Genomic DNA, 72,089 nt, shown 5'->3' on the forward strand with positions numbered 1-72,089 from the left:
TATTTTGCTTTCCTGTAGAAAACAGCTATCATTTTGTAATGTCTTTCCTTGTTTTCCAAGTACACTTGAAGCCTTCTGTCCTATCCACTTACATTAAGGTGAATGACATTCTTTGCCTCCAAGTTCAGGTAAATTTATATAAGCAAACATTTCCTTCTTATAGCACTTAATACTGCTGCAACAATATTAAAGTCTCCAAAAAGATAAGAGAAGAGTCAAGCAGGCAATGACAACAGCAGTGCCAAGCAAACTGAGAACCTGTGATGGCCTTACACAAAACTGAAGCTGATCAGTGTAATCCAAAATCTTTCTCTAGTCTTTATTTTACTTTTTAAAGACAAATACATTAACAAAACTTACTGTAATTTCAATAAATTCTGGTTTTCAATTTTTTCTCATTCACCATTGGGGAACAGGGACAAGGGGAATAGTGTGTGCCTGTACTAGCAATCGGTAGAATTACCTGCTTCATGATTCCTATTCCTATCCTTGATTCCTATTCCCCACATTTTGCACATTCTACTTTTCTTCCTACTTTTCTCTCCTCAAGTGAAGTCCTCCTGAAGTGGGAGAAGTGCATTCATTCCAGATGTAAGTATTGCGCAGTTCAGAGGATAACTTCTTTCTCTGAACAGATTCCTTAAGTAATCTATGGCAGCATGGTAGAAAAATGAGTTTTTCTCTCTCCTGCCTGCACACATGTGAAAGAACCTTTCACAATCTTCACAGGGAGATTCAGAGAAGTCCCAAGATATTTCATATCTTACAGGAACCACTGAGTTCAAACTGTGGAGAACTCAGACTTGTGTGCTATGATGCAACCATGTCAATTTTTGGCATTTGCCTCTCTTTGCCGTTTGTTATTTCCCATTTCTACATCTTGCTATTCCTTCTTTCTTTTGGTTGTTAGGGGTTTCCAGCATTTCTTTTTGCTCCTCACCCTGAAGAAAAGGAAGAGATCCCATTCTCTCTCCCARTCTCAGTTGCAGGGATCCTGAGGGGCCACTTGGCAACTGGAAGAGACTGCTGTTTTCAGCAAGCTTATGGTAGGGATGGAGGCAAGGATTTTCTTCCAAGAGAATGACCAATATGAGTAGGAAGAGAGGACTAAATTGCCCACTGCTGCTGGCCATGACAGGAGCTGGGAACTATGTCCAAGAATGGAAGCTGAAAAAGTTGTCTATTTGAAGATTAAGGACAATTGGTTGGGGGCTGCCTGTCAAATATATCTGCAGTTTTGGAATAAACCTGAATACAGTCTTCACCTAGGAGGTGTCTGCAAGGCCCCTCATGCTCCATGGCTCTCTAGTCTTCTTCAGAAATCTGGCATAGAGGTGGAGCTGGTGGCCTGTTGTGTGCCCTGGCAATCTGGAGAGAGGAGAACTGGTAGGGTGGAGGTCACCTTGCACATCGTCTTGTTTGCCATGCTCATGCCAGCCCAAGAGGGAAAGATATGACAGGGGGAACCAAGTGGTAATCAGAGGTGCCTTTCCCAAGGAGAAGAAAGGTATGGCAAGTGACTTCCAAAACCATCCAGCCTACTTCTTCTGCACACAGTGGGAATTGCAGACCTTTTAACCTGCAGCTCATTGTGCCCAGTGTATCCAGCATGTGCCATACGTATATGGTCTCATATACCATAAGAAGCCATTGAAATGAAGATGAGGCCAAAAGACACCAGGATAAGAAGAACAATTTTGCCGACAAATCAACAAATGAGCATTTGTGCCATCTGCAATGCACAAATGGCTTACTTTGCATTTGCTAGCTAAACAAATAAGCAGCATAAAATTATTTTGGAAGAAGGTTTTATTATCAGTCACACACAGCTGTAGTAGCTTGAAAGAGAAAACCCGCTGAAACAGTCATAACTGGCAGCACCAGAGCTGTAGAGGAGGTACTCATCTGCAGAAGGTACACATCCTGTTGTGGGTCTCTACTTTGACCTCTTGAAAAATCCTTTCATTGCAAGGGAAGCAGAGAGCTGACAACTGCTTTACTGAGTTGAATTAGAAAGGACTGGCTATATAACAATAGCTGCTATGCAAATTACTTACCTTAATGAACGTCGCCTTGGAGTTTGAATGAAGTGTTTGCTTCTTCAAGACGAAGGAGTAGAGCATTTATTSTGTTATTTTTAAGCTGGAGAAAGAGATGTAGTCCTTTCCTTTCCCAAAATAATATAGTTAGCTAAATTAGCAAATGCAAAATTCAGTAAGAGGCTTTAATTTTTCACACTTTTATAATTCATTCATTAGATTAACTCTTAGACCAGCACCACTTTGTGCTTGGTGCTGTACAAACCTACAATGAGAGTCAGACCCTGGCTGACAGTGGTTATAGTCTAAAGAGACAGCATAGCCCAAAAATACAACAAAGAATTCAATATCCTCATTATTGCTGGGGACCAAAGTGCAGAACAAATCATTTGCTTGGGGTCTTGAATGATACAAATAAAATTTTCTTGGTACAATTCAGCTCAGACCAGTGCCTTACCCACTAGCTTTATATATAAGTTACAGTAAATGTTCTGTTGAGATTACTAACCTTTATAGTTAAAATGAATGAGTGTGATTAAATTACAAGGATTTGGATCAGAAGTATCTATTACTGGATCAATATTTTCTGTTTGGGATAGCATAATGTGATATAAGTACTGGGTGATCATACATTTTCAAACATTAATGTAAATATCATTACTGTGATTAGCRTCCTTCTCCCCTTAAAGCAAGAAATAGTCAGTATTTCACCCGCAGCTATACTTTTATGTGTACAGAAAATTACAATGAAATTATCTCTGAGAAAAATCAGTATCAGGATTGGTCAGGAATTTGTAATATGTGCAAATAAGTAGTGTTACCTAGAAAAAACTATTATATTGCTTGATTTCAAAAGCAGCTTATCAAGGAAAAAGAAAATTAAATAGTTAAAAATATTTAAGGGTTCAAAATTTGCAGTTAGGGTCTTATTTGATTCATATGGGAGAGCACAGTAAGATCAGAAAGAAAGTGTTATTTGTTTGAGAAACTATTTTTTCTATTTGCTGTTTTTTCTCATAATTTTTCCTTCTCTCCAATGTCTTTTTCAAAGCTTCCTGTGATTCTGAGTTGAATGTTGATGATCCAATACTTGAAACAAATATATGAGAGCATGTTGAGGGACTTAAAATTTGTCACCACAGGAGATCTCTGTTTTTTCCATCTGGAAAGCTGCAAAAATTATCAAGACCTGTCATTTATTGATAAATTATAAAAATGAAGCGCCAGTGCAGGAGTTATTTTCCTCATTTGGTGAGGTTTCACTGGATGAAAACGTTTTTATTGAGCTTTGAATAAGAAAAGGAAATAATAGATGTGAGCATGTGATAAATATGAACAAAGGCAGCGGAGGCTTCATAAATTCAGCACTGTTGGCAATCAAACCAAATAGTGAGGGTAGAGGCTTTGCCTTCATGTGCTCTGTTTAAGAAGGAGTACGTGAGTAACCGGTATCTCCTGCTCCAAGCCCGGTGCCATGCAGTGCTGGGTCAGCCCGCGGCAGGAGGGTTTCCGGACAGACGGGGCAGGTCGGGGCTGGCGGCCACGGCTCCACCAAGGGATCCATCCCCTGACCTGGGAACTGAGCTGAGGTGAGGAGAGCCCGCGGCMCTGGGCACCCTCCGTGGGACCTACCGTCTGCACCACGGCCTCGGCGTGTCCCGCCTGGCTTTCCCTGAACATGTCTGCAGAACTCATTTTCACCCCATTTCCACCTGCAGTTTTCCTCTCTCTAAACCATTTTCCAATTCCTATTGATTTTGTAATGCTCATAGCGGTCAGTGGTGCAGAAGGTACCACTTGTACCAAGTCATAGCAAATTTGGCACAGTCCATTTGCAGAGTATCACCTGTGTTAAAAAAAAAAAAAAAAGTGAAAGGATTTTTAGCCTTAACACAAGAAAAAATAAATCAGTCTGAAAAACCTCAAATCTTTTTATTTATCTGAACAGACTCTAAACATCGATCCCAAAGATATCCTTCAGATGCTTGCAAAGGCAAGAGCGATATTGCTTTGTTACCTATTTTGGGGMGTTACAGTGGGTCTTCTCTCTGCCGTGTCCGGTCCTGAACAGGATGAGGGGAAAAACCATTGCTGGCCACTGGAGTGTGATCCATTAAAGTCTGACTGGACGACATACACAAAATTCAGACCCTTCTTAAAGGACCTGGAATAACAGCTTTTAAGCAGAATGAGTGAATTCAAATTACATGAACCTTTGTCACTAAACTGCATGAAACTTGCTGTGGTTTGTTACAGACCTGTCAACTCAGCCCAGGGTCTCTGAGGTGAGAGCAAACTTTGCTAGAGAGTTGGAAACCACCTAGCAATATTTTCTCACTAAAAGATACACATATTCTCTCACTCAAGCAAACCTGCTGAGCTAGAACTGCTAGGATAAGTCACCACGTTTATTATGAAAATCTGAATCTGCCTTAAGGCATCTGGGTTGAAGTTAAACAAGTAAAACATATCATTGCGAAAAAAAGGAAGCAAGAGCCAATTTTTTTTTTCCTGGAATGTTTCATATTTTCTGAAGCAAGGAGTCCAGAGTACTGAATTAGGGTTCTTGAGATATTGATAATTCATCTTCTGAATCACTCTCTTCTATTATTTATTCATACTGTATTTGACACAAACCCTGGAAACCCTGTCAAATTCAAGCCCACTGGAGCTAAATGCTCCACAACACAGAAGTAAAAGATAGCTCCTTTCCAAAAGTTTTTACAGTTGAACTGCAAAGTAAACTTGCAACTTTATTTAAGGAAAACAACAGAGAATTTTTTTTTAGCTTATTTTTAGCCCAAGAGGCCAAATTTATTCTAGCAGAAGAAGAAAGTGATTCTGGAGTCTAACTTTTCTTTGATGTAGCATTGCCTGTGCACAAAGAATGAAAACGAAGTCGCTTTTGCTTAAGCACAAAGAATCAGATTAAAGTAATCAGTTTCTCTTTTTTCTTTTTTTCCTTTCTCTTTCTCTTTCTTCCTCTTCCTCTTCTTTATCATCTTCCACTTCCTCTTCTGCTGCTTCTTCTCTTTCTCAGCCTCTGCCTCTGCCTCTTTTCAGTCACCGCTTGCCAAAAAAGAGCAAAGTTTGCCCTTCCTTCAGGGGCAGATAGCTAGTATGGCTGAACCCAAAGACTCAGAGGCCCTTTGCTTTGCTCCCAGCCATGCCCTACAGCCCCCTCTCTTGTCCTGGATCTGGCATGCTTCAACTGCCTGGTGAACACGTTCTACCCCCCTCACCTGCCAGAAAGCTAACTCAGCCAAAAAAAAAAAAGAAAAAAGGAGAAGGAGAGAAGAGAAAAAATAATATCCTGTCAGGCAAGCTGGACAGCTTATTCTGAGACCAGACAAGCGTCAGAGCCGTGCACAGGACCGGTCAGAGCAGTGCGTAGGGAGTGGGCTGGGGATGGGAAGCAGCATCGGGGAGAAAGATTGCCCTTTTCACAGCAGCGAGCCAGAAAACCGGTAGCATTATGTCTTCTGACTGAACAGGAAAGCGCAGCTCTGTTTGCCATCAGTATCTCCTGAGTAGCTGCAATATAAAAAAAGTTGTGCTTCTTTTACTCATGCAAAGTCTTCTCTAGCAGTACTTCAAAAATAACAAAAGAGGCCAAAGCAAAGGCATTTTAATTTGGAAGATCAATGTTAACCATATTTTTACCTTAGTAATAGCATCAAGGAAAGCATCAGATGGTAATAAAGTCCATTACTAAACTCATGCACCCCAGGAAAGTACTCTACAGGCTGCACTGTGATTAATTCTGGAAGAGCCTGAGGCGTATCAGTAAAAATAATTATTATCACTACTGCTTATGTCAAGATAGAGTCAATCAAGTTAAATTAAATGCTAAGCAYTGGGAACAGTTTAACAGAGACATCAGTTTCAGACAACGTAACTGCCATTGACTTCATTAAGAGAAAAAAAAAATTGGATAGGATACAGACATCTCACGGCTTATCAACAGTACAACAGAAGATCTCAATTTGCCAAATGTCACAGGTTTTCTAGAAATGACAAATCAACAAGATGAAAGGTCACAAAACTGGCCTGTTATGCAAACAAGGCAAGGTTACACCTGTGGGTCAGAGGGAAACAGATTTGAAGAGAACCCAGCCAAATGAAAGCATTACTATAAAAAGCAATGAAATACAGAAAGTAAATCAGTGCTTACACTTTACAGTATGATGAAAGCTAGGAAGGAAACAATGCAATGAACTGGCAAAGTATCAACATTCGTCAGATCAATCAAGATCTGCTCATTGCAGTTTTACAATTTTGTGGCCAGGTCTGAGAATCTGCTTTCAGATGTAATGCCTACCTTAACACCTGGAAATCCACCAGAGATATGGATATATGTTAACCATATGCTAACAGTTATTAGAGARAACAGTGATTTACTTCTTTGGTTATTCAAGAAAGGACATGGAAATATCAGGGATGTCTTAGACTTGAGTATGGGTTTTAATGCATATTATAATGCATGATACTATGCAGCTGGCAGAACAGGTAGTAACGGTTAACCAGAAGTACTCAAGAGAGAAGTACTCTTGAATATCACTTACAAGGTAAATTTATCTTTCTTGATTCTTAATCCTGAATCCTGATTTTGAAAATTGCAAGGTGAGGTATGGATCACATTTTCATCTCAGATACCTGCAGGTGACCCCTCGTCTAGAAAAGACTGGTTTTCCATTCATACATGGCTATATAGATACATCCATTTGTAGGTGTATATATGTATGTGTGAATTCCATATTTCAATATTTCTTTGTATCTGCCAGAGCAGAGCTGTGCTGGACCTTATTTGTACTATGCAATCCAAAACGAGTGCATTTTCCACTGACTTTCAGTGAGACCTTTTGAATTTGTTTGTGAGGGAATATAAAAGAGAGGCATGGAAGTAGGTATAAAATGGCAAAACATAAAGTAGTTGCTATGTTACAGACAGGGAGCTGCTATGAAGCCATCTGAAGTAACTCTTTTTGTGTGCTCATATCTACAATTTGATGTAGCAAAATATAAACTGAAAATCTCCTAATAGAACTACACACCTATCACAACGTACAAACTATTTGTTATTCCATTTCAAATCTGTTTATACTGCAGTTACTATCACTGAGATTAGAAGCATAAAATTATAACTGACTGCACTGCAAAGCCAAGCTAGAGAAAGGGAAAAATAACCATTGTTACTGCATTGTTGTCTGCTTTTATTCCCAGAGCGTATTGTGCTAAAGACATTTAATTGTGTATACAAAGAGCCACTGAGATAATAGTAAATGTTTTCAGTTGTCTTAAAGAATATTAAGTTGAGAAAAGAAAAACCATGTAAGCAGAATTTGAGAAGAAGTAGAGATTATTAAGATGTAACTACTATGCAGTTAATAATGTTGGGGTTCTTTGGGGCATTAATTTCTGAGTAAATGCATGTTTAACCAATCCAAATATTGACAACCTCTCACAGTATTGATAACTACTAGCTCAAAACAGAAGAGAGCAAAATTTTCTTCTACGAAAGTGAGTCATTCAAATGGTATCTGATTGGACTCCCTCTCAATAGGTAGAGAGAAGGGAGAGTTTTTAAACAATCCTGTTTAATGTGTATTGCCTAGGATTCTTGGAGAGAAGAATAACTGTATAAGAAAAAGGAAACTGTATGCTCTCTTCCTCAAAGACATCTCATAAACACAGAGCAGTACTCCCAAGTACATTGCCTTTGACAAACTGAAAAGTTCACTGAGCCTTCTAAGTATGTTGCTGTTCTCTTAGAACTGTGCTGCAGTGACCATTGGCCAAGGAAGAGAACAGCTCTGGAGTGAAGGAGGTAAAAATTTAATTGTGTGTCATCAGACCATTGCTTTACATATTTCACAAAGAAGACCAAGCTTACCAACCATTGTGCCCTATGGGTTTTCCTTGCATTTATTACATACAATAAAGAAAAAAAGAAAAGTTCATTTATCTGCTGAACAAGAGTTCCCTGAGGAAACCCAGTTTTCAAGGAATGCTCTCATGTCTTACAATTTCACTATGGAAAATGCATACCTAAGAGTAAAGATTCCCTGTGCTATAACTTTCCACATCCTAATAAAGCTACGCTCCTGTGTCACAGCCAAGATGCATTTGCTGTGTGACACAGAGTGAATGACTAATAGGATGAAATGTAAGCAACCCTATTTACAAAGGTTTATTTTGTGCATTTCACTGTGCTTTGTGTAATCAGTTCAGAAGAGATGAGGACTGGGAATTAGTCAAATATCTTCTGCTGATTTTCTGACACTTGTGTATTCAAGGGCGGCAGGGAGGAATTGAAGTACAGAAGAAGTATGTCTGCAAAACCACAAAGCTGACAGTGGAGCCAGAAGCAGGTGCAATAAATTAAATGAGTTCTAACTTACTTACTCTTTAATTTCATAGTAGACTTCTGCTTTCACTAGACTTTCAAAATGTGAAGTACAGGAGATTTTAGCTAATTAGAAGCCATCTAGTGCTCTTGTGCAAGTGTATCCCTGTAGGTGTAAAAACATTTTTGTATTTTTGAAAAGAGCTGGAACAAGCCCAAGCAACTGCAGATTAGCAGATCTTCTGGCATCTGAGCAGTAAGGCATGAAAGAGTCAAAAATTTCAGGTCTATCCTTACATTTCTCCCCAAACACCTTACATTTATCCTGAAACAATCAAATAAATGATGCAGCTGTGGGTRCAAACATGTATTTCTTGTTCTTATGTATGGGTCATCAAATAGCTGAGCATTGTAGTTCTGTCATATTAAAGTAAAAAAATGAAGTGTTCTTGCTGCCACTTCTCAGGTTTGCACATTATCAAATTAGTGGGTAGGAGCTTGGGTAGTGTGTGTAGGAACTAAGCTTGTTGACAGCCAGTTTACCAGTCCCATTCTATCGTGATGGATTCATGTCACTGCCTTTATAGACTCTATTATTGTTTTTTTTTCTATACATATATACTGGAGTTAACATCCCTTATATTATAATGACTAAGAAACAGAAACCCCACTCTCATAAATGGATCTGGGAAAGCATAAGAGAGTCAATGCTGGTGCACACTTTGTCAAGGTCTGTCATCAGAGATCTGAAGTCAGAAGAGAGCCAGAAACCTAAATAACAGTTTCTGCAAAGAGGTTAACATATTGCCCAGACCCTTTGGTTGCCAACCCCATCCCACACTCCCTCGCTTGCTTGTTGGTCATTCTCTCCCTCTCCCTTTTGTTGATGAACGTGAAGGGATGCACGTGCGAAAGCCATACTAACTTTACACACATAGTGAAAGGCTCTGAACTGGCTACTCATTCGTTCACATGAGGGAGATTTTGGAATGGTAATTGATAGCTTTATGTTTGGTTCAGTGCTCAACAGTGGTTAAAACAAGACAAACATTAGAAACTGTTATGAAAGGATCAGAGAAAACAACAAAGATCGTAATGCAAGTATATACATTGATGGTGTACTCACACTTTGAAGACTATGCGCAGTCCCTAGTCCTCTGATCTCAAAAAAAGAGAAAGCAGAACCAGAAAAAGCTTAGGGAAGAGCTGTAAGAAGGACCTAAGGTACAAGGAACAATTAGATAGACTAATATATGTCAAAGAGAAAAAAGACAGTTGAAGTGGGATATGCTAGAAGTCTATCAGATTATGAATACAAGGCCAGGAAAAAAGGATAATTGTTCATGTCTTTACTAAAAAGAGAACTGAAGAGGATCAAATGATCAGGTGAAAGATTCAAAATTWAAAAAAAAAACACAAGAGGAGATATTTCTTCTTGTTATTGTCTAATCCAATATGACTAAACTTATGTTTTGTTTTATAGCCTAGCATATTAGCATATTTTCAGATGTAATGTGTATAACCCTATAGCATATTAGACATCCAACCCCCTATTGCAAATTTTAAAGTGTATTTAGAGAAAATACTTTGCAATAAGATAAAACTGCTGTAAAGCAGAGTAGCTTCACTGCATAAAAAAAGGGGGAGAGGGGAATTTGTAAGGCAAGGAGAGAAGAAAGGCAAGAAAGAGACAGTTAAAAATGTCTACATAAGTTATTGTTTTTTTAATTCTTTGGGAGAGGAATGTCTGTAGGAAGAGAGGAGGAACGAAACAAATGACTTTTAAAAAAATCTGTTCTCATTTTTTCCTGAAATATATTTATCTATACAGTTATTTCCATGAAAATACAAAGTTATGAGGGTAACAATGTCTTTACAGCCATGGAGCCTTTCTTTTTCTTCTGCTCTCATAAACAATAAGCATGAGTAACTTCCACTGTTACAGGAAAAGTTGCAAAAGGAACTGTTCTTTCAATTTCTTTGAAACCTCTTGTATTTAAAAGTTTAACACAACTCAATTTAGAATGAAATTTTTTGGTTCCATTTACTAAAAAAGACCACCAAAAAAATGCAGCCCACAGCATTTGAGTAAATTTCAGATTTTCTACAAGATATTTTCCCCCTGGAGGAAATTAGAGTGCAGAACCTGTGTGTAAAAGTGTTTTGTTTTCCACAGGGGGTTGCAAAAGTTATTGCTTCAATTCCCACATCAAGCTGACAAGTCATGTTGGAAAATATATACTGTAGGCTTGAGATCACATGTTGCTCCTTACTCTCATTTGAAGATTTTGTGTCACCTGCATTTTTCTTTGAAGGATATTTTGTTTATCTGAGGCTTACCAATGCACAAAGAACAAGTCTGATATTATTGTGCTTTTAGCCAGAAAGACCTTTATCCTGTTTCAGGAAAATAACAAACTAAGAACTGTCAACACTTACTCTACTTAAAGGTCTCCCAATCCTTATGAGATCAGGATCAATGTGTTTCATCAATAGTTCATGACAGCTGAATGCCATTACATGCAAATACAGAAATGAGATCTTCCAGTAGGGCAAGGAAAAGGTATTTTCCTCTGTTTAAAGGGTAATACATGATAGAAATGGATGAAAAGCATTATTTCTGCCTAGTCAAAAATTTAGGGGTGCCTCTGGCTGCTTTCATTCCAGCGTGGCGCGTAGCTAGACCCCTGACAGTGTGAACAGACTAGCGCCTGCTGGGGGTCAAAGCCAGGCTGAGAAGGGACCAAAACCTTGGGATTTTAGGGGAGCAGCAGGAGCCAGTGTTAAAACTCGTGAGCTAAGAAGAGGTAACAGCAATAAGCAGAAAACTGTAGGGTCAGTCTCCCTGGGGGAAAATGACTGCTATTTTTTTAGTGTGAACTGTAGCAGTCCAACTGGAGAGAAGGCACATGGGGAAAATCACCTCTCTGTGAGGACCCTGAATTCAGCTCTCCAACATGATGCCCTGGCCACTCTCTTCCAACATATTTTCACAGATTATTTTTGTTTAGAAGAGAAAAACATTTTTGACTGAAATGTTTTCAGTTCAGCTTTCATACATAGCAAAAGAGTAATAACAGCTACAGATTACCCTGGCCCAGGTTTCTTCATTTTCTGGGAAGGCTGTGTTTCTCTCATAAAAGAAGAGGCATTTTAGAAGGGCACTTCTTGAGCTATGTACTTCTGAGCTATTGTTGAACGATTGTGCTTCTGTACAATAGTATTTTCATTGACTGAAGGACAATAAAAAGTTTCTGAGTTTTTCTTTCTTGGAAATTCATAGCTCTCAACTTTGACTCAAGGCCTTCTTCCTTTCAGAACTTTTTTCCATAATATCCTGAAACTCTGTTTTGTTGTCTGAGGTTTTTTGCTTTGATATGGAAACTGTTGTCTGTTCAATGACTCTGCCTCTTTCCTTTCCTGCACTTTTGGACTAAAACCTTGAGTGCAAAGCCATGGAAGATGTCTGCTGTAGATCCTTTACTTTATCCTGACCTTGATTTTTGTCTTTTTATGATCTGTTTGAAGTGAAGCACATGTAACTGATTTTCCTATGTAGCAAATGCAAAGGTGCAAGAGAAAATAATGATGTTCTGGAGTACTACCTTAATTTTATTATGATACCTTTTTTGTATCCAAACAAAACATTACAGTAAGCTATTCATTACTGCTTGATAAGCAGCATGAAATATACTTTGCTGAGGATTTTTTTTGTAAGAGTTGAAATTCCTCAAAAACAACTTGATCACTTCTATCTGAAATTACTCTTTTCAGATCATTTATTCTGTAATACTGCAGTAAAGTTAATGATATGTGTAGTATAACTGGCTTGCTAAAATAAGCTTTGAGCCCCTTTGATTAATGTGCTTGTTCTTGTCAGCAAAAATGAAACTGCAGTCTGTGCGAGTTTCAGAAATGCCACAGAGCAATTTCTAGAACATCCTGGAAGCCCAAACTGAGAAAGATTCTTCCCAGTTTGTCTCTTTTACCATACAAGGGTTAATATTTGCAATTCTAAATTAGGAGTCAAACAAGCTTTCCTGTGCCAGAACCAATGGTCTGTTCAGGTCCCTTGTCTCTACAGCTAGACAAATTGGTCTTGGGGAATTTACCATGGTTTTAGGGCAAGAATTCTTGGAAGATTACAATCGCTGAAACGGACCTGTGCACACACTTCTTGTTAGAACCTTCTCATTGCTGGCCTGGATATTCACCATAAGCTTATCATATTTTGGAACAACCCTGAGCCTGCTCTAACTAAATAATTCAGGGAGATGGAGTAATGGAAAAGCCATGAGCCCTTTGTTCCCCCACCAGATTCAAGCAAAGTTAAARATTCACAGAAATTCAGGGCATGGCAGCATAGTGCCCAATTGCACATCCATACATCATTGCATCTTTATTTCAAAAACTGGGCTCTTTACAGTCCTGGGCTTTTGAATCATTTTACTATCTCCCGTAGATTTTATGTGCCATTTGACTGGTGTTCATACAACAAATAAATAGGAATGGTTCCATTTTTCTCTATATTTTCAAATGCAATAATATCTTTATGTGAAGAAAAAATGTCTATTTTAAGACTGGGGATTCAGAAAAAAACTTACCATGAGAGACTGTGCCTCTTCCAAATCTATTTATTCATTTTAAGAACTTCAGAACTTTGCAGATTTGAATGGAGATATTCTTATCTGGATTATTATTAGTGGGGACAGAATAAATCTTACAGATAGCTCCTGCCTTTTTACTTTTGAAAGATGACARATATGCCTATAATAATTTTGCCTCTATTCAGCTCTCATTTCTGTCTCAGTCTTGAGCRTGCTGCCTCATAGGCTCACTCAAAGCCCTGTGGATTTGGTGGGTCTGCCTTTATGAAGCTGCCTTGTGAAGCACAATTAAAGCTTCAAGATCCTGCTGTATTCATGCCTATACAAATTATAGAGAATACATGTGAAAGAAGGCATTTGCACATCTTGTGGTGGGTTAAAGGTAGGTGGAAAATCCACCCAGACTCCATGAGCCTTTGCTATACGTATTTCACTATTTAACATAATTTCAGCTGTGATAAAACAATCTGACCATTAATACTTCGTTGTCAAGGAGATTATCTGGCCTTTCTCAGAGACAGTTCACTGTGTATAAAGCAAAAAGCTTGGGATAACAATTCATTTTAGAGGGGCGCCCACGCCTAATCATCGATACTGTACAAAAAGCAGCATACATTGATTCCTTGTTTCTACCTTCATGAAAATCACTAATCTAACTCAGTGAATTTTCCACTTCTCAAACTGGATGGGGTTTGAAATCCTAGAGAAGATCTCTGACAGAACGTTCTAGGTTTTTTATGGCTGTCAGGGAGCAAAGATGGGGAAGCAAATTATAACTGTATTTTAGTGCAATGGCAATAACAAAGAGACTGATTTATGAAAATGATGTTGTAAGTGCAGTCCAGCTAGAGAGAAAATATTTCAGATGACTATGAATAACAGGCTAGGAGGTATTTGTTGTGTCTCTTTGTACAGTCAGTCAGGGTATGATCCAATGTCTACTGGAATCAACAGAGAAAACTCGCTTGAAGTTTGCATTCTGGATCCTGTCAGGACTAGATCAGGACCAAAAAGATCAACTGGAAAGAGTCAACCATGGAGGAATGTCTATAAAAACTGTAAAAAGAACAGGCTGTGAGCATTCTCAGCATAACTTACTGCTGAGTTATTTGCAAACTTGACATAGCTTGTGCTGAAGGACATACTCCCTGTGGATGGCTCAAACAAGACTTAGCGCTCGGTCCTGCCATTTAAGAACGACTCCACACTAGAGACTCAGGGCTGCTCTTGAATATTTCCCAGGAATTCTTGGCATGCAGAGCAGAAGGCTGCTATGGCTGCTTCCTAGGAAAAGTGTATGCAGAATGCAATTTGGGTCTCCATTCCAGCTTTGGATTCAATGACTCCATAAATCTGTCTCCTTGGGACTTCAGCTACATTAGAGACACTAATATGGAGAAAATCCTAGCTCTGGGTTAAAATATAACCTCTGTTATCAGTCTCAGAGGGAATGAAGTGTTCAGATTCCCAGAAGTAAAAACAATGTTCCTCTTTCCCCAAAAGTGTTTTCATTTTCTATGACAGTTGAAATTATAGTCATGTTGTCCCAGACTAACTTTACTAAATTATATTTCAGTTACCTAATTGCTTGTTTACACTCAACTGCATGAAACAACATTTATTCTTCATCTGAACTGTTGCTTTTTCTAGGTGTGCCTATTGAATGATTTTCCTGTTCTAAGCCAAAAGCATCTGTCTTTCAGACATGGGTGAAAAGGTCTTCCTAGGACTCATATCTAACAATACACAAGTACTTTTCACAAGTAATTCCAGACAGCACTTAAATCATATCATCAATGCAAATGACACAGCTGTAAATGACTATCTGTCCAGTCATTTTAGCCACCTCTTTTACTCGTGTGCTGTTGACTATTGAAAAAATGGCGCCTAAATTGTGACCAAATGATATTCAGGTGGATCTTTGATCTTGATTCATATCATTATTGTACATGTTCAAATTTCTGGACTGAGCTTGAGTACCTGACCTGAGTCCTTGAATTTACAAACTGTACTTTAATATGAATTTCAAGCTTGGATATATAGTTTTGTTTTCTTTTTACAGTAGTCAGTGGAAGTTTTATAAAATCTGAAATTTGCATGCCATATGAAAACAAAAGTCAGTCTGCTGACAAGAAGTAATATACTCAAACTGATGCCCTTCAGAGAAAAATACATTTCAAAATAGATGCCAGGATAGCTACCTTAATACATACTGCTCATGTTGATGTGCTCTACCTTCTGATGACCAAACAGTTCCCATTAATATTTCACTGACTTTTTATATTGATGTCAGGAAATATTTTCAGGAAGTGAAGGAAAGTACACATTCTGGGTTCTAACATCTTCTTAATGGATATCAACATCTTTGAAGAGGAAACAAATAGTAAAGTGGTAAGCAATGCACGGAGCTGTGTATGGCACTGAATAAGAAGGATGTACTGCCAAGTCACAATAGGTGACATTTTCTGTTATTGTTATGGTAACACAGAGAGGCTATGTCAAAATCAAGGCTCCCTCATGCCAGGTGATAACAATGCACAGTTAATAGAATCCTTTCCCCAGAATTATACTCTAAATAACCAGTAAAGATAAAGGTGAGAAGAAAATTCATTGAGGTCCTCAAGGAGATCAGTGATAGGTCTGTGAAGAGAACCACCACAGCCTGGTGTCCATCGCAAAGCTTTCCATGCTTAAAACACCTTATACATACTATGTAAATTCTGGATAAATCTTAGTTACTCATTTAGCCCTATTATCTTGCTTATATGTAACTCAGGGGTTTCTGATTAGAGGCATCCATTAAAACACATCTTTCACATCCAGAGCAGAAGTCCACGTTCCTCACTTTCAATTTTACACTGTTCCCAGCAGACAATCATGCCTTTTCAGTGGGGAATTTCTGAAACAGTACTTCTTCTGCATTATTTGCAGTATTTGCTTTTTGTTTCTTTAACAGTTAACTACCAGAATGARTAGTTAGAGATTCTGTTTACTTTCATTTTTTACTTTTGCTTATTTTCACTCTATAACCAAAGCATCGATGTAAATTGCTTTTCTAAACCTTACATTTTCTTGAGGCTAATGCTCAACTACATCACCAAAAGCTTAACAGCTTTTCRGTCCACGTATGCATCCGTTCCTCCCCCTGTGTTATCAGGAGTATGTTGAAAGTCTGGAGGAAATTTTAAAAGAACTGATTAGCTACCTAATGKTGATGGCACTGGAGAGATCTATTTATACAGAAGAGTTTGTTCATTTTGAGGTTTTATACCAAATTTTTGAAACAACCATGGGAAACTCTTTGGAGCGTTGATTGGAATCCTTTTGGAGAAGAGTCGAAAGAAGGTTTCATATTCATGGCACCGGTGAATTTTTCCAGTCTCTGTGTGTGCTGGTCCATGTATCTGGACCTCTATGTACTCAGAGTGTGATTAAGTACAGCTGTGTGCTTCACTGCTGTAGAGATCTGTTCCTATGAAACAAGATGCAGAATCATAGCCGCACTGTGAAAAATTATCATTTGCCTCCTGTTGCTGAGGGTGGGGGGGTGTTTTGTGGAGCAGATCTGTCTTTTTAAATCTGGTGTTATATAGTCATTACACTGGCACTTCTCAAACTTCTTGGYGGTGACCATTCAAAGTCAAACCTCTATAAAATCCACTTCTCATTTACTGTAAAAGTAGCAATAAAAATGTATCAGAGATAGAAGTGGTAACCTGTTTAATTTATTTGAGTGTTGCTTCAAGAGACTGACGCACTACATGACCCTGACAGGTGAGAGCAGGGAGAAGAGGAGCAAATCCTTTGAYTCTGAGTGCAATACGATTTTCAGTGCAAGCCACCCAGAAACCCAGGATCTCCTCCTGTGGTCTTGCTGAAAATTTGCCACCTACCATCTGAGACCAGACTCCAGCTATGCAGGAATACCCATGTCTGCTTTGCTGTCACAGCAGAGGACATAAGCCCGCTCCGAGTTTGAGCTGCCGCAGTGAGAGGGCTACGAGGTACAAGCTGTCTCAGTTAAAGCCAGGCTGGAAGTACCTCTGCCCTGCTCTGTGGCAGCCTCTGTTTTGGCTGGTTATCCACTGTTTGCTTTGGCTGGTGAATAAGGAAATGTAAAAATGGCATGGAGATACACATTTCTCTTCCCGCAGAAATTATGGACTGCCATATCCAGGATGTAAGTAGTCGTCGCRTGTGGACAAAACAAGCAAACACAAGAAAATCCAGGCAATGGCTTCTAAATAAAAGGCATGCATTTTGAAAACATTTGAAAGAAATGGATGCCCCTAGCACCATATAAAACCAATTAAAATAATTCTGATTAACTACCATATTGGAGCTCTCCAGCCAATGAATGTCATTCAGCAGTCTCAGTTTTCAGAACAGTCAATTTTTGTTGCTCTACATGGAATAAACATGACAGAGTTGGACTTAATGGGCGCTCATATAAACACAGGGCTGTGGCTGAATGCCCTCCTCTTACCATCACACAATGATTCTCAGAAGTAATATACAATTTAAAACACATTTCTCCATTTACTCAGCATATGTAAAATTTGCCATCCTACAAAAGATCGTGACTGGAAAGTGTAGTTTCAGAGCTGATGCAGGGACCTCAACAAGGAACACACTTATACAACTTGCAGAATCAGGAGCACTCCCCAGGTTCAACTGTCATTTTCAGTCTGCAGTTTCTCCATAGAATATATTCAGGGTTCAAGCTGGAGCATGAATCACAGATTTAGTTCACCACCAGTCATTTGGCCAGCCAGTAAAGTCGGAAAGTTTTTTTAAAAATTAGGGCTTTATTTTTAAGTGTTGGTTTCCTAGGTTCTTTCACTGTTGTTAAAAAATCTCAAATGTTAACTTTTTGAACTAAAATTCCTTTGTACAGGACTTGGACTTGTAATTACCAGAGGAAAATGTGACAAGTGAATGGACATAAAATCCTACCATTTGATATGGTTGAATATATGTTATGTTTTAATTTTACACACAGTTCGCACACGTATTCCCAATAATGAAGTATCAAATAATAATGACTCCCARATGATGCCCAGCACATGTGCTGTCACACACGTGTAGACACAAAGCAGCACTCCATTCACTGCATATTGTGTATGCCCTTCCTTTCTTTCTGAATTTCCCATGTTTCCAGATTTTTTCTGATACCTATATCACAGCTGAATAGCTTATTTGTATTAAAACAGTTCATGAAATGCCTGTTGCTAGGGTAATTGTGTGCTTTTTTGATATGTTTACAAGGACTGAGGCTTTCTGACTCTCTGGTTCTTCATAAGCAGCTTAAAAATGAGGACTCAAAGGCATCTGCATGACGTTAAATTAAAGAATTATAAGCCTTAGTATGTCGTTAAGTCTGACCTGTTGTTTCTTGATTGCAACATGCTTCTAATTCAATAAACTGGAACCAGCCTAATATTTAACCTTAATTTTAAATAGATGGGGGCTTCAGAACGTTAGTTATTCATCTGAAATTGTTTTTACACTCCTCATATATCTTTTATGGTTGGAATCCATGTGCTCTGGTGCTGTTTCCTCCATGAAGCCAAATGACCCTTCCCCCATCCATCACTTTATCAAAAAAGTGTGTATACCATGTCTCCTCAAACTCATGTGCAGTGCTAGGTTTTGTAAAGCTTATCCCAGGCTCCTTACTACCTTAATGAATTGATTCCATTAAAAACTTCATAGTGAATTGAAGGACTATGTGTCTTTACTTAATGGACCTAGTAATCATCTGATGTGGAATAAAGGAAGATCTTCTTGGACAAATAGCTTCTGTGGTTGCAAATGACCAAGGCAACTAACAAGCTAATTGAAAAAAGGACCAGGTTGCAACTGATAAAACAATGCTATTTTAGTCCATTATCTGCATGTGTCTTTGTGCTGTCCAGCTTTGTGAATTTTAAGTGACAGTAAGGTCCACAAACACTGTCTGAAATTGGCTAACAGAGCTCTGTTTCTTGGAGTGTCAAATGAAGGCAAATATGCCTAACACGCTCTCCACCTCTGCAGTTTTGCCACTGCTTCATCCCATGTACTGACTGAGCAAGCTACTGCTGTAGGGGCTGGAGCCACAGGTTCTCACATTCTTATAATAGTGCTTATTATAAGAAGATATTTTGTATTTGTTTAGTTTAAGATCTAGAGTTCTGAACTGTTTCTTTGTATGGACTATACTGCACATATTATGGTCTGTGTTACCTAAAGGTTGCTTTTCTTTGTTGAGTTGAATGTCATTTGCTGTGAACTTTTCATCTTCTGCATGTGTGGGAACACTGGTGCCACTAAACTAAGTTGCTGAGGTAGCACGTCGTTTTTAGAAAACAGCATAGCCTTGTCACTTAGCTATGACTTCCCATTTCTTTGCAATTATCTGAAAAATAACAAGGGCCTGACAAAAACACAGAACTTCCCAGCCTTGCAAAGTTATAGAAGGAAAAGTAACCTTTATACGCTTGCCTGTGCTACCCTACTGTGTCCTGACTGCACATCAGACATTCATTGGGGTCTGGCCCTTCACTGATCTTCTAGGATCTGCTCAGCACCTGCATGTAGGTCCCAGCACAGCCATAGAGGTCCCCTGATCCATATTCTGAGCAGGAATGCACAAGGGACCAGCATCTTCCTTTTAGCACCATGATACCACATAGGTTGTAAGGGACCCAGCTGGATTAGGCTGTCCAGGTGAGTTCTGAATATCCCCAAGGATGGAGACTCCACAACTTCTCCGGGACCCCTGTTCCACTATTTGACCACCCCCATGGTAAAGTTATTTTATTATATCTAATCAGAGTTTCCCATGTTTTGATTTGTGTCTGTTGCCTCTTGTTCTATCACTGTGCACCTCTGACTGGAATCTGGCTCCATCTCCTCTGCACTCTTCCATTAGRTACTTGGGAACAGCATATGAACTTGTTTCTCTATTTCTTTTCCTGCAGTGGCTCCCAAGTCCTGTCCCTTCAATGTCTGCAACTTCCAGCACATGGAGCAGGAGACCTGGCTCTTCAGATTTCAAAGTGCTTACAAAGAAAGACAGTCCATTAATCGGATTTATCTTCAGTGCAAGGAAGTGATCCCCCAGACCCACATGACTTTCATGTCTAACCAGCACTATTTGCAACTTTGATCAGTTTTGATATGTCATCTTGCCTCATCTGCTGGCTTGGCTACTTGGCCAGAGCAAGTTAAAAGTTAGTTTTAGAACAAATGCTGTCATCATGGCCAACATTTAATTTTTTCTTGACTATTTTTTTAAACACATTAACTGAAAGTGGACTCCTATTGCCTGCCTACCCTTCTGAGTGTACATGTGATTCATAACAGCAGCTCTTTTAGCATTGCTTGATCTTTTTCAGTCTAGACAATGTGTCAAAGATACAGACATGTTGGATGTCTCTAAATGAAAATGTGAAGTGGCACTGTGGTCCACAGTTACAGCTATCTTTGAAGCAGCATATCTTTAAGAAGATGGTAAGGTGCAACTACTAGAACCAAGTGAGGATTTAGTCTACAAGGGAGCTGGACCCCAGAGGATTGTGGTCTACATGCTTAGCACAATGACTGGTTAGAAATCTTTCTGCACAACAAGGCCAAAAGCATTCTCCCAGAAGAGCATCAGCTACTCAGGTTGATACACTGAAGATAAGTGCTGTTTCATGGATAACTCCACACTATGTATTCATGTGACAAAAGCTATCAAAGGGCAAGGAAGAAATCACTGAATGGTACATGTTTGGTATTAAGGGATTCAGCATGTCACCTTCACAGACACTATGAAAGCTTAATAAGCATTAAAAAATTTGGAAAGACACCAACCTAGCCCCCATAGGTACAGCGCCTAAGGAAACCACATTTAAAGAACAGAATTAACATAAAGTATCATCCAACATTTGCAAATATTTTCTACTGAAATCACTGTGTCATTTACAGGCAAAAGTCCTAGCTTCATTTTCATACAAGTTTTACTAAACTGAAATCCAGTGCAGGTTTCCAAAGTAACAATGCATGAGGAATAAAAGATTGTATATAACAAATTCTCAGGGATGTGTRACTATGTAATTTCAGTCACAATCAACAAGGCAACAAATGCTTCCTCTTGAGCTTGCAGGAGTTTTTTATTCTCTCCTTTGTAACTCTTCTGGGAATGTGTGAAGCCAGGAAGAGGAAAGAAAATTGGCACACAAATATAAATTTACAGAAATGTCAGATTTATGGGCAGGGAACTGCAGAATTCCAGTGCAGGATGGTCTGGATCCAAGCCGTGTTGCTTGTGGCTGTACAGAGCACTGGTGTGGGAGCAGTAAATTGCAGCTGGGGAAGATACGAGCAGAGCAAAGATGAAGTATACCCATACCAGTTTATGATAGCAAAAATGTAGGCAAAAATGCTACTCTGAATGCCCAAGTGACTTACAGCTTAGACACTCTCTCTATATTACTGTTCAGTATGATTAATTGTAGCAAAAATATTTTCATCAACCACTATTCACTAGTCACAGCTCTCTCGAAAGACAATAAATAGTGACTATTGGGATTTCAGGTGGTTTCTCATGTTATTTTATTGCAGAACTAAAAAAGATGGATTGAAACATAAAGCAAAAGTTGTTTGTTTTTTTTCCCCACCCTTTTCTTCAAAGCAAAACTTACCAGTGAGCAGCAGTGTTTCGCTCCAAGTCATATAAGTCATACCACAATCATTTTCAGACAAATAACCCTTGCATCCATCCTTTTGGGTACAGAGAGGCCTGACCAGCTGACAGCTCTTCAGGGCTGTTATATGTGCCTTTGATATACACCCTCTAACATTTACACGCACGCACACACACACAGGGCGAAACACAGACAGGACTGAAAAAATCTAAAGCATTTTTACAGTTATAATAAGCTCTAATATCCAGCTCATTGCTCTCAATGTTACCTAGTTTCAGCGGTAGGCATGGCCACAGGAGAGATGACACTAAATCTGTGTGAATAGGAGAATAGCATCAGATTTTTTATTAAGATTCCTAGAATAAGTGTATCCATTAAGACCTGAGTTTCATTTCACAGTTTTTCTGTCTTTTTTCCATTTCAAAGTTTTCAGGAGGCAGCTTTTTGGGAGGTTTCTCAAAAGCAATGAGGGTAGATTTGTGGAAGTGCTATCCTGGGTGCCTCTTGTTTACAAGTACCAAATTTACTATCAACAGAACTAATTCAGCGGAGGGAGACTGGAGGAGAATTTGATCCTGGAATCCCTGCCTTGGTTTGATGGTGTATTATGATACACAACTATATATTTCAGAGGTGTGGTAGAAGTCTAGAGACTACAAAAGTTCATACAGCAGGGGAAATGTCAACTATGATCAATGCAGGAATCAACTGTTAAAATAACATAAAAAATATCTATCTGAAGAACAAATACAGCAGTGCAAATAATCATCCTCTTTCACTAATGTCAAGAAAGAAAAAGCTGGGGTACAGCTAGTACCCAGTGAGAACCACATCTGGCTTGGCTACTACTGCCCTATGATCAGCACTGAAAAAAAGCAACGTCAGAAGTAATACTTTTAAGAAAACACAGGAGAGCACTCTCTTTGTGATGTGCATTTTTTTTAAAGTAGCTCTCCCTAGAATGAGGAGGATGAAGCTCCCTGTAGAGCTATTACCCCATCCAATGCATCCTGTGTTTTGTTTCAGAGAAGTACCAAGCTTGTGTGGGTGTCTGCTCCACTTATTTTCTGTTTCATTAGCTGTTGATGGAAAGCAAAAATGTTTTATGCAGCTTGCTCTTCGYTCACCACAGAACCTGATGCCTACAGTGTAGTGTTGTCATAGCTAAAAAGTCCAACCAAATCCTGCACCTCAGACTTGTTACTGCTTTGTATGGAGTAGGATCCAGGCCCTACTTCCCTGCATCCCACATGTTACGGACTGAGGACTGACAAACACTGGGCAGATGGGGTGCTTTACTCCAGGGTGTAGTCGTCCATGGCTTTCCCCATGATCACATGCAGCCAGGCAGAGCTAGGTGCTGCCTACACAGGTGCCTGGGGCATGTGGGGCAGCAGGGTGGAWCCTACTCCCAGCACTTAACCTGGAAGGGTTTACTCTCTTTGTTCTGCACAGCAAGCCTTGGATGAGATGCTTTCATCCTCACTTCTTTAGTTGCCCCACCACCCGATCTTCTTCCACCGCTATTGCCAAGACTTAGTCCCACGCCCATGTTACCCCTTTTTTATTTTTCCTCTTTCTTCTCTGGCTTATGTGGCTTTCTTAACCCTCCTGACTCTTTAAAATAAAACCAAAATCCCCAAATCTCCATCAGCCATAATATTTCCTTTCCTGCTGCTTGTCCTCCACAAATTTTCCTTTCCAATTTCTCTGGCAGTCATTTATCACCCCATTCTGATGCTAGTGCAAAGGCTTTGCTGCACGGCAGCGAAGCTCTCCCTGAGCAGCCATGCTGCCTCTTCAGGCTGCTTTGTCCTATTCCCGGAGCACACGGCGAGCCGGGAAATGTAGCGGCAGATGTTGCTGGGCTGCCTGTGTGCGCCGTGGGGCAGCCAGGGCTGGCCATAGCACGCAGGTGGCCTGCCAGCCGTTTTGGCCTGCAGGTGCTTGGGATTAGTGCTTCTTTCAGGCCAAAACARTCATAAATTCTGAAGCTGATTGCTTTTTCTCAATAAAGGCATTCATTCTCCCGTGTTTTTGGCAAATAAGAGACACTGCTGTTTATAAGCTCTCACAGCCTGGCTCATAACACATGTACATTATGCAAGTATGATGCACCGTTAAAGAGCCAGAGTCTATGGTCCTTTTGGTTATGTCTCCACTGGTGTTTACTGAGACTTGATTTTAGCTTGTGGTACTAATTTTTCTGGAAATAACCAGTTACTAACACACCACCACTGAGTCTGGCTGTTCACCTTGAAGACTGAACTGAAAGATTACAAAAGACAAATGAAGAGCAGCTCCAGTGTGCTCTTAAATCTATACACACGCTATAAAATTTCTGGAACCGCTGCTCGTAACTTTGGCGCTGCTCCTTCATTGCAATGATTAAGCTCTGGATCACACAGCCTTACCTCATTTTCTGTCCAATTTAAAATATGTCTTATTGCATTTTGCTTACCTTCTCTGTTGAGAGGCTAAGAGGAATCTACATCTGAGCTGCCAACAACCTACTGTGCTTCTGATCGCTTTTATAAAAACATAGAGAGCTATAATCAGCTAAACCTCCACAGGGGGTGGTACTTTGCTGAAGCYGACTCAGCAGGTATTTTTTGCCTACTGTTTTCAGAGTCCTGAGCTTTGAAACGGTATGGGTAACTTCACCCCATGTGCCTGTTGCAGCTTTGACTGTGTCACGTCACGGGGGGACAAGACATATCCCTTACTTCCAGTCTTGCCATGCTGTGACCAGCAGGAGCAGCGAAAGCAGCATCTTCGGCTGGGGTCATGCAGCGGGGAGCTTGTCTTTGCAGTGTAGGCCATGATCCTTACTGTTTAATGTGGTCATGACAAGTGTCCGCAAAACATAACTGACCTTGAGAGCTAAGGGCAAGGGGAAAACTACTGGAAAGTGAATGTGTTGGGACCATACACTTTTATAGCTGCATTTATGAAGGGGGGGAGCAAAGGGAAGGAGCTGTATATAGCAGAATGTAGTCTTTCAAACCATACTGTCCATTAGTAAAAGTGTGTTTTTGCAGTCTTGTAAAATAATGCTTCGTCTCTTAATTAATTTTCTGTAATAATACATATAAACACATCTCCTAATATATCTGAAAAATATGCTCTTGCAAATCTCCTAATGGATATCTATAACTCCTTTGGTTAAAAGGCATTAATACAGCTGTGGTGTTTTACAGTGCATTAAAGCTGTTTTCAACTGTTAGATACATATCCAACTGTTCATTTACAGTCCAATTTTAATAGAGATGAGTGAACCTCAAAAGGAGCAAACTTATCATTTTCTGAACCTCTGTCTTCTAAGTAATAAAGGAGTAAAGGAAAAACAAGTCAAATCAAGAAAAAAATAGCATTTGGTTCAGCTTTATCTCAGAAGATTGCAGCTCGAGCGGATTTTATTTTATCCAAATCTACTTACTTATCCCTAATTGTTAACAAATGATTTCTGCCTCTGATTGTCTGTTATCGACTTTTTTTTTTTTTAAATTAGCTGCCTCACACAGATAAGTCACTGCATTGTCCCTAAGACTGTACGTCTCATTGTATTTATCAAGTCAGTCACTTATGAAATAAAATGAGTAGTTCTGTGGGCAGCAGAAATAAGGAAGATGTATTTTTGCAGAAATCCATCTTCTGGTTAAATTCTCGAATAAGGCACAAATTCTGATCAAAGATTTTTCCTGCTTTATTGTATGTATAATGGCTCTCTCCACATGCATTTTCCGATATCCTTTATCTCAGGCTTCTCTTCTTCCTGTACAACTTGTGTTAATATTTGTCAGCCTTAATGTCTTTGGGACCATTAATCTTTCTGTCAAATGTATTTGAAGTACATTAATGCGTCTAAGAATTATTTAGGTTGAACAAGCAAAAAAATGAAGAGGCACAAGTTTTGCTTCCTTCTGATACCAGAGTAAAAATCAGCTGGCCAGATCCTGAATTGGTTTAATTGGATACAAGCCCAAGAGAAATCAAAAGAAAGCATCATAATATTGCTTTTTGCTTCCTTGGCCATGGGCTGGCCCAGTACTGTCCTAATTCTAACAGCAACCACTCTCTAGCTCTGCTCTACTATATTTCCAAATTTGCAGTTTGTTCTGCCTAATAAATATACATCAGTCAGTGATTTTGTGATTTATTGGCTGTCTTGAAGAGCAAACAAACTCAGAGAGATTAACTGAGGGAGAATCAAAACAGTTTTTAAAATTTTTACAAAACCCAAATTATGAAAAAAAGCTTTACAGTTTCAACTATAGAATGGGATTCCTTTTTGAAGTATTAGAAATATTGTAACATTTTGAAATGACAAAATAAAATTGTTATTTTTTTAAGTAAAGTTTTTCCAGATTTTTTTCTTCCCAACAAAAGCAATTTATGAGGATTGAAACAAATTTGGAAATTGCTTCAGGTCATCCTATTTAATGCTATTTATTTTACTAGTATTTATTTGTTTCTTCAAAAACCTTTTTTGCAATCATTTTCCTCAGCTATAATGGTAACTTTGTGTTCTTCTGGCAATGTCCCCATCAGTACCACATGTTGGGTCCAAGAAGTAATATTATAAACCAGTTTTCCATTGCCTCGTATAACCGCTCCAACAGCTGCTGCCATTCCTAGATGTTCCCTTCTCTTTCCCTGTGAACTCTCCCATTGCCCCAGCATTTCTGCAAAGTAGCATCTGTTTCAGTCATGGGGCAAAATTTTTAAAACAAGTTTATGAGCCTTTTTGCTTTTAAAACTAGGACGGCCTATATTCAGGGGGAGGCTTGCTGGATTTAATGATAGTACCGCTGAGTTTCCAAAGGACTGACAGATTTTAAAGGATACAAGGCTGGATTTGACAATCACATTTCTGGCATATGTCACAGTAATTATTTGAGAAAGCAGGCAAAGGAAATAGTTAGAGGGCAGACTCTTCTAGATTTGGTGGATGACCAGGTGGGGTAACCTCACTTGCTGATCCAGGAGGACATTGTTCTTTGCTAGGATCCTGTGTTGCATCTTCCAGCCCTAGGATACCCTAGGAAAATTCACGGAATTATAAATAGTTCAAACAGGGCTAAGCTCAAAGTTAGAGCAAGTTGCTGAGGGCTTTGTCCAGTCAGGATCTGAGTATTTCCAAGGATGGAGATTTTACAGCCTTTCTGGGTGACCTGTTCCAATGCTTGACTACCCTCATTTTGAAAACTATTTTTCTTATTGCACTACCTGCCTATTTTTAAGGAAATGAATCAAGGCTTAATCCACCAGAGGCTAGAGACCTGTGCATCTGACCAGCCGGTGGGTGTCTGCTTCAGGCCCTTCAGATATTTCAGGCAGGTCAGCCTAGGCTCCACTGACTGTAGTTGGAGGTACTTTCACATGGAAGTGAATCACACTTTCAGTAACAACAACCCCCACAGGTGCGATGAATTTCTAATCCAGGGCAGTGGGCACCTGTAAGAGCCCTCCCTCCTTTCCCCATGTAACTGGTGGGGAATGCTGTGCAGCCCTGCTCCAGCTGCATATGCCGAGTGGAAACTCGGCACAGCYGGAAACAGGAGAGAAGGAGTTCTCTTTTGACGGCCAGCTGTAATCTGGGAAGTTTTGTTCTTTCAGTAAAGTATTGATGTGCAGCTTGAAGTCAGAGGGTCTCCAGGAAAAAGGGCATGGATAGAATAACTAAGGATAAGGAAAAATGCACAAAAGGTATAGCACAAGCATATAGGAAAAACATCAGAAAGGAAGAGGCACAGAATGAGAATAGTGAGTCTATAAGTAGTACGAATAAGAGCTATCCCCTAGCCATGAGCGAATCAGCTTTAAGCTTTATTTTATTCAAAATTTGTTTCTTTCATTGGTCAGGTTTTGAGAAGATGGGTAAGTAGAAATTTGCAGTCTCTGGTCTACCTGTTTTCAGAATTCAGTAATGAAAATAAAAACAAAACCCAGACCCGCCACCTCTGTTGTCTTTCATTTATTTATTTAATTTGTTTTTTTCCTGCTTTTCCTAGAAAAGTGTCATCATAGGTGCAGTCTGATTCAAACAAAATGTAGAAGTTAATGTTCATAAAAAACTGTCAATATGAACTTGTCCATCAGGTACTTCTGAACTTGGACAAGAAGTGTAATTTTGATCTTAGTGTACATAAATATTATTTTTTGTAAACATATAAAAACATTAGCATGGCCTATATGCACTATGAGAGTGCACCTAAAACAGTCTCTCAGCAATACCAACAGTTTAGATTAAGTTTATCATAAGACCATGATTTACTCAAAACCTTGTTTATGTGCTGCTATAGACTTATCAGTTGAAGATTAATGAGAGGGCAAGCAATGCTCTCTAGTTTTCTCTATTAGATATGTAATACCTTTTAAAACACTATTAGCTTATTCATCTTTCTTCCTTCAAGAACTGATAAATCAGTGTTGCAGAAAAACCTACACATAATGAGATGCTATATACATGGCATCTGCTTCCAGGGATACAGYTGGGAAGGACTTTCAAGGAAAAAAATCTGTATCCTTAGTAATCCATGTGACTGACCTTGAAGTAAGTCAGTATAATTAAACTTTTAAAATTCATATATTTATAATAATAATTCTATTTGCACATCCTACAAAAGAATCATTATGGGTTTCTTCTACTTTTCTGTGACCTGGTCTTTCCTTCCACTGGTCCATCTGCCCTGCAAGGCAACTCTGTCTAGTATTATATGTTTTTTACATTTTTGGAATGCCTAAAGAAACAAATTTAAATACATAATACTGACCTAGGTGCAGTATGAAAATGTAGTAAGAAGTAGTCTTATGTCCCAGAAAGCTTCTAACCTAGCAGTCTTCTTGACCCCATTTCACAGAGCAGTACCTGAAGCTGATCTGGATCACATAATCCTGCTAATATTGCAAAGGGACTCAATGGCAGAGACAGGAAAAGAATATAATGTGCCCGGATGCAGAATTCAGTAATTCTGCTCAGCACCTGCGCCCAAGCCTACTGGAAACCATGAAGAAACAGTTTAGAATCACAGAGTCTTTGCAAAAAACATGCTGCAAGCATAAAAGAAGTTTTAAATCAGTAGCTGAATATAATTTTAGGTAAAGAGTAGACATTTCCAGCATATGTTATGGTAATTAGCTCAGCCAAAACTTGGTTTAAGGAACAGTCAATATCGATGCAGAAGGTAGAAGAGAATGCACTGACTGCAATGACAGAAATGAAAGATGTTCTGAAGTCAGGCAGGCTGTTAAAGAAGTCATGTCGTAAATGTGGTGTTCCTGAAATTCAATTAATAGCTACAAAAAGGACAGACTTTTGACAATTAGAAAAAAACTATTCTGAGGATATTTAAATCCCAAAGGGTTCAGAGGTGGCTGAGCAGAAACAGCATGCTACAAGTATTTCAGGGCAGGCACTCAGCTACGTAAAGCAAAAGCAACAGGGATTTCGTTGCAGGATTGCAAAAACATCAGGTTCTCAGAGGCTGCCTTTGGGAAGTGTAGTCCATGAAAAAGGACAGCTTTGGTGGCTCCTCACTGATCTCTTGCAAAAAACACTTAGGTGCACCTACACTGCATGGAAGACATACCCATGCACAGCAAAACTGTCCAAAATTTCCTATTGTAGTCATTAGAGAGATAGTCAGTACTCCCAGTAGCATCTAAATGCCAGTCAGCCAGGCAGGATTCAGTTAGCTGAAGCTACTACGCACCATGGGCTATGGGAGATGCACTGGCACACTCAAGCCTGGCCCAAGGGCTGGAGAGTACTGCAGGGAGACCCCGCGGGAAGCAGCCTCCCTGCCCTGCCTGCAGCTGGAGGCATGCGGACCTGGAGGCCGCAGAGATATGCCAGCTGCAGCTGAAACAGCACCAGATGCCCATTCCCACCTTTTCGCACCCTTAACTACTATACTGCAGTTTACCAATCCAAAAATAATGTGTGTATGTACACGTAATCCTCTGCCTAGGAACATACATAGAACATGTTCCCATTGAGATCAATAGCGTTACAAAAAAATTTTAAGGATCTACTCCGAGGTTTATTGTGAAGTGGAATTAATCTTTACAAATACCCTTGAAGATGGAAATGCTATTTTATTAGTCGTCTTCTTGACTTAATAGAAGTTCTCCTAATGCCCTCTTACACAAACACAGAATATATATACACTATGAAAAAATACAAATTAACTTCTAAGTCAATCAATATTTATAGCATGCAAATGAATTTGCAAGCATGTTAATATACTCTACAGACGCTGGTGGCATTTTGCATRTCCAAGTTAATCAATTTTTTTAGACATTAGCAAATCCTTACTGTTTATCTTTTCATACCAAAGAAATTTAAGTTAAAATCTTCTGTATAATAAAACATAAAATATCAAGAATGGAACAACCGCTATTACTGTCTTATACAGCAAGAATGTTTTACAGAGAAGGAACTGAAGGTTTAGCAACTTCAACAATCTAACAAACAGAATATTCCCAGATGGTTCATAATTGAAAATATAAACACTCATTTCCACTGCAACTTTATCCATGCCTTTTATTTACTGCAGTAAAACCTACCAGTTAGGGGTTTGGTTATTTTTTGCTCCATTTTGAGATTCAGAATAGGAAATTTTCTCCTTTTTCATTGGTTAGCGTTTGTGACTTTTATTATGACAAAATGAGTTGTGCTATGAGTTCTTTAAATGGATTCGGTCATTCAGCCAGGGAGCAGAAACAATGATACCTGACTCCATCCGTGATACAAGGAACACAAAGAGTGTGCATGGCTTGATACAGCAGTCTATCACCTACAGCCTTTTCAGTTCATATCACTTTTATGATTCTTAYATGATGAAGTTTTATTTGCCAGAAGCTCAGTGTTGTGAGATCCTCACCCCAAAGCTCACTGAAATGCATTGGGGCTTTCTTGTAATCCAGCCTCTTCCTAAGGAAACATTATCTGGGATGGGACACCTTAGTTTGTGCTTTTTCAACCATAGCTTTTGTGTGGAAAGCAATTTCAGAAACTTTCATGTTACCATGCAAAAATTTAGGTTGGAAGGCAACTTGGGAGGTGGTGTAGTACAACCTCCTGCTGAAACCCAGTCTAACTTCAAAATTAAATCAAATTGCTTAGGGGCCCAGGCGAGTTTTGCAGCTCTCTGAGGATGGAGATGCTGCTGTTTCTCTGTTCCCCGTCCCTGCACTCAGCCTCCCTCATTGTGAAGAGGCAACGTTTCTGTATGTTTGGTTGGAATTTCCCTTGCTGCAAGCTGTGACCTTGTCCTTGCCCTGCACACCTCCGAGAACTGCCTGCCTCTGTCTTCTCCATAGCACCGCCCTGCTGGGTAATTGAAAATTTCAGCTAGACTTGCCCCATTAGCCTTCTCTCCTCCAGGCTAAGTAAACTCAGTTCCTTCAACCTCTCCACAGAGGTCATGTGCACCAGTCTGCCAACCATCCTCATGATTTTCTGCTGAACTTCCGTCAGCTAATCAAAACCTCTCTTGTACTAGAGGCCCCAAACAGGAGGCAGAGTCTCTCATATGGCCACATGAGTGCAGAGGAGAGGGAAATAATTTTACCTTCACCTGTTGTCTATGCTCTTGCTAATACTCAGCTCAGTACTTGTTACTGGGGCAACTAGTAGATGAAGAAGAAAACTGTTACTTCCCTTTGTTTCCCTTCTTCATCCCCTCACCATTTTTACGAGCAGGATTTATAAATAAAACAGAGAAAATCATTAGTATACAAGTATCTTCACACCTAGTTTGCAAACTCTGTATAAATGTGCTGAACTATTCYTACCGATTCAACTGTCAAAGGTACTGAGTATCTATCTTTAGGTAACTATGTTTAGGATAAAAGGATCAGTAACATATGCAGCAATTCCTGATTCGCTTGCTGTTTCATGTGGAATCTCTAATGTTTGGCCAGCTTTGAATAATACTAATCCAATTGCCAACAGTGTGTGATGAAGTATARTTTTATCAAACTGACTTATTCTTTTCCCTTCAAAACTCATTATAATGACTTTACATTTACTGAGCCAGGTATAGTGATGATTAGTTTGCAATGAAGCCATGATTTCTCACTCAATGCTTCCACCTATACTATGTCACTTACGTCCCTGAAGAACTACTGAAAGACAAAACTGAGCCAGTTATGTATCTTCTATATTCCCATACAGAAATTATTATAGTGATATGCGTCTGGAATAATCATCCCAAGACTCTTCAGAATTTGCTCCAGTATCATTTGGTGATTAACACAATGGCTTGGGACTCAGTCGGTCTTTCATTCTAAACCTACATGTTCCTGCTGGCTTCTAGTATGGACTGAACTTTGTCACCTAATTGCCTTATTTCTCTCCCCAGAGTGATGTAATGTGTGCGCTTGCATAACTTTCCAAAGATAAAATGGTCCCTATTCCTTATTGCATTTGCCAGCCCATTACATCTTATTGCTGCCATAAGAAGTGCCGCTGGATCTGGAGCTCAGGTAGAATATGAAGGTGGGAACGGCATACTGGGGCAAAATGCTCTCTGAGCTTTCCACCAGATAGGGAGTGTTAGTGGGGGGTGCCTGCAACACTTTGAAAAGGCTCTGCTGGCAAGCCAGTGAAATCTTAGATATGTAACCACTTATTAAACAGGTTCTGCCAAATATTCTGATTGATAGGTAGGTAGGTAGGCAGGCAGGCAGGGAGGGAGGGAGGGAGGTAGATAATGATAACCAGCAATACTATTATCCTGTAACTTCCATGTAACTGTATTTAATTCTTTATTGTTTCTTTCAGTCCCCTTTCTGCTGTGTCTAACCCAAGTCTTTCAGTCTCTCTCTTAYACTTGCTCTGTGCTTCTCTTTTAAAATTCAGGTTCGCAGCCTCTTTCTTTCCTCAGTGATATTTTCTGTCACTGTTTTAATCACCGATTTTCTTTTTCTCACTCAATTGCTCTGGTGTTTTTCATCTCCCAAAATTCTTTGTGATGCACTGCTGAAAGCACAAAATCCAAAAGATCCCTTTAACACTTTTTCTCTGTTTGCTTTTAGACTGACAAACATTTTCTCACACTTTATTTTTCCTTTTTGAATTTTTTGGTATTGAATACATGTGTCTTCAGTTTCTATTTTGTCTTTTCTCTCCCTTTACTTGAAATGTGCCCATTAAAATTTACTTCCAAATCACCCTATAGTTACTCACTGTTGCTCAGTATGAATGGGGACATGTACCATCAATTTTCCTGCTCTGAATCCTGATTCTCAGTTGCATGTGAGTACACAGGAAAAAAAAATGAAACTTAATTTTACAAGCAGATAAAACATTATTCAAGCATAATCATTACAATGTATCTCCCTGGGTCTTAAAAAAAYAATTCAGCTATGTCTTGTGCATATGGAGTTTACTGATTTCTGAAGGAACCATTAAAATACGAATAGCATCTGGTTATCTAAAAAACAATTAGCTCTGAGTACGTGTTCTGCTGAGTTTAAATTCCATCAATAACTACTAACCTCATCTAAGATGCAACAGAAGAAATGAGACCCCCAAACAGCATGAAATTGCACAATTAGAGTGCTTCATCTGCACTATTTGACATGTGCACATCATAAGTCATGCCGTGTTCTTAGCGTTGCTCATTATATTTCAATTAATTCCTTCAATGAATTAGTTCAGATTGCAAATGTCAGCCCAACATAAAGATGCTTTTCTTGACAGCTGTGCAAGGCACTTGTTGAAATGTAGTATGAGATAATGCTTCTAATGTAAAAACAGCAAAATCCAAACTAGTAAGCAACTTCTATACTCTATCACTGAAGTAATAAAGATCATCTGTACATGAAATACTTGGAATTGTATTTTACCAGCAAAAATATCCCTTTGCATTTTAGTTGGCAATAGTATTCTGGGGTGCTCAGGTCAATTGAATGCTGATGATAAAAGTRCAGGGGTGATTTAGTAGTGTCATAACCCCTTTTTATCAGTGTTCTATATGATGACCCCACAGAGCTAACAGCTCTTTTAAGTACAACTGGAAAATGTGAGTATATTAGTAAAGTTCTAGGCATCCTTTTTAGTCTAAAATAATATTAAATGATCATTTGAGCTTGCAGCATTTATTTCTTTGCAAAGCACAACTGAACACATTTGTTGAAATGTTATTTATCAACCTTATTTTTTTTTGGTGAAAAATTATGGTCAATATGGTATTCAGTATTTCAAAGATATTAAAAGGAAATATTTTCCCATACATTTTAATGTTTTAAGGTACAGTCCTTTTTCTACTTGATATCCTGAGGGCTGCTATTCCTTTTTCTTTTTCTTTTTCACTATCAATCATAAAATGACAGTTTCTTTATGTCTCTGGTGCACTTATTATTAGGAATCACAGTATCATTTTGACATTTATTATCTCTTTTCTTCACAGATAAGAAGCAGTATAGGAAATGGAAGAACAGATAGGTTCAGATCCTTAAATGGTTCAAATGAACATAGCCCTATTAAAACAAATTGGTGGATGATGTTTCTGCTTTAAACTTGCTCCTAGAGCTAAGTGACCAGAATTTAAGTGTCACAAGCACTTTTGAGTGTTTTTGGTGACTGCTTTCTTAGGCAGCAGGAATTACTTTAAGGAGCTTATTCCAACAAAAGGTTTGAGATGGAGAAGGCAGGATAACAAATGTGATCTACAAAAAGTCAGTTATCCTTGATTATAATCTTTATTTGTAACTTTCATTCAACTTCATTGGCCACAGAGCTTTGCATAAAAGTCTGAAAAACACTGATCCCTCACGATGGTGATGAATTTGTAACCATATCATGACTATTTCTTCTGCCACTCTTCAGCTGCTCTGGTTTATATCCATGTCATGGACATCTGGAGACATATCCCACTGTGCCATAGCAAAGTAGAGAGCCCCCAAGAAGCCCCATGCTCCTTGTCAGAGAACTATCCAAACGCCACAACTTTTTGGATGCTTTCCAGCTTTCTGTAAGGAGACTGAATTCTGCAAGACTGAAACTCCCAGCACAGAGAACCTCAGTTTTTAGAGTTACATGCCTGTAATTTGCCAAGATTGGCAGAGTTTAGGGATTTCTCCTTGCTTTGAAAAGTGAAGCACAAATGTTATGACGACTTTGCACCAGGTACCAGGGACCTTCTTCTAGCTATTGGAGTCCTGAAGGTATTTCTGTGTTTCTTAATGCTCACCTGATGATCTTCTACATCCCACTGAAAATCTGAGCCTTGGGGTCACACTTTTCTTCTTCAGGGATGTACAAGAGAGGAAGCAAATGAACACAGACATGTCCAGGGATTACAGTCATGGAATCAGAAGGCAGTGAGGGCCAGAACAGGCTTCAGGAGGACATCCAGCCCTTCCTCCTTCTCCCAGAATCAGCCACCTCTAGGACAGATGGTTTTTTACTGATCTCTAATGCTGGAGATCTAGTTTCCCCAGACTGTCGGTTACAAACCTTCAAAAATCTTCACTGGTAAAAGGTTTTTCCAACCTGAATCTCCCATATTGTAGCTTCCGATCATTATTTCTTCTCCAATCCATGTCAAGTGTAAATCCAAAACATATTTAGAGTTGATCACGCTAGTAACTAGTTACTAACTTTAAAAGTCAGCCTTTGGACAATACTGAAGTTACATAATTGATGGTGACTTTTGCTCTCCACAGCTGTTGTGCTGGGTAAAACTGCAAACTTGGAGACCTTTGTAAAGAAGTAAGTACTTGACACTCCCTCAGAGGTGCACATAGAGCTGAGAATCCAGGTCACTTACTTTTTTTTATGAACTTTGAATACAGAGAGGTAATAGAGTACCAAGTTGCCCTTTTTGCCTAGCTATTTTTTCCAAACAGAAGCAGCCATCYGGGGAAGTGATCTGAGTTAAAGAAACAGAATTAAACATAATTTAGAGCTAGTGGGGGAAAGTGTTTATAGTAATTCACTGTTCCATCTCTGTGAGTGTTTAACATTTGTTGATGGGTTTTCTGTGCCTCAGGTGAACGTAGATGCATTTTAATTGAGACAGATGGAAAAAAAAATGTACAAGAAGACTGTTARCTAAGCAGTWTACAGCATAGGGTGTATCAACAGTTAGGGGAGATAATACCTCTCTCTCTCCTCCCCTACCCGGAATTTTACACCAAMAGAAATGTATTAGCAAGAGGCAGTACATAATCAAGAGGTCTGTTTTTCTAGCTGTTGTTGTAGACTTGCTAATGGCATCAGTACTCATATGTACATGCAATGTCATTTGATGCTGGGGCCAACAAGTATGTGTATAAAATGGAGTAACAGACATGCATTAAAAGTTTCAGATTGATCTATGGTCCATCTGCTTTCAAAATATCTCTGGCACAGCTGCTGAACTTGCATGTATTAATGATGAATTGTTTTTGACATTAGCCAGTGTCAAAAAGGCTGTAATCTTGCACCCCTGAACCACGCTTACTGGTGCACTTCATACAGCATAGAGTGGGAGAAAGAGCCAAGTCCACAATATCAGATGCTTTAATTACATAAAACATATCTTTACACTCCCTTGAAATTCCTTCTACATCAGAAATTACTGCAGATTTTACAGGAACATTAGAGGAAGGGGAAGTACTGTGTGGAATCATGAAAGAAAAGGAAAGTGGTCGATACAAGATGTTGATCAGTGTTATCAAAATCCTGTAAACACCTGCTGTATATATATTTCCCATCTCACCATGAGCCAAGCCATCTATTTTCCATAACCTATGGCCATTCAGTGACAACTCTTTATTTTTTTCTTTCCCAGAATGCAACACCTGGCAAAAAGCCATAAAAAGTGAACTACTGGGTCAGACAAGATGTGTTATCCTGTCTCTGATATAGACCAGCAGTGGATGCAGAGGGAAATGGCACAAAAACCAGACAAGCATGAAATAATACTTTGCTTGCACATCTTCCTGACTTCCACAGTCACTTCAAATTCATGTGGGCTTTTAAACATACTCCAGCTATTCTGAGTCCTATGTCCTTGGCCATTATTGCTGGCCCTATGAACATTTTCATACTTTCAGACACGCCAGGTCCTCAGCCCCTACTCAGGTCATGCACATTGCCTACACAAGCTAACAGAATACAGGGCAATATAAGGAACAAAACTTCACTGCAGGAAAGTAAAGGTGTGGCAGAAAGGCCACAGAAAGGTCATCAAAAAACTTCATTTTCCAGTTTGATCCCTGGTGCCAGATCCCTGATTAAGTCCACTCAATATGTGCTAGTTTACGCCTGAGCTCCCTTCTGGCATGTTTTAATGCTATGTGGCTGAACTTCCTGGGCTACGTCCACATAGTTATAAAAGCACAGATTGCTAATGGGGGGAATCTGATTTGAAGGACAAAATGTTGTAGAGTGCGAAAAGGGAAAGGAGGAATCCTGTTTTCTGACACAAGGCTTTTGAATAGCTCTGGCCTTCTTCCTCTTTCACTTGTGTCAAAATAATGGGATCTGCAGATCGCATGGAGCAGAGCCTCTGATGAGATCCATGGTACAATCCCATTGGTAAAGCTGCTGATTACTGGTGACCAGTAACCTGAATTTTTCCACACCCTGCTACTGATCATCTGCTAGGCCACTGGCAATGACTCTGATTCTCTTCATCCCTGTTTCTTCATCTATTAAATAGGAAAAAATGGTACCTGCTCTACTTAGCAAAGTGCTTTGGAGTCAACAGATGAAAAGCTTAAGTACTAGCTTCTGGTCAAAAAGGAAGCACAAACTGGCAAAAAATGACCGGAAAACTTAACCAAATGGCTTCAAACCTCTGAAATGGCTTGAGTCTAATTTCCAACTCTAATTCAGTCAGTATCCTCTTTTTGTCACCACCTGTTGTTTTAGTCTATTTAACATCCTAGTTTTACAAACATTACAACATGTGCCTGTCCTAATCCTTGTCTCTTAACACTAAAATCTGTTTGAAACCCAGGTTGCCTTTCCCCAGTCAGTTGTGCAACATGTTATTTTTGGAATAACCCCTGCAGTCCCGAGGAAACAGCAAAAAAAATTACACAAAATGGAAAAGAGGGATTTTAAGACAGATTTAATCTTCTGCCTTTTAATACAATACTATAAGCAGAAACAGTGAGTCGAAACACTGATGGAGAGTTGACAAGGGTTCTTTAACAGAGCACTGGAGAGGGTTTTCTTATTGTTTCTCTCTGTGGAACATTAAGATTCACAGAAGGTTCAAAAGAAAAGCTATGAGCCGACTTCCAGGTGCCATTTGGTTAGCAAATGTGTTAGCAGTTTTTGTGTAGCTACTGCACGCATAGCTTTTTCATCAGTGCACCTAAAAGCAATTATTTCTACCAGTTATTTGTTCTTCTGTGGCTTTACACAACCTGACTGAGCAAGGAGGAGTTTATTCAGCTGGAGGAGACTTTTCATTGAGAGAGCTGCAGTGGATTAGTAAACTCTGTGTGTGTGTGTAACYGATCTCATTTTTGTGCTCTGATAGTTTTATTGTTGTTGTGTTATGATCCAGAAAAGAGCTGGAAGGGCTGAGGAGTGATGACAGCACTAGTAATTGAGGAGTTGTAAAGTGAATTTCGTCTGTAAAGTAATGTGTAAACTAAAGTTTTCTGGTGATTTCAAAAGCTGTGGTGCTTTTCTTTCTGTGAGCTCTGAATGGGCACGTCCAGCTCCCTGCAGAGCATGAGGCCAGTGTGAATTACCACCACTTGCACAAGGACAGGGACACAGGGGAAATAGGAAATTTAGAAATCTGTGTATTTTTGTTGCCAGTCGGTCTCCCCTTTGTTTGTCAGCGTGGATTGATATGCTCGATAAGTGAGATGGCCATGTGAGAGCAGAGAGGGAAAGCAGCGTGAAGTGGGAAACCTGAGGGGCTCTGCAAAGCGCTCTCCTTTCACCACCCCCCGCTGTCTCCACCCTCGGCGCCTTGCGACTCCTCCTGGGAAGCAGCGGTGCTGAAGTCTGCTAGGACCGGAGCAGCACAGTCCTGGGCAGAGCTTGAGCCAGCTGGCAGTGCAGCGGGGGCTCTGCCTTCCCTCCCGCCTCCTCCTCCTCTGCAGAGGGAAACACCCATCTCCACATGCTGTGTTTTCATGAATGCCTCAAGCCAGCTGTGGAAAACCAGCATTTTAACCTGTGCAAATGAAATGGAGTCCGAGAACGAGCTACCTGTCTGGTAACTGAATTTACAGAGACGGAAAGTCCGGGTGCTGTGGGTGAGTGGAAGACAAGGCAGCAATGGGACTGTGACTCCATGGCGAATGTGCCCCAGGGCTACGTGCCATCCACGCTCTGCTCCGCGCAGCGCTTTGCAGGGAGCCATGGGGAACATGTGCTGAGACCAAGTGCCTGGCAGAAGCAGCACCCGGCTGGTGAAGATGGAGAATGGCACGGGGGATGAGCAAAACCAAACCAAGCTGCTGGTAACAAGCCAAGAGATTGTCACAGCCGAATACCAAGTGGTTACCATTTTCCTGGTCCTTATCATCTGTGGACTGGGCATCGTGGGCAACATCATGGTGGTTTTGSTGGTCCTCAGAACCAAACACATGCGAACTCCCACTAACTGCTATCTGGTGAGTCTGGCTGTGGCAGATCTCATGGTGCTGGTGGCTGCAGGGCTGCCCAATATCACAGAAAGCCTGTATGGATCCTGGGTGTATGGCTACGTGGGATGTCTCTGTATTACTTATCTCCAGTACCTAGGGATCAATGCTTCTTCTTTTTCCATCACTGCCTTCACCATCGAGAGATACATAGCCATCTGTCACCCAATCAAAGCTCAATTCCTATGCACTTTTTCAAGAGCCAAAAAGATCATTATTTTTGTCTGGGCTTTCACCTCCATATACTGTATGCTCTGGTTTTTCCTGCTAGACCTCAATACGGTAGTCTACAAAGACACTACTGTTGTGTCCTGTGGCTACAAGGTGTCCAGGAGCTATTATTCTCCTATCTATATGATGGATTTCGGTATATTTTATGTTGTGCCGATGATATTGGCGACTGTCCTCTATGGGCTGATTGCTAGAATACTGTTCCTGAACCCCATCCCTTCGGATCCAAAAGAAAACTCTAAGACGTGGAGGAATGACTGGGCTCACCAAAACAAGCCTGTGAATTCCAAGATGACTAATAGCACTATTGCTTCTAGAAGGCAGGTAGGAAACTGAATTTGAAATGGCTTTCTGAAATATAAAACCCCCTTGTTTTTGAGACCACTAGCTTAGACATTTGAAAAGGGGTAAAACATACTATCCCTTTTTATTATGTTGTCAAGCTGAAATAATATGATACATATACATATATATTTATAAATATGTTTTTTTTTCTTGCCTATACGTTATTGCCTCCTGCTAGAACTGGGGCAAATGATATTTCATTTCCTATATAAAAAGCAATTAGGAGGTGTCAATAAGGAATGAAACATACTTTTGACTGTACTTTCCTCATATTATAGCCTATCAGTAATGCTGTCAAATATACAAAGTGACTCTTGATTTAGTTTTGAGATCTGAGGAGAAGGAAATTGCCTGGGAGTTTAGCAGACTTGAGGTTTAACAGGTTTAGAGTGCTAAGGCACTGTGTCACTGCATGAACAAAGTGCAGTTTCTACTTTTCCTGTCTCTGATTTCCTTGCTATGAAACAGTGAAAAGTCTACTTAAGCAAGTCGGTACATAAAAATGCTTTATAAATCTTAAGTATCTTTGTTACTCTGTCTTTCAGGAAATATTTTTATGTGCTGATGGCTCAAAACTGAGGCATAGATTTGACTGACTTCTTTATATTTTTACTTATATGTGCTGCGATGTGTAATTTTATCACTAGAATATAGTTAATAGAATAAATGCTTTATAGCTATTCACATTAAAGCGTGCTACCTTGCACTCAGACAGCATGGAGCAGTTAGCATTGTTGGGTCCTGTCCTGAGAAATGCAGGGTGCGTCACTTCGCGATTGCCCTCGGGAAGAGGCTGGGGCTGTGTTGGCACGAGTGTGGGGCCCCGCTGCTCCGCACCACCCCCCGGGGCTGACACCCCCTCGGCCGCTGGGGTGACCGGTTCCGGAGGGCTGCCTCGGCACAAGGGATGCATCAGGTCGCAACGCTGAGGGGCTCACCTCTTCAGACAAGCTGAGTGCACCCTGAGTGATTGGTTGAGCTTTATTTTCTTATTTCTTTATGTAGATTGCTACCATTCAATGAATGGGACTTTTTCTCTTATCATGAGCCATTGACCTCAAAAGTCACCTGACCCACCTGCTATAACACCAAACCTTCAGAGCACTAGAGGTTTACAGGTTTGCCTAGAAACCCACAAACTGAAACATCTGAGCTAGTTTTTATTTAATTATGTCTCCACTTATAGTTAAATATTTGGATTAGAAGTGTGTAATTTTTTTGTCCATTAGTTAGTAGAAAAATAAGATAAACTACTTTTCAAGTTGCCATCATTACTTTAGTATGCATGCTTGATTATATGTGCTTAGTGCATTATATGTGCTCATTTGAAAAACAGAAAAATCTTTTAAGCATTTGAGCATTGCAGACAATAGATACTATCATATTATGAAAACCTAAATGTGAGGTTTATTGTATGATGTCTTTTATGTCTTACAAAGATAGCAAGATTTTTTTTAAAAGCCTAACTTGATGGATTAATGTAGCTTCATTATCAGTAAAGCTAGCATATGCATATAGTACCATGTAGGAAGCAAAGCAAGGATAGTGTGACATAATTAGCAATATTATTGATAAAATAGCAGCATTCAAAATATACCCAGTGGTGCAAAATGGGAAAACATAAGTCCATATTCAAAGAGTCTAAAGTCTCAACAGCCATGAAGACACAAATTTCCCACTGTTTTAGGAAAGACTTAATACAGGTATAACTGACAGCATATTTTGGCCCCATAGTGAATTCTACTCTCATTTAAAGGTGTATATATATATACACATATATATGCCTTCTCAGCATTGTGCTTGCACTGAAGGAAAGTTGCATATGCTCTCCAGCATGTGAGTTGCAGAAAAAGTGACGAAAAGTGTGGTGTAAAGTTCCTACTTCTGTGGCAGTTCTCATTTTTATCCAAGAATGTTTCTACAAAATGAAATTAATGCATGCTCCATTGAGTTCTTATGAGTTAATTATTATTATAATTGACTTATTATGAGCTCACATTTATGTAATATACCAGAATAAAGCAGTAAGTTAGATAGGATTCCTGAATATTTATATGGGTTTAACCCAAGGTATTTCATAACCATTTTTGACTGTGATTACCCCAGCATGGCTGAGTATGTGAATTGATTTACCCATCTAGTCTGACCTGGATTGCTTCACTAATCTGGATTTAGCTTGACCCAGACGGACACATCATACCATTTCCTTTAATTTCCTTGGGACTTCCCATTACCCTATCAACATTTTGAAAATCTCCCTTTGTTAAAACTGGTTAAAACTTGCTAATTACCAGGGTAACATAGGGTTTTGTCCTCTACCTTGTCATACAGTCACTGTGTTTTAGTTCAGGAACCTTCTGAAGCTGTTTCTAACTCATGACAKAACTCATGACTCCTGTTTTTTAGAAAGTTTTTACCATATATTATGGTATTGGCACATAGTGTGTATTGTCAACTCTGTCTTTCTACATCAGCTTCCAAGATTTAGGCTCAAGCTTCCATGTATAGTCACTACTTTCTATTGTGAGTTATATATGATGACAATGCAATTTCAATTATTTTCTTGAAAAAATGGCGATACAGCATTTAGGTTCCTGGTATGAGGAGTAAGCCCAGAATTAGAAGCTGATTGACTGAAAATGTGAAGACCGACTTGGAAACCATCTTGGATTCAGTACCTCAAGCCTGACTCCAATGGAGAGAGCAAGACAAGGGAGGAGCAACCCTGACATAGCATCTGGAAGAGCTCTATGCTCAGGGAGGAAGCAAATACAGCGTAAAATAACTATTTCCCCGCAACTGTGGAAGGCAGTTGCTTGAGCTGAGGCAAGGGAGGCATATGGCAGCTTGGCAGTGAGACGAAGAGGAGGGAGGGAGATCGCTGCTGCAGAAGCAGCGTAGATGGACTAAGCTCACTTTCCCTAGAACAGATATTTTCAGTCTCTGACATAAACAGATTTAATGCCAGTTGTAAAGGGAGGAAAAAGAGGTTGAGGACTTTTGTTTTCAGAAGAGCACAGTGATTTAGATTATTTTATGGTTTAGAAATGCGGCCTGAAATATTTTTTAGAGTAGTGAGTCAAGACTATTTCAACATATTTTTCCTGTGATTGCTCTAGGGATGAGCACAGAATGAGATGATATTACATCACCAATGAATGATAATCAGTTCTTCCAGGTAGAAAGTAGTCTTCTGCTTACTCATTCTATTCCCTGCCTTCATCCTCCCACCCACATAATTTAAAAGTCACTGAACTATGTTAGTTCGAGGAAATATTTATTTCACTCTATTGTCTGGAAAGCTTACGGGAACAAAATCTATGTACTAAAGGAACTAAAGGAATACCCCCATATCAACAAGTGTTGGTGGACAAGTAGTGGTGGAAAAAAACATCAAGCTGCTGTTCAGGGTCCCCCAAAGCACTGCAAGACAAAACTGAACAGGGAAGATGATCAAAGAATGACATAAAGAGTTCAGCCCTTCCTTTAAAATMTCAAAGGAGAGGGAAAGTATCTCCATTTCCAATGCATTTTTAATTCACTAAATAGCATCTGTTTCTGCTGATTTTGGACAGTTACTTAAATTATGAGTTATTTACATTGCAAGCAGGAATTCTACTGAGAAATTAAGTACCAATATGTAACAATAGTACGTGTTAAATTCTATTCTTAATTTCACTTGTGGAAAGCTAAAACAGTCCCACTCAGGTGGATTATTTATTCTGTTTTACAGAACTGTACTAAATAGCAGGGTTTGATAAACTTATTTTAAAATTTTTCAAAAAGAAAACTAGCATTATGTGATAATCAGGCAAGTTGCATCAGAGTCCATTTCCAATTCACTTCATTTTCCATCAGGCTTCTTATGTCCCAGAAAGAACAGAAACCAGTTCATTCAGTTTCTGAGACATGCTGGCATTGTCAGAAGAAAAATTTAACTGATCCACTTGTTATGAAAAGCGATAAGAGATTTATTTCCTTTTCAGGGCTTTTGATCAGCCACTAAAGTTAGCAGGTAACACTTGATTGTCTCCTTAGTGAAGATCTCTGCCAGAAGAAGGTGCAATATTGATATGCTCCGCTTTCAGAGAGGAATCAGCTTGTGCTCAAGGCTACATGGATTGGGCTTTATTGCCATGAGCCATAAACTAGTATTAAGCTTGTTTTAGGTACTGAAACATGCTGGTTAACCTTCAAGCATGTGCTTCATTTGTCACTTAAAGAAAAATCTTAAAGAACACCTATTATGTCTGATGGCACTGGTGATGACTGCATTGAATGGGGTTTCAGCCGTGCTTTGCAAAAGAAATAATCTTGCCAGACTGGACTTCATGTATAATTGAAAAATATTGTGGAAAAGCATTTGACTACCTATAAGAGGTTTCAGTGATAAAGAAACAGTGACTTTATGGACTACAGTTTACGTAGTTTTCTGCAAGAGAAGATTAGGAGAAAATAAAAGGGTCACTGAAAGAAAGGTGAGAGCTCTTCGACCACAGAGAAATTATAGAATATTTTTGCTGAGTTAGTTACATGCTTTGCACAATTTGAACCTGAGAAAACAGAATGAAATAGACCTGGTGTACATATTTCTTTGTAATCAAGTTCAGCTTCAGGGTGGGTGAAAAAGCAAAATTTTCCAACACACAGCAGTCAAACCCAGTTCATAGGAGCTGAAACTTCAAAGTTTAGCAGAGGAAAGATCAATAAGATTAGAAGACAGTATCTTGGCAAAGAGCATCTCTTCAGGACAGGCAGTTCAAAGACCCATTTACTTTATTCAGAGCAAAAGAAGGGACTTCAATGCAAAATCTATATTCAGATTTATTTCACTGCTGTATGATCATTTGTACAGATAATCACTACTCCCAAGGAAGTTAATTGAAATTGATTTCTTCTCACTTGCCATAAAACACAGACTATGAATTTGAGACACACAATTAAAGACATCTTTTGAAACTGCGAGGAAATCCCGGTCCTCCTGAAGCATCTGGGAAATTGCAATTGTTGCCATGGGACTAAAGTAACTACTGCGTATAGTACCAACAAAGCTTGAAGGCAGATATTTCAAGACATTTTACAGCCAAGTGGAAGTATAACACCCCAATCCCTTGAATCAGTAAGAGATCAGCAACTGATTTCAACAAGGGCAATGTTTTAGTGGCACTCTTCCTTTAGGTAGGTGTCTGATGAGATGTCACAGCCTGTAGGTATAGACAAAACTGCTCAAGATTTCAGAGAAAATAATGTGATTGAGATTTCAACATCACAACCAGCGTAACACCAGAAAGAAGCTTTTCTACCTTTGCTTGCTATTAGGACTGTATTTTATAATGGAGCTTCTACAAACATTTCCCTTAGCCTTTACAAAATCTCATTTCTTAAAACACAAAGAGATTGTCGATGTTGTTTATTGGTGTATTTTTCCATTTAAAAGGCTTTGAAATATAGTGAATAGAGTGTGACACAAGGGTCAGTCGGAATTGCACAGTCGTAGAAGGGAAGACAGGAGCTGGTTTAAAAGAGACATTGGTTTTTACTTTGGAAATGTGCATGATTACAGGGATGCTTTAGCAACAGCTACCCTCACTTCCCTGAAGAATTTTTTTCCAAGTTTGAAGAAAACTGGCCTAGATACTTCTGAGTTACAGTTTACAGCGATTTGAATAGTCAACTTATGTCCAGCATCTCTTTCTTGGTTATTTTGTCCCTCTTGAGCGATTGGAAAGGCAAAAAGTTTGCAAGATTATTAAGGAAAGTATTGCATATGCTTGCCCTATTTTCACTCTTGCCTAGGCATCTGCATATGGACATTGAGACAGGATACTGGGCCTGACTGACCTTTGACCTGACCTAGTATGGATGTTTGTATATTTTTATGGGTAGCTATTGGCTGTTCCACTGATCCAAAGCCTGTCTCACAAACTAACAAGGGTCTTCGTCTCAAATCTCTCAGGACCTTGGATCTGAAGAATCTCCCTCCAACACTTTGTTGTAATTTCAGTAGTAGCTGAGCCAAACTAACAGCTTGCTGATGCCTAAAGGGAGAGATCTTGTTCCTTCTGTCTCCATCCCTRTTCTTCCTTTCCCTCCTCCTGCTCCTCCCTTCTCAGCCATGAACATCTGTCCCCATTTTGTGCTGGCTTTGGAATGTGTCAGATCTCAGCTCTTACTAACTCAGTAGAAAAGTTCCACTTTTTTTCTCCAAGTAAGTTGCCCGCTGTTTCAGTGAATTAAATTGGCTCTGCACAGGGTATGATAAATACTAAATCCAGCATAAAATGGAAAGGAAAATGGGTGTCTGGGAACACAGGAGACAGAGAAGTGAAATTCTTCCAGTGATGGTCAGCTGTTAAATTAGTTTAAGCTGTAACATGTTATTTGATCCTTAGCCAGTAGCCTCATACCTCAACAGAAGATATGCTAAGGTAAAGGCAAAACATTCAAAACATTGCTAACGCATTTTGAAATGAAAGAAAGCCACATGTCATCTACTTACACCAGGATCAAATATTCTCAGCTGATCTGGTGCAAACACTTTCTCTGTCCATCTCAGGCAATTCTCCCTATGCTGTCTATATCTAAAATTACTTTTCTCAGAAAGCATCCTTCTTCGACCAGCTTTCAAGTGTTCATGACTCTTCTTTTTCATGAAGTCACCCAGGTGTTACATACAGATTCTTCCACTGCCCACTTCCCAGACTTTTACATGTAACCTATAGACTTCTATACAAGGATCTTTATAGGTCTAGAAACAACTCTTTGATTCATCAGGGGTAAAATACTCCCTGTTCCTGTCTTCTTAGTGGCTCAGGCTATAACCCCCAGTTATTGACACCAGTTCTGCTACTATTAGATACTAAAGAGTATCGATTTAGTCCAGATAAGGCATGGAGACGGACTGCATTTTGCTAAATTAGCCAGGGCGTATGTTACAGAGTCTGTCTTTTCATGCCAGCTTCGTGACAGCGGTGGAAGAGCAAGTGAAACCTGATCTGACATAACATTAGAGTGGCACAGACAGATGGTATCTGAGCTGGGATAAAACTTTACACTACAAAATCAGCCCTTAAAAATGAATACCACTGACGAAGCAATGAACACATCTGAAGCGTGAGCACGTGGATCACGCTTTGAGACATGTGCTTGCAACATTTCTGACTCCGTCGCAGGAGTTCTGACATGCATTTTACTGTGCTGCTGCACTATAACCCTGGAATGTGCATTTTAGCGTGACCTAGCTTCCTCAAACCTCTCTTCAAGTAATAACATAACCCTGTTCACCTGGTCACCTTTGGATACAGATTCAGTTCAAGGTTAAATATGTCAAACAGAAACCTTTACTCAGAAGGAAAGACAAGCAGGAATAAACTGATATTCATTGATAGGCTAAAGACATTTGGCTTTTTAGTCTGTTATGCAGCTGTTCTGCTGCTGCTTTAATTCACATTTTTCTGATTGCAGTTGCAAATGCAGCTGCATTAGTTAGGCCTCTTATTTTTCAGGCCTGAGAAAAAAGATTGCTTTAGCCTACCAATTTTTGCCTTTGCAGCTCTAAAATGGCCTGTTATTGGTACTTGCAAACCATCCATACTGTTAAATCTTTCAGAAAACTCTTTCATTGACTATATCCTAATCAAAATGAGTAGCAATTGAGCAAACTCATTAACTGCAGTTATAGGCATTTATAGTGCATAAATAGTAATGTGTGTGCATAAATTCAGTCTGGAAAAAAAACAAATGTCTGTACCTAGGCTTTGACCAGATTGTCCATTACTGAAAATTGCAGACAAACCAAATTCAATACAATCAGCTCATTGCCTCTATCAAACAGCAGTTCATATTCAAGTTATATTTATATTCACACACAGATTACAGCTCCAACATTATGCATGCCTGAAACTCGAGCTAATAATTCTTTAGTTATTATTCATAGCCTTTCCCTTTATAATCTTTACATCAGCATATACATTCATTCTACTTAACTCACTCCAAAGGCCAGGTGAAATAAATAGGTCTTGGCATTGTACAAGCAGAATATTTGCAGCAAACCCACTGGCTCCAAGTACCTCTCTCATGGCAAGTGCTCAAGAGTATGCTGGAGTCTGAATTCTGGAAACATATCAAAATATCATCAAGAATGAAAGTTTCCCTGTAAATGCTGGATGTAGATTAGAGGAGGCAGATCAGCTACTGAGATTTATTTATACTTGCAAATAATACATTTAATGGTATAGCATTGAATTAATAATGAGTGTTGAAGAGTAGAAGACAAAAACCTCAAAACTTCTTTCAGTTCGTTTGTTTGAAAACAATCATACATATGATAATAAATAAAATAAATCTCAGCATGTCTTTTTCTTTTGTTTTTCATATACAACACCACCACCAAAATTCCACTTGCTTGCAGTCTTTGCTTCCACAAATAAAAGATAAGGGTTCTTTTTTGAGCTTTGAAAGGTTTGTCTATTTGTTTTGTAATTTTATTATGGCTGGTATTTAGGCCAATGGATTCAGAGCAGATGCATACCTGTGATGGCACAAGTTCAAGATCATTGCTGAAGTTATCCCTTCTTCTTATCTAAAATTCATTGACACTGACCCTTTCAGACATTCTGTTCTCATGTCTTTAATTAAAAAGACAAGAGGGAAAGAAAAGCTACATTTCATGAGTAGAAAATGTATTATTCAAAGAACATCAGAGCAGATTTCATAAGAAAACAAAAGTTCACTAACAAGTAACACCAACCAACAAATCTAGAAATGTTTCTTTACAGCACATAGTACAAGGCATAAAGCTATTTCTGCCCTTTTTTTCCTTTTTTTTTTTTTTGCTATGGATACTTTATTTTGCTAAAAGAGCTTTTCTCTCTAGTAGCACAGGTACTAGGATCTCTCAGCATCTTGTAAATTTTTTTTTTTCTTCTGAAGACTTGAATTGTTTTGTTCTGCTCAGAAAACAGAAACAAGAAAATGTCTTGAAGACTGTGCCATTGCAGGAAGGAAGAAGAGGATGAAAGAGAGAACTTATAACTTAAAGATAGAAAAGAGATTTGCCTTTCACCAAAAAAAAAAAAAAAAAAAAAATTATTAGAGTACCTATTCCAGGAGCTAACTTAGCAGCTCATTACATCTGAAAAGGGATCAAGAGGCCAAGGGAAGCAGATGGGAAGACAGGGAAGCAAGCTAGCGCCTTTTTAGCAGCTAAGAGACAATACCTTAAATTGACTAAGGTGCTCCTAGGCTCATAACCTGAGGCCTGTGTTTCCTTTTCTCTTTCCCGTATTGTTGTCCAGTCTTCCAAATCAGATCCTGGTTCTCTGAGCTCTTACACACTTCCATTCTGTCTCACCTAGCTCAGGCAAAAGATCCCGTATGTATTTCTTGTTTGTACATAGCACGAAAGCTGAATTACTTATTTGCATGTTTGTAGATTTCATACTTTCCCCAAAAGAATTTCTGGTTTCCTATTTTATCTGATATCAGGGTGACTGTGAAAAATAAACACCAACTTATCTAGCAAACATGTTTGTTTATACTTGAGATGGGATCCAATTCGCTTAACATTATGAATGCATCTAAAGTTAGTTTTTTAGTCCAAGCTGATCACCTAAGGTGTCTCCATGGTCAATTCATAAAAGTAGGATATCCTCTATAGAAACTCCTCTTTTAGACATCTATGTCAATATGTGATGAATCGCCCTCTGGACAAACCTGTCTGCCCACTCGCAACAGAGCAAGCACAGATTTTGGCTTGTGATGGAAGATGGCTTATGTGAAACCTTCAATCACATCACTTGGTTGCATTTGCAGAGTTGTTATATCAAGACCTTGTCTGTGTGTGTGCATGTGTGTGTGTGTGTGTGTGTGTGTGTGTGTGTTTATATATATTTATTTAATTGTCCTCCTCATTATGCAACCTTCAAGGCTTCTTTTGGATTACAAAATTACAGACTGGCATATACAATCTTTGTGTATTGCAATGAAGACCATGAAGCCCAAGACAGGGCATTTAAAACACCTGAATGATTCTATAGCAGAGYAAATTAGCAAGTATGACTGTGACTTTTATCAACCAATGTAATAAAGATTAATACTCAAAGGAGAAGGAAGCAACTACCAAATTKTGAGTACTGTGGTAAAGAAAATCTCTTATAAAAGCACTTCTTTAGTATGACGAGGTCTTGGAGCAAGAAGAAAAAGAATACTTCAGAATTAAAATATGGGGAATCTAGTTAGTAAAAACATTTTAAATGTTTTCAGAACATTCTCAGAACCCAAAAGATTGGACTTGAAGAGTGGTTACATGCAGCATGTTCAAACTGAAGCATTTCAATATCATTCAAAGTATGCTTGTAATTTGGACTGAAATAGATTTGCACAAAGCCTTTTAATCATGTTTTCAATTTCCTTAACTGAAAATAATTTGTACTCTGAGTATAGAATATGCAGCACACATCCACAGGAAAAGAGCAATCAGGGTCTGCTTGCCTTCACCTGAGTAATTAATAAGCTCTCCGGACTGATGCAAAAGCCCTTGCCTATGGTTTCAGGGAGTTTGGTGTATAGCTAGAAAGAATAGGTAACAGAAAGCAGTTTCCTCAAAAAACCTGTCCTCCAAGCACTTCATTGACATAAAATAACTAGCTTCCTCTCCCAATATGTTTAGTTACATTTAATATTAAGTGATTTGAGCTTATTTAAGCACACTGGACCAAACTTTTCTCTTGGCTCTTTCTATGCAGCCCCATCAATCCCAGTGAAGATTGTTGTTGTCGGTAAGAAAACAGCTTTTGCCTGTCATGTTTAGAAACTGTGTTCATCTGTAATGATAAATTCAGGGCGGAAAAAAAAAAACATGGCATGTTTGCAGTGCCTTTGGCTCAGTGTCTAAGGACTGTCTCAGTCGTGACAAGGCCCACTCCACGCTGGGGTGCAGCGAGAGCAGCCAGAGCACCGACCAGGAGCTGCACTCGCTGCTCTCAGGTGGGTATGAAAGCTCACTGCCTCTGCAGCCAGCCTAGGGAGGATTTACAAAAGAACAAACAGCTATCTGAACCCAGGGCCTTGCAGCGGGTCTCAGAGACATGGCTGTAGCTAAGCTCTGGGCCCTCTCTTCACACAGCACGTGCATAAACCAAAGCTGGTATTTCTGAATGCTTCTTGGGTGTATTGGTGCTGTGGCAGCTTTCCACTGTTGTCGCGGTAATTTTTGACTTGGACCCTGCTCAGCCTCACTCAGCTGCAGAGCAGCAGCTCCTTTCTCACAACACCTCATCTGCAGGCAGCCAGCTCCATGGCCACTATGAGTCAGACTGATCATGCAGGTGAATCTCTGCCAGGTGATACAGAGCTCAGGTCAGATTTGTGATTTTTGCTGGTTTTGGAAGAACATATACTACATCCAGTTTAAAATCATGGTGCATCAAGTTTTTTGCATCAGTTTGGGCTTTTAGGGTAGGTGTTRAAGCAGATAATCTAAATAGGCTTCAGGTTCAATTACTGTGCAGACCATATTAGTCAAAAAGAGGAAATCTAATGCCATTGGAAGAAAAATATCCCCCTTTTTTGTGCTTAAATCAACATCTCTTTCCAGATAAAGCAGTTGCAAATTCTCAGCTCTGCAATAATTAGCTTATTGGGAAGATTGGCTGACACACCAGAAGGCTGTGCTGCCATTCAGAGGGACCTCGACAAGCTGGAGAGATGGGCAGAGAGGAACCCCATGAAGTTCAACAAAGGCAAGCGCAGGGTCCTGCACGTAGGGAGGAATAACCCCACGGACCAGGACAGGCTGAGGGCTGACCTGCTGGAGAGCAGCTTTGCAGAGAAGGACCTGGGGGTCCCAGTGTACAAAAAGTAGACCATGAGCCAGCAACGTGCCCTTGCAGCAAAGAAGTCAACAGCATCCTGGACTGCACTGAACAGAGTGCTGTCAGCAAGTCAAGGGAGGTGATCCTCCCCCTCTACTCAGCCCTGGTGAGACACATCAAGAGTGCTGTGTCCTGTGCTGGGCTCCCCAGTACAAGAGAGACAAGGGCATATTGGAGTGAGTCCAGCAAAGCGCCGCATCTCTCATATGAGAAGAGGCTGAGAGAGCTGGAGCTATTCAGCCTGGAGAAGAGAAGGCTCAGGGGGCATCTGATCAATGTGTATAAATACTTGGTGGGAGGGTGTAAAGAAGACAGAGACAGACTCTTCTCAGTGGTGCCCAGTGACAGGACAAGAGGCAACAGGCACAAATTGAAATACAAGAAATTCCATTTAAACATAAGAAAAAACTATTTGACTTGGAGGGTGGCCAAACATTGAAACAGGTTTCCTAGAAAGGTTGTGCAGTCTCCATCCTTGGAAATACTCAAAATCTGACTAAAAATGATCCTAGGCAACCAGCTGTAGGTGACTGTGCTTTGAGCAGGGGGTTTGGACCAGAAGATCTTCAGGGATGGCTTCCAACTCCAACCATTCTGTGATTCTGTGATTCTGTGGACATCATCCGTAAAGAATAATTTAACAAAAAGTTAGGATGAATTTGGAGCCAGGAAATTTTGTTCTTCTTATTATAGAAAACCTTTCTGAATAAATCATTGATCAGAAATTCACAAAAGTAAAAAGTCTGTCAGTAGTTTTGCTTTACCCTAAAGGTAACACAAAATAAAGCTGCTGCTTGTAAGTGTATATGTTCCTGCCCAGCTTTGAGTACTACCCTTCTGCCTATCTTTTTGTTCCCCCAGGTTACCAAGATGCTGGCTGTGGTGGTAATCCTATTTGCATTTCTGTGGATGCCCTACCGAACACTGGTTGTTGTAAATTCCTTTCTCTCCAGTCCCTTCCAAGAAAATTGGTTCCTGTTATTTTGCAGAATTTGTATTTATTTAAATAGTGCCATCAATCCTGTAATTTACAATCTCATGTCACAGAAATTCAGAGCAGCCTTCAGAAAACTCTGCAATTGCCAGCAGAAACAGGACAAGAAACCTGCCAGTTACAATGTGGCCCTAAATTACAATGTCATCAAAGAGTCTGATCACTTCAGCACTGAACTAGAAGATATTACTGTCACCAATACCTATCTGTCCTCTGCAAAAGTGTCCCTTGGTGATACATGTTTGTCCTCTGAGGTAACAATTTACACATTTTAATATTTGGTGTGTATTTCTCAAGATCCAGGGCATGTTCATGTGTGCCTGGTTGTGCTGGGAGAGCTTCCAGCTGTGGCAGCATGGTGAATGAGCGGGGAAGGCTAGCGGTGCCTGTGGATGCACCACCAAATGGGGCAAGGTCACTGAACAGCGCGGAGGGACAATTACCCTGCCACAGAAAGTGATGCTCTCAAAGTGTCTTGTGCTGAGCAGGATATGACCTGCAGGAGCTGGGATATGGGGAAAGCTGAGGAGAAAGACCTAGGTTAAGCCTTATTCCCTGAAGAGCGATGGTGTGGCACCTGTACCTGCTGCTTGGGCACTGTGCCTCACACGCATGTTCAGCAGGAGGGTGGGCACTGGTGTCCGAGCTTGGTGACTCCTCCTGGGCCTGTTCTCACTGTCTGCAGGAAGGAAAAGGGGCATCTTCTTGAGTGTCACGCCAGCACCCCCCCGGCTCCTGCTCAGCATTCACTAGCCTGGTGCCACCAAGCAGATGGCACCAACAGAAGACACCGAGCTCCCTCATGCCAGCCCTGCTTCAGATCCATTTCTGTTCTGCAGGGATTGTGCCAGTGTGTAGCACATCTCTCTAGCCCATCTCTCTTCTAGATAATGATGCATGTCACTGTTTTCATGCTACTTTTTATGCAATGCTACTTAAATACTGTTCATAAGCCTGTACGCCTTAGATCTTACAATATAGATGATCCACAGAGACAGTCATATTTTTCTTTCCTTTCGCAGGTGATATGAGAACGAAGGAAGATGTTTCTTTCTCAGTGTGCTTCTTCTCTCCTAATTTGCAGGCCTAAGGCCCACATTGCTCTGCGAGCGTGCAGTCATGTAAACCCATTGGATGCTCTGTTCCCACAAACCTGTGTGAAACGCAAAGGCTTTGCTGCTCATCAAATTGCAGGAGTTACCAYATGTCTCTGCACACCTGTCTGCTTCTCACACTTGGGGAGTGAAAAGAAAATACTGCTGGATCTAACTGAATGAAGCACTTAAGCACACACCTAACTTTAAGCAGGGGGGCTGACTGCAGTGGGATACGTGAACGCTCCCTGTCATGTACATGCCAAACTGCGGTCTGTGCTCTAGAAAAGAGCCAGGCAGCCCGGGCTGTCTCCCCAGATGCAGAGCAGAGCCGTGAGTGATGCTCTCGGGGAAGGGGGGTCGAGAGGGGAAGGGCTGCTCTCTCAGCCCACCATGCCCCGGCCCGGGAGCGCACGCCCGGTGCTGGGCAGCGCTACGGGGCACGGCCCAGAGCAGCCGGCACCGCGGCTTATTGCAGCAGTTATCTGTCATGCACTCCCTGCTCCCACAGTCCTTCAAATTTAATTGTAGGCATCATAACACGCTTCAATTAGCAGATATCAGATGGTAAAGAGCATGAAATCTTTTTTTTTTTTTTTAAACCTTTAACAGCATGAGATAGGAAGTCCATGTAATCAATTCACAGTGGGGAATAAACAAATTAAAGAAATCACTAGAAAGCTTTTAAAAATCTTATTTTTTCAGCAAGCTAGTCTATAGATGTGCCACTTGAAATATAAGTCTTTTCTAATACTGAATCCATTCCAAACTTCACATAATGCTATATTGTATTGGAACAGACTTTTATATTTTACTAGAGGATTTTACCGTGGTTCAATAGCAATTGTCTTTCAGACTGCTGCAAGGGGGTTATAGCTTCAATATAGATAGTGTCTAGGGAAAAGAGGAGAATTCAGTGTATAATGTCAATGTTTCTTCATTTTTCTTCTCAAAGATATCCATTAAAATACTCCAGGGCATAAAAAGTGTTTTAAAAAGTCAGTCAGCTGGATATTTGGCTGGAAAGAAAGAAAATACTGAGAAGACATTACTTTCCTGTCTTAATTTTCCAAGTTTTGTAATTTCAATGTTTCATTTACATGACCACCTTTAGAACTGTTTTTGATAATCTGGAGCCAGAGACAATAAATTATTTAAAAGATCAATACCCTATAGCCCTCAGATTTAAATTTTGCTGTGAACCCATGTCTGCTGCATCCAAAACCCCCTACTCCACATTCACTGGATGGCAAAGAAGAGTTGAAAAACCTGACTGCTGTCGAATCTGTAACCTTGCTTCTGTTTTAACCTTGTAGTGCTCCACAGGTACTTTGCAGCTTGGCAAGGAGATTAACAAGGCGTGGAAGAGATCARCGGCAGGAGGAGATTTTTAACCAGTGGTATAGAAATGACAGACTTGTTCCAGAAAGCCCTTTTTATCATCCATCYCTTTACATTTTTACATTGAAGAATATCCTGAGAACCACGGGAGCTGTCAGAGCGTTAGCTAGAGCAGAGCTGGGTGTGCTGCGCTGGGAGCCGGTCCCACACTGGCTGTATTGCAGTTTTTTTCCTAAATCCTCTGCCTCAGAGGCAGCTCCCTGTTTACGGGGTGGGCTGAGGCTTGGCAGCTCTGACCTGAACCCTGCAGGGCACTAGACACATGCAGCGAGCTGTTTCTACACGGCTGCCCTGTCACTGTCGTACCTGAACATCCACACAGCAGGCAGGTGGATGTCGGGAGTCTCCACTGTTTTGAAAAGAACAAGGAAAAAGTAAATGGCAGAGTGAGTCACGCAGCAGCCACGCAGGCAGACTGAGACGTGGTGGTCAGAAGAGCAGAATAGCAGTGTTATTGGAGAGCGAGTACCTAGCAATCAGGTCTCATAAATGTAAAAATAGTCATGACATACACTTTGAACAAACCTTTCCGCCTGCTAGACTTAATGGGAAATTTCAGCTCTGTGGCATTTTATTGCTCACACTTGCCTAAAACTATCCTACCACAGTATCCTATCAGGATATTACAAGGAGACATCAAAGAGAGGAACAGTAACCTGAATAAATTTTACTCCAAAACAACTGTCAGAGTAAAATGGAATCATCAGGGAAATCTCACATAGGCCCTTGTATTTACTTAGTGAGAGGCACATTCAAGATGCAAGCAAATTCCTACATCTGAATAAATAAAGCCTTAGCATGCAGTAAGATCCAGACTGCTCAGCCCGACTGCAGCTGCTGCGCGGAGCATTCCCGAGTGCCCCGGGTTCGGCGAGGCCGCGAGTGGCAGGCAAGGGAAGCCTTGCTCTTGGGCAGGAGCGTGGATAAGACAAGGGAAAACCAGGAGCACAAGAGACAAGCTGTGGAATTTGTTGAATCAGAAATTCACTTTCCATCAGAAAACTTTGACAGGCACCACATTAAACCCATGGAGCAGTGAAGCAGGCAGGGAGACAGCACAAAGGAGGACTGGAGCGGTGTAAAGACAAGTGGGAATCGCTTCGCTCTCTCTGAATGCTGTCGCTTCATTGCTATTTTGTCACTGAAATGCCTGGTAAAATGCTAATCATCCAGGTTTCTCATTCCGGACCAGGCTGCTCCCTCATCTCTGTGTTAGGAGTTAGAGCAGGGATGGGGGCAGAGTGGAAGCAAAGCTGTGCCTTGAATTATTTTTGATGTTTTATGGGAAAGAGGAGAAATGATGATCTTCTGTCTACTCAAATAGGATTTTATTTCMCTCTTGGTAATATGTACACTTCAAATACTGTTATCAGTTAGACGTATATCAAGTTCTTTCAGATCCCAGACTTTCTAAAGAGGTCCCAGAACTAGGTCCTTTTCATACTTAAAAAAACAAGCAAACCTGCAAAGCAATCAGCAGGCAATGAAACTGTATGCTGCACAGTTCTGGCTGCCCTGCTTGGTTACACGCTCTGGTTACACTATACCGGCTGGGCTAAGAACTGAGCTAAGTATTCATATAATAACAATGACAAAAACTTATACTTCTATTTTGATGACTTTCAGAGCACAGACTGAATGAGAATTCTTAGAGATGGACAATATGAGAAATAAATTCTATCCTTTCTTTGCATTTTTGTTCAAAAAGTAACATTCTGCTTTCTCAGCTTCTGCTTCCATAGCTTTTTTTTTAAGATGTGCAAGTGAGATATTTAAGTTCATACTCTTAGTGAGCTTTCAACAAAGGGTAAAGTTTATGTAGACAATTTTGTATGAACCATTACTTGGGATAATAATAAACAAAAAGGAATGGTTTCCATGCTGATTTTTATTTTTGCAAACAGAAATGATTATTCATACAAAATTGTGCACACAAAGACTGCACATATAAAATTGCAAAGAGAAGTTCAGGTGCTGGTTTTAACTCATAATTTACTGTGACTATGTTCTTAGAGATGCTTTTCATAAAATACATTCTAATATTATGCTAATTCCTGTAGATACCACTAAGAAATTTCGCTAGATAATCACGCTAATGTGATTTAGATCTAGTTCTATGTTTACCCTTCTATTTATAACAGCAACTAACCTTTTTTCTTGTATCTAGAGGTTGTAGATTAGATACATGGAGATAACTTTATTTAAAAACTTGTGTGATTATAAGTTTATTAATAATTCTATAGTAAAACTTTTTGCTTGAAGTGGAAGTGACTGGATGTCAACACTGACTGCGGTAATATAACTATTTATGTTTATGTACTTTTTTTTTTGTGGATAACAACTTCCTCTTCAACATTTAGTTTAAAAGTGATGTCTGAATGGCAGCAATATTGAAGTCCATGTCTATATTCCCATTTAATGACTTTGATGCAACAGGCTGGGTTCTTATTGCATTTTTGTCTGGAGCTATACAMAATACATGACATAAGGGACAGTGCTATAGCATCTTGCTTTTGTAGCTACACTGTTTCCAGTGTGAAATTCTTAGATGTTGCAGACTTTAGTGTTAGTAAATTCTGCAGTTTAGAACAGTTAGGTATATTTAAAACACGAGTCCTCCCTGGGTCAGTGTTAAGGATATAGCAAAACAGCTACAATGGGTTGTGAAAAACTGTGTGAAGCTCCTGTGGAACTGAATGGCACAAGTCAAATGTTATAGTTCCTACTAGCTTCACTTCAGAAAAAAAATTATCTAATTTATCTAATTATCAGACTGAAAGACTGATCCTACTTCAGGAGCTGCTGTTGTAGCTCCCATAGTGCATAGTGCACACTTGGCCCATGCGAGCAGACAAACGTTTCTAGATTGTCTTTTAAAGAGCTGTTATACAAAAAACAGATCTGAGCTTCATCACTGTGGAAAAAACATACTATTTCAAGAGTGCACAAAGTTAAATCATTATTTTAACAATGCTGTATATGCCTATTTATTTCTCAACTATTCTACTATTGTGTATATATTGTGTATTGTGTATTATTTGTTACAAATTGCAGTGAAATTTCAAATTGATCTTTCAGTATTTAGTTATCTCTTCTTGAGACAGAACTGTTTATTTGATGTTTTGCTGTTTTCCATAAGGGATTATTTTTTCCTGATTCTTTCATTACTAGTGGGACACAGTGATACACTAAACACAAGTGAATTGGTTCAGCCTAAGTGCCTGGGACCCCAGAAAGAGCTGAATTCTGGAAATTTGAATYCACACGAACTATTGAAGAACAGATGATTTAGAAGGATTCTGTTTTTTTCCTATCCAGAGTAATTCTGATCTCATTCTGCTACCGCATACGGCTTACAAAATTGTTCATTAATATGATTGTGAAGTCATTCAGTGCTGATTCAGAAAAATGTATGTCTGATTAATGTATGCCTTCTTACAAGGAAAAAACAATTTTTGTCCAAAAGAAACATTTTGTAATCCTTTGATGCATGCCACTGTAGAGATTAATTTGTGATGGATTTTTGTTGCTACTCTAATAAAATGTCAAGTAAGATAATTAAACTGCAAGTTTCATTTTTTTAACAGGCACTTGAACACATAAGTTTTGTTTGCTTTGCTGTCCTTTGTAATGGAAAGATAATGTAATAACATCCTTTTTCATCTGTAGGAGAATGAGCACTCTGTAAAAAAAGCGAGCTCTGTTCCCTGAAGGAAAAGTGGTTTGCCTATAGTCTTGTGGCTAGAACACTTAAAACAGAAGGGATTCATGTGAAACCTTGTCCCTGCTATAAGGATTGTTTATGCACTTTATATTAGACAGCATTAAACAAAAAAAGAATAAGAAATAAACTTAGCAGCAGAGGCAGAGACCAGAAGCCACCAGCTTAACTGTTTCGCCTCTCACTGGGTACTGCCTTGTTTGCTTTTCTTTTTACATCAGTCGCTTGCACTTGGACCCAGTCTCAGGACGACCAGTGGAAATACTCAGTCTGCTYTGATTTTCCTCCACTTAGTGCATAGGAAACTCACTCTCCTGGGCAGGATGAGATTCACGTGGGCTGAATTCCCCACAGGCCAATCTAAGGCCAATGCAGTTGTCCCACTTCTAAGATAAACGCCCAGTCACTAGTAACAAGGGTGGATGGCTCCCATCGGACCTTGCTGACATTTGTGAATCCAGGGTGTTGGGAACCTTAACCTTTTCATACATTGCGCAAGAAACCTGGTGCCCAATCTATATACATGGGGAGGAATAACCCCATGCACCAGTACAGGCTGGGGGCCAATCAGCTGGAGAGCAGCTTTGCACAGAAGGACCTGGGGGTCCTGGTGGACAAGTTGACCGTGAGCCACAATGTGCCCTTTGGCAAAGAAGGCCAACAGCATCCTAAGCTGCACTGGGCAGAGCGTTGCCATTAGGTCAAGGGAGGTGATCGTTCCCCTCTGCTCAGCTCTGGTAAGACACGTCTAGAGGGCTGTGTCCACACCTTTGTGAGCCATCTCCTCAGCTCAAACTCCAGTTGCTATTTAGTCAGACCCCTGAAAGCTCTGTTGGATGTCCAGATCCAAGGTTAAAAAAATAACCCTGGTCCTTTTGATAACATTTATACAACTCACCTTCATGCCATCAAGTACAAGACTACAATTTCCTTAACTAATTTCCTGCCATGTGGTATCCCAGTTCCTTTCTCTACCCTCTGTAATTAGGAATAAACCTGAAAGAAAGTATATTTCCTTTCCCAGTGGCCTCTTGTAGCACTAATCAGTTGACATCTTTTCAGTACCATAAAAAGGATTTACGGGTCCACTGAAATTTAAAGCCTCCTATTTGTATTAATAAAATGTAAATGTACATTTTTGAGTAATAAAAGGAAACTTCAAAATAGAACTCCTGGATGAGATCTCACATTCTCTCACTCATGCATGACCTTTGGAAAATATCTTTATATCTCTGCTTTTTCTGCAAGATGAACATTATACTTAAGTATTGCCTAGAAGTAATATGTAGATGAATTCATGTATGCATTGAGAATATCTGCTTTAATTGCAAAGCTTTATTTCATGCCCTGAAAATAAATGAAGCAAACCTTGCCAGAGGTAGCTTTTGGCAAATAGGCACCAAATACAACTTTAACAGTCACTTCTACCCAGTCAGACAGAATCCCTCTCTAAAAGTAAACTTTTAGAAGGTTGAGCTATCTGGAAGCACAACTGTTCCACTGAAACAATACTAACAGAGCAATGATTAGAAATAAACAAAAAAAGGAAACTTGCTCTTCTGTGCTTTGTTTCCATCTAACAGAATGCACCAGTCTGGACAGTGGTACCAGCTAGTACCAACCGAGTCAAGAGAGTTTTAGCTGAATGATTTGTGTGGCTCATTTTATGTGTAATAATCTTTCCACACAAATGAATTTTCTTGATGATCACAGAACTGAGAAATGAGTGCCCTCGTAAAATGGTAATGTTGCTCTAATTTACATGATACTGGGGATTTTTTGTGACATTTACTGTACCTATGCTTTTATTGTTGATACGAAGTATGTATAGAGCTAAGCAGGGAAGAAAAAGGCATTTGATACACTTTCAGATTGGTATGGAAGGCATGATGGTCTGTACAATTTCAGAAGATTCAAGTTCCAATTTATTGTCATTTTCAGCATAAATTTATTGAATATTTTTCTGAGAGCTGCCCAGATCTTAAGTTTTATTCCAGTATTAGATGTTGTCAGAACTTTGCGTAAGAGGGAAATACCACAATATTCAACACCCTAGCTTGTTGTTTGCATGCTACCATGTCAGAAGAACAAGCCTACATGTTTCTGAGACATCTAGGAAGTCATTGAGACAGACCCCAGATAGATGAGTAGCTCCTCAGAGGGAATCTTCTCTCATACTGAAAACAAGCACTTGAAAGGATAAGGAACTTGTGAAGTGCTGTCTGAATGTAATGTATTTAGTGCCAGTGTGCCAGTATGAAGTGCTGCAGGGAAAACAGGAATGACAGCATACCCACCCTTGTCAGACTGCGGCTGCAGAAGTTCATYGATCTGAAACTGTGGCTGTTTGTACAGATGTGAAGAGGACAAAAATAACAGCACAGAAGACTGTGAGACTGGTAGTGTAGCTTTTGAATGTTCCGAAATAGAAAATGCTGCTACCAAGAGTTATTTGCGTTCATAAGCAATTTTCTCTTTTCAGATCTGCAATTATTGTACTTATTTGCATGAACGTGATTTTTTTTTCCGGCAGGGTATAAAACACTCAATTTAAAGTTAGTATTCAAGAAATAACAAGAAACTGAATCCCTGCTTGAAATGTTTTATAACAGTTGGATAAATCTCCCGAGGGGTGATCAGATCTTAACAGCAATGAATGGCCGGCCAGCCAGCTGGATGTTGTCATGACAATAAAAACATATGAAGTAGAGGACTGGACCACAACAAAAAGAAAAAAACCCCAGCCAAACAAAGCAAACAAGGCAGCTCTAAGTAAAGAGATGTGCCTACAGAAACTACCTGCTGGCCATATGCCTGTATTGTTCATATGATGAGTCTGATCCAAAGAATAAATGTTGCTAAGATCTTATGGAGCTCGTGGACTGCACACTGGATGAAAGTGCAGGAAGCTGGAGATATTTCAGTAAATAAATCCAGCAAAAACATTTATTTCAGGAAAGCGGTACAAGTGCAAAAATGTAGCTTCAGGTCAGAAGATCCATCAATGGAAAAAAAAAAAACTTGAGTAGCCCTGTCACCAAGCCATTTCTCATCAAATACTTTGTTGAAAGAAAAACTCACATACAACAGTAACCCCTGCTTTTAATATATCTCTATATGCTATAAACAAGTCCTTCAGATACCACAAGGTCATTGATATGAATTTCTCAAATAATGTCATGAAAAGGCAGACAAATGTGTTTCAAAGAAAAGTCAATGAACATGGATGTACTCATAAAGGACACAGGGTTGTGCAAATTGCAAATCTACTCTAGCCAAAAGCACACAGTGAATAAGAGTGCAGTGAGCAAGATTGTTTCATTGAAGGTATGAATGAGGAGCCAGTAGAGGAGATCCACCATGTAGTTTGAAATACTAATCTCAGGTGGCATTTTTCCGAGAAAATTTAGAGATTCACAGCACAGGCCTAGACTTTCATTATCTGTGGAGAAGAGCAGCTATTCTAAAGAAGTGACTCATTTTAACCAAAGATAGATGTCTAAAATAGACCAGATAAGTTTCAAACTACCATTGCCTATTTTTCTGTATTGACCATAAAGATGAATCAAATCCTTAATGCATTACCTATGCCCTGAATTGCTTACGGAACATTTTAAAATAGTTACTTTTGCTTAGTAATGCCTAACATATGAAGAATCTCTTTTGACAAGAAAACACGTAAAGGTTTAGTGTTATAGTACAAAAAATAGATTTAGCACCAGATGAGATGGTGTCGTCATTCAGTAGGTGGCTGAACTGCCAAGCTCCTAGGCAGTGAGTCTGTTGTAGATGAACAGGCTCTGTACAGAGATGTATCTCCAGAGAAATTGCTTCTTCTAGTACAACCAGTAACTGAAATTTCTGACACTGATTCATTGGACAGAAACAATACCTAGGGGGTGTATTTCCCAGGGAGTAACTACCAGACAGAAGCTACATTTTGTGTTGGTTGTATTGAGAGCAGCTGGTCAAGTGAAGACAATCCCCTGGGAAAACACGCAGAAACCTGTGCAGAGTCACAGCCGTATGGGGCCCTGGCCGATCAACTGGCCACAGCACAGTGCCTTGGGCAGCTGCATCCCACAGCTTCAACACGCCGTGACCAGCAGCGGGAACCCCTGTGTGTGCCCCAGTCCTTATTTCTAGCTACCTTGTTATCTCTTTAACCGTTTGATCATTAATATTTAAGGCCCTTGAAACTCAGAATTAGGTATATGCCCCCCCCMCACAGAACATCTCGATCATAACTTCTTCTTCATTGTTCTGTGTTACTGTTTGTGTTCTTGCAAAACGATGAATAATTAAATAACATTGCTACTTTCATCATTAAGGAGTTCAAAGTATGTTACAAATTCCTCAAAGAAAAATAAAATAAAATAACAAACCAATTAAAGTTATATACTAGATGTTATTATAATGTTGTTAGAGTTAATGCTGAGAGCTGGTTTATTTTGGAGCTGACTGTTCTAGATATTCTAAAATCCACCTGCCCATTTGGTGTGTTTTCGGCATTGATATGGTCCATGACAGTGCAAGGTAGTGTTAATGGCTCATATTTCAAACCATTGGAGGTAGAAAATCCTGAAATATAGAAAAATTCTGTGGAAAATAAGAATTGTTTCTCTTAAAGTTTGATTCTGTCAGTGCTCTTGTACGCATTGCTAAGGAGTAATATTACTGTTTTTGCATTTAACTCATCTCTTGCATGCATCCTCTGTCCCTCTGAAAGGAAAAATTTAGAACAGCATGTAAAAATCAAGGTATAATTCTAAGGAGAATAAGCAGTCAAATTTATATTCCTCTGAAAACTCTCTTTTGCTTAATTGTTAAATTTATTGAACGTTCTAAAATCCACTAAAATACCTGAATAGCCTTACTATTTGAAGTACTTCACACTGGTTCAGGATAAAGTATATATTCCAAACTTGGGACCATTTAAGCAAAAGAGATAGTCCCTCTTCCATACAAGTCCTTCCATCTAATAACTTCTGAAGCTTGAAATCTTTTATGACATTTTTTTTAATATATTCAGGGATATAAAAATGTCCAGATTATCTAATTGATTTCATACTTCTTTGGTGGAAAAAAACACCCATAGATGAAAACTGTGTTCATCAAACAATCTTTCTATTCATTGGTGTCACTCCAATGCCTGAGATATGCAGGGTCCTCAGCATGTGTCTATTCCTCGTTCCGTTCTACTAAGGTGAGCTGGGTTTGCAGGGGAGAGAGGTCAGGAGGTGAAGACAATGGTTGAAATGAAAGCTCAGAAATATCAGGAAATCCTAAATAAGGTGCAGGTCGTCACTATATATGATGAACGAATGGGCTGGTGATAGAGAGCTGGAAACTGAAATGGTGACAAAGTCATAATAGAGCAGAATCATGGCCAGGGAGGTCTGCAGGAAGAAAAGTTCTTTACCTAGTAGGAACATGGAGCCTGGATTAGTAAAATAGCTCAGCCCACAAAACCCAGGATGAACATGGCCATCCTTTGATGTACGTACAGACAGACTTGTAAAAGAGTCTGTCAAGGATCACTTCTTTGTTGTGCAAATAGCTTCTAAAAAACAATGGCTTGACAGTCCCTTCAAAGGAAAGGTGGCCTGGAAACAGTAATGGGGAAAATGATTGTGGAAGTAAGATGGTTGATAAATTGGATATACAAGTTTTCTATCATAAAATTTATATCACTGTAGCAAACACATAATAAAACCTTCAGTTTTCTGAGACATAGGTTATATATCTGTGATTTCATACAGTGTCAACCTCCAAGCACTTCAAACACTGCAAAATAATGATATCTCTGGCTCAGTTATTGCATTGTTTTACACTTCCTAATGGATAGATTTGGTTCTGCAGAAAGAAACGTGGTTGGGTCTCCCTTTCAAGGTCCAGTTTCTCACTCAGTCTTTGAAGATCTTCTTAAACCCATTCCTGCAGCTGTCCTCTGCTTTCTTCTCACTCAGCATGTCACTCCTCCGTATCACCAGCCTACGCAGCATCCCATCCTTCACCACTTGTGTCTTGTGTCTTTTTACCTTCATCCTTCTCATATCTATTTCATATCTACTTCCATGGCAATGCTATGGCAGACAGACAACCACAGTGAATTTTTTTTTTGTGGTCTAACACAACTAGCACATTTTTAAAAATGGAACAAGGAAACTCAACCACCATGCCAAAATATTGGGTTGGAGTTATTTAACAGACACCATAAATGTATTTTCTCTCATGTTTCTGAACAAAATAAACAAGAATTAAGATATATCAATAAGAATTTTTATTTTGAAAAGTTTTCTTAATAAGCCATTGAGCCATCTAAATTTCCGTCTACTGGATCATAAATACCTAACGCTTCTTATGAGTTCATTTATTTTTCTGTCATAGAAAATGGGACTTTAAGTATGTCAGTACTTTAGGTTGACAGTGAAGGATTTAGAATATTTGAGTAACTGGAAACCAGTGTAGGGAGTCTTTTAATGCCTTTCTCTAAGAGTATCTTAAAGAAGCTTTTACAAATTTCAGACATTCACTTTGGTTTCTGAATACAGATCTGCCATGCATTTTTCCCTTTTGCCAGCTTTCTCGAGCCGCTAAACTGATCTCTCGGTTATATTCTCTGCCTTTATACAAATAAAATAATACTTGCCTTCTGCTCTTCCTTGTTTCCTTAGGGATATTTAAGTTTGGTCTGATACAATCAGAAATACATTTGAAAGACATTGCTTTTAGTGTATCAAGTCTGCTCTAGGCAGACCTGCAAACTATGTAGGCAAATTTTCTCAGCTCCAATTTCAGTTCCAATTCCAAATCTGAATTCCATCATTCAGATATGAAAAATCACCAATGAATGAGTCTCACTCCATGTCCACTTCTAAATCATATTCATCAAAGAATTTAAGTACAACTATCTGAATTTATAAAGAAATCCTTTTACTGTGAAAATATTTTTCTTCACAGATTGGAGAAACTAAATGTTAGAATAGACTTGAGTATCTTACAGTGTTTTATATAATATAGAGATCTTTTTCTCTAAATTTTCTGAAAGAATAGAATTACACTATGTGTTCCTATTCTCCTCCTCCATCCCAGGTGTGACTGGCTCAAACTGAGGTCCCCGTGTTTGGAGCCATTTGAACATGGATTTAAAGGACAAAAATTCTCTAAATTTACTTGCTACAAAGCTATGATCTGAGTCTTTGAAAGCTATGGAAACCACTATTTTATTAATTGTTTGTATTAATGATAGTCCACTTTTCCTAACTGGTAGAGAAGCTGAGCAGAGCCAGACTACTCAGCAAGTGCCTTCTGGAGTTTACTCTGCTGTTCCCACTTCACCTAGCTTCTCTCTGCATTCACCTTCCTCTGAAGTACTGTTAGTGGGTGTACCTGTACTCTGTTGGGTACATAACATATGACACTATTGGGTGCATGGCTTATTTTCAATCAATCTTTCTGAACACAGATAGCATCTCACCTTTTCTCTCTTATTCAATATTTCTAGTTTGCATATAAAGCAGAGCAGTCTGAATGTGCCATGCCAGAATTCGATTGCAAACACTAAGCCAGCAAGGTAAACAACCAGGGAACAAAAGAGTATCCAAAACAACTTGACAAAAATGTTCACTTTTACATCAGTTTGGGTTGCTTTGGGGGACTTTTCACCAAGAATGTGTCACCAAGAATATGTTCTGCCGGCACAGAAGCAGGCCATGTGCTTCTGTCCGCTCTCCCGGCTCAGTCACCCTTGCCGGGGGCAGAGCTGAAGCAGGCAGTGGGAGGCTGTGGGGCAAGTGTTGGGAGGAGGGAAAGCACTGCTGCAGACCCAGAAAGAGAGGTGACTTTTAGAGCAGATGCTGTACCATAGGTGCTGGAAGAAGGGTGCTAGAGGGAGAGTGGACCGGAGGAATGGACTGAGGAGAAGAAAAGTCAAATGCAGGACAGCCTTCAGAGCTACGTACTGTGGTGGAGGTAGAGGATAGGGCCTGGGAGACAAGGGCTTAYCTATATAATAAACTAAGTGACAGGATGAGGCACTGTAACTCAACTATTTACATCATTAAATTGTTAGAGCTGTTGTGATTGCCAGCACCATCCCAAATCATCCCTTGGTGAAGTTCAAGAGTTAGCATAGGCCAGGACTGTTCCAATAGATACTCTGTGCGTGCCCATCCTGTTTGAGAGAATATACAGGACACGAACTATTCAAGACCAGCTGGTGTCAGCACCAGTCACATTAATAGTATAAACACAGGCAAAGGAAGATTGCAGAGGAGACGGGGAGTGCTATATTCTGCAGGGGGTGGGGTACGGGGAGGAGAGAGAAGGCGACAGTCCTCCAAAAACTCCATGAATCCTCCCCAGCTCTTTTACTTCATCTCTTCCCGCGACTGCCTGCTGGAGCCCACTCTCCATGCCAGCAGAAGTGAATTCTGCAACCATCAGTCCAGAGGACAAAGTGGCTTGCTTGAAYGTTCAGCCTTGGGGGGACTTGGAAGATTCAGCGTGCCTTGGTCTTCAAGAGGTTTGGGAAGGGGATTTGCTCTGCAGGGTGTTGTGCTTATGTGAACACAGTAGTAAGGTTTCTCCTAGTCTTTCTGATGTGCAAATCTGCTATGTTGGAAATAAACTTGATGCAACAAATGCTTCTGATGCCCTTGTCTTGATTAGTTCTGTCACAGATTTCTTACCTTGCCTTGGGAAAACTTCTTAAACTCTCTCAGGAAAAATGGGGTTAATACTTAGCTTGCAGGGTTTGTGGTGCATTTATGAAAAACATATTAGAACATTCAGTGTATCCATTTTTTCCATACATTTTCTCCTTTTTTGTACAAACAGGTCATAATCTGGTTCTGCAGAAAGTCACAAAGCAGAAAATATAAATGATGTTATTTCTTCTTTTTATTCGCTTGTTGATTTCTTTGTTTCTGGTACATGTCTGCTTCTCTGCTGGAAATGGTCTGCTTTAGAAAAATGCTGTGGGAAGGAGCATCTGGAAGGACATCAGTACAAATGAAGACAACTTAAGAATATCAGCAACAATTAGCTTCACTCACACTCACCAAATCTACTCTGAAAACAAAAAAAAGTATGATGAGAAGCACTTTAATTCTCTCAGTTAAAACATGAACAGTACTTCAAAAAAAAGAGGTGAAGTTTTAGGTGCCAACTATTATAAAAATACTGTTGGCTTTTCTCTTTGACTTCATTTGTATTCGTAAGTGCATTTTAGTTTGTTTATAATGTAATTTTAAAAGTCAATTAATACAAATGCTATTATGATTTTTAAATGATTCATGAGATGGAGAAACAGAACTTCAGCTCATTCAGAGACGGCACTTACAAACAGCAGAAGACATACACTTAACATCACTAATACAAAAGTGGTGAATCATTAGACATTTGTAATTCAGATACAAGCATAATAAAGAAACAGAAAAAAAGAAAATAGAAAAAAAATCATTCTTTTGGTACTAAATCCAAACATACTTGTCTCATCTAGTTTACGTCCAGTGTAAGTTAACATGTTTCTTTTGAAAGACATTAACAATGAAAAACTGAATGAGAATGATTATCCAGACCTTATTCTGGTTCAGTCTGATGACTAATAATAATTCAACAGCTGTTACAAGAAACAGAAATGAAAAAAAAAGTTCCTTCTTCTGGGCCAGCATCTGTCATCCACAGAATTTTTGAGCAATTATCTATATCAAGAACATTTGCAGAGAAATATTCTTTGGCTTTTAGAGTATCCCCATTACAAGTCTCTATACCAAAGGCTCAATTTCCAGTGCAAACCTTCAAACAAACAAATCCTTCTCAAGCCTGGAGAGAAGACTGGAGGGAAAGAGCAAGAGCACATTTAATTCTCAGACACACAATTAGTTGTTGAGTGGCACAAACAAACCAAAAATCATTTAGCAATTCAGTCTAAAGGAAATGAAATATTACCTTTTTTAGAGAGGAACTGTTAAAATATCACATAGACATTTAAATGTAAAGAAAGGGGAGAAACAGAAGATGTGCACATAATGTCACTTTGGGTAGAACTATAAAAATTCCACCTATAGAAAAGGAAGCACAGGGCAGGAAAAATGTTTTAGTTTATGATACGCTTCTCTGATAATCATAGCTGTTAATTAACAAGGATGTAATAACTTACCTGACAAGTAGAATTCATTCACACCAAAATGAACAGAGAGTGATTAATCTGAGAGTCATAACAGAAATGTTTGGGAAATTTCTATTCCAACATTAAAATGAAGACAAGAAAAAATCTTTTTGATCTGTAGCTTGTTTAGAAGTTTATTTTATGAACCAGCTACATTCAAAATTTAAGCTGTTTTGATTGACCAAGTTGGTCAAATCATATGGAATCTTTCTGCACCAGTGAAAGACAATTTCTGGGTAGGTGTTCAGGAAAATTAGTGGCTAATAGCAAAAACAGCAAAATTGGATTAAATCTGACAGTGTGATAAGTAGCCCAATCGGGAGCTAATTTCTTTTGTAATGACCTTCAAGGAGACCAAATCAACCTGAAATTTTTGAAAATTAATTTTTTTTCTTGCCAAATTTTCCCAGGATCCCCATCTAAAGAAACACATCGGCCTATTGTCTAATAAGAATTTAAATATTAGAAAAATAAAGATGGAAATTTGTTTCCCCTTAACACAGGCTTTCCTGAAAGTTATCATGAGATTTTTTTTTTTTTTAATTTCTGCATGTACAGATACTGGATACCAGGTAATGCAATAATCTCTACTGTCAGAGTATCTTTATGTATCATTTATCCAGTCTGATGGCCTGGAATGGTTCAGTTCTCACCTACAGCCATTTCCTGCTCCTAGATACAGGGGCAGAAATGAAAAAAAAAAAAATCTTTCCAGTTTCTAGAAGTTTCAGAAATTCAGAAACTTCCAGAACTTTCTTTTCTGCTCACAGTTATGCCACAATTACTGTCAATATGGATCACTAAAATTCRTATATTGGAAAACACAGCCCCTCTTTCTCCAGTCCCCAGAAAGGACAAAGCCCCCATCCCAAAGTCCAYTTAAGATTAATAAAAATAGATTTTAAAAGTCAATGAAAATACATAGTTAAATAACAGATAAAAATCAAATTATTGCCCTTTTTAAGGAAAAGGCAATTGAAACTTAGGTCTTTCATCCACAGGTATGACTGACTTGTCCAGTGCCACACTAGGGCAATGAGGGGAAGGTAAAATACTAGGGAACAAAGAATAAATCAAGAGATACTGAGGGCAGAGATGGGACAGAGATCCATAACACACAAACCACAGGGAATCAATGTGAAATCTGCCTTTCAGGGCAAGCTCATGAGGGAATCTGAACCTTGGCTTGTGCTGCAACCATGGCAAGCAGGTTCATCACCCCCTACAATCTTAGTTTATTCCTTTGGATAACGATCATGAATTCAGTGCCCTTTAACTTAGGTCTCACTGTCTCGGCACAGTGGTCATTAAATTCACGCACCTTTGGAGGCCGTTTCCCTGCGTGCTTTGATCCAGCAAAGCCATCAATACCTATTGAAGATGCACTGAGTCAAATCAGCTTGGCCATCACCAGTGGGCTTCTGCAGTGACAGGTCAGGTATGGCACTGACACATGGGCACTCATTGGTCCCTGCTGAGGGTGCCCAGGTCTCTGCTCAGGCTCCTGTCTGGGAAACCAGTGCTCAGCAGGTGTCCAGAGCAGCGCGTCAGTGATGGGCAGAGCAGTGGCCCCAAGCAGGCTCCCTGAGTCCTCAAGAGCCTTCAGCCGTGTATGCCTCCCACCCTGTCTCAGCCTATGCATCTCTTAGATTTCCCTCTTGAAATAAATGCACTTACACTCACCATTGAATAGCTTTTACAGAAGCAATGCAGTGAAATAATGCAACACAAAACACTCTGCAGAAATACACTAGAGCAATGCCAACCTACGTAGATTAAACCTGCYTGATGGAGCTTTTCCCTGTTTTTGTCACAGTGAGGAGCACAAAATTCTGTCTCGGCTTGCCTTGAGAGCTCTTGGGCTCACACTGGCGTTTGGAGTCTCTTTTAGAGCTTGAATGTCACAAGAATTTCAGGCCAAAAAATTAAGGGAAAGCAAAGCTTCATGTGTGTTGACAAGTCTAAATCCCAACTGCATTGTACTGCATCAGACAGCTAGATACCTCTGCTGTGTACCTGTTCCTAATCCAATTGGGCAGAGGAAAAAGATCTCTCAGTCTGCCAAGGCCAAAGCATGAGGCAAGTGGTCAGAATGCAAGAAACAACAGAAAATATTAATGATAATTTATGATAAATTATTATTACACTGCTGTTGAGTGTAGGGTAGACGAATGCTCATTTTCATTGCTGAAAAATATTAATATCCAATAGTCTGGATATATCCAAATAGGGAGTCATGAAAATAAGGCTATAAAAGATTTTTTTTTTTTTTTTGCACAAAAACTTCACTTTGTTCACAAGCTCCAATGAAAAAACAAATACAAGTCTAAAATAAATGACATCCATCCAACGCTGACCACTTGTGAGGGGTGAGAGCTCCCTGTTTATGACAGACATATGTTGAGTTTATATCAATTTCAAAACGTAATGATGCAGGTCTCCTGCCAGGTCCAAAGCAGAAAGTGGTTCTGTAACAATGGAATAAAGCTATTTTGTTCATAAAGATATTTCTCTTTCAAATACTGGACAATAATTGTATGAAAGAAAATGTATAATAACATGAGACAGCTCCCAATAGCTGGAGGAATTACAAAGAGCAATTTGGGATAACAGATCTGTGCAATATGTCACTGATTTATATTTGAAATAGAGCAGAGCACATTTAGGAGAGAATTATGGAAAAATTATAGTCTCTTTAAAGGCAGGCTGTACTGCGTTCAGGCTGACATTGTCATTCAGGGGGACAATGAGCAGAAATTATGACGGGTCAATGAGTTATTCAGCACACAGGATGTATTGTTTAGAAATGAAATGGGAAAATACAGGTCTGTTGTGTGGAAGCCTTTTCAAAACGGACTCTTCAAAATTTGTGTGACATACTCAAACATAACACTGGAGCCTACCCTGTTGATGCAGAGCAACAATTAAAATAGCGAGCGACATTGCTAGAGCATACAATGGGCCTGGGGAAGA

General features: G+C 39.6%; 1 protein-coding gene across 1 annotated transcript; it reads left to right on the top strand.

Annotated features, from left to right (window-relative positions):
* Positions 1-39,055: 39,055 nt before the first annotated feature.
* On the top strand, positions 39,056-53,001 carry TRHR (thyrotropin releasing hormone receptor). Its single transcript, XM_026075831.1, has 2 exons — positions 39,056-39,838; positions 52,594-53,001. Exons 1-2 carry the CDS (start codon positions 39,056-39,058, stop codon positions 52,999-53,001), a joined length of 1,191 nt encoding a protein of 396 aa, XP_025931616.1.
* The last annotated feature ends 19,088 nt before the right edge of the window (positions 53,002-72,089 follow it).

Source organism: Apteryx rowi, unplaced genomic scaffold (genome assembly GCF_003343035.1).
Source record: "Apteryx rowi isolate R43461 unplaced genomic scaffold, aptRow1 scaffold_411, whole genome shotgun sequence".
Lineage (NCBI taxonomy): Eukaryota > Metazoa > Chordata > Aves > Apterygiformes > Apterygidae > Apteryx > Apteryx rowi.